The sequence below is a fragment of the Vigna unguiculata genome, chromosome 3 (genome assembly GCF_037176805.1).
Source record: "Vigna unguiculata cultivar grain cowpea cultivar isolate G323 ecotype 2 chromosome 3, ASM3717680v1, whole genome shotgun sequence".
Classification (NCBI taxonomy): Eukaryota; Viridiplantae; Streptophyta; class Magnoliopsida; order Fabales; family Fabaceae; genus Vigna; species Vigna unguiculata.
In genome coordinates, this window is record NC_140794.1 from 4,432,282 (window position 1) to 4,502,286 (window position 70,005).

General features: G+C 32.2%; 8 protein-coding genes across 18 annotated transcripts in view; 5 read left to right on the forward strand and 3 right to left on the reverse strand.

Moving 5' to 3' along the window:
• The first annotated feature begins 985 nt into the window (after positions 1–985).
• Positions 986–6,509, forward strand: LOC114178395 (uncharacterized). Of its 2 annotated transcripts, XM_085671036.1 has the most exons (12): positions 986–1,099; positions 1,247–1,378; positions 1,512–1,620; positions 1,706–1,839; positions 1,942–2,086; positions 2,270–2,448; positions 3,175–3,412; positions 3,816–3,914; positions 4,047–4,192; positions 4,378–4,482; positions 4,854–4,942; positions 5,220–6,509. In XM_085671036.1, exons 1-12 carry the CDS (start codon positions 1,031–1,033, stop codon positions 5,752–5,754), a joined length of 1,980 nt encoding a protein of 659 aa, XP_085527162.1. In that variant the 5' UTR covers positions 986–1,030; the 3' UTR covers positions 5,755–6,509. The 2 variants fall into 2 exon arrangements, with proteins under 2 accessions (XP_085527162.1, XP_085527161.1); XM_085671035.1 differs by having other exon boundaries at positions 3,816–4,192.
• A 4,093-nt stretch (positions 6,510–10,602) lies between these two features.
• On the reverse strand, positions 10,603–15,623 carry RBOHA (respiratory burst oxidase homolog A). Its single transcript, XM_028063042.2, has 12 exons — positions 14,931–15,623; positions 14,667–14,829; positions 14,526–14,574; positions 14,306–14,419; positions 13,752–14,174; positions 13,297–13,680; positions 13,091–13,186; positions 12,893–13,008; positions 12,681–12,783; positions 12,529–12,602; positions 11,217–11,725; positions 10,603–11,056 (listed from the first exon to the last, which is right to left on the reverse strand). The coding sequence occupies exons 1-12, from the start codon at positions 15,475–15,477 to the stop codon at positions 10,947–10,949; spliced, it is 2,688 nt and encodes an 895-aa protein (XP_027918843.1). The 5' UTR covers positions 15,478–15,623; the 3' UTR covers positions 10,603–10,946.
• Positions 15,624–24,005: 8,382 nt separating this feature from the next.
• On the forward strand, positions 24,006–33,318 carry LOC114178827 (forkhead-associated domain-containing protein / FHA domain-containing protein). Of its 3 annotated transcripts, XR_003603388.2 has the most exons (13): positions 24,006–25,219; positions 25,386–25,520; positions 25,656–25,800; positions 27,629–27,943; positions 28,299–28,524; positions 28,753–28,919; positions 29,005–29,115; positions 29,641–29,692; positions 29,828–29,937; positions 30,065–30,193; positions 30,614–30,703; positions 31,613–32,226; positions 32,301–33,318. XR_003603388.2 is itself a non-coding variant. In XM_028064940.2 (12 exons), the coding sequence occupies exons 1-12, from the start codon at positions 24,060–24,062 to the stop codon at positions 32,135–32,137; spliced, it is 3,165 nt and encodes a 1,054-aa protein (XP_027920741.1). In that variant the 5' UTR covers positions 24,006–24,059; the 3' UTR covers positions 32,138–33,318. The 3 variants fall into 3 exon arrangements, 2 of the variants coding, with proteins under 2 accessions (XP_027920741.1, XP_027920742.1); XM_028064940.2 differs by having other exon boundaries at positions 31,613–33,318; XM_028064941.2 differs by having other exon boundaries at positions 24,007–25,219; positions 27,629–27,931; positions 31,613–33,318.
• A 1,828-nt stretch (positions 33,319–35,146) lies between these two features.
• On the forward strand, positions 35,147–38,879 carry LOC114178463 (protein SUPPRESSOR OF GENE SILENCING 3-like). Its single transcript, XM_028064382.2, has 6 exons — positions 35,147–35,302; positions 36,342–37,343; positions 37,441–37,738; positions 37,849–38,093; positions 38,211–38,368; positions 38,519–38,879. Exons 2-6 carry the CDS (start codon positions 36,345–36,347, stop codon positions 38,742–38,744), a joined length of 1,926 nt encoding a protein of 641 aa, XP_027920183.1. The 5' UTR covers positions 35,147–35,302; positions 36,342–36,344; the 3' UTR covers positions 38,745–38,879.
• Positions 38,880–39,277: 398 nt separating this feature from the next.
• Positions 39,278–41,726, forward strand: LOC114179411 (VQ motif-containing protein). Of its 3 annotated transcripts, XM_028065748.2 has the most exons (4): positions 39,282–39,986; positions 40,066–40,151; positions 40,302–40,341; positions 41,068–41,726. In XM_028065748.2, exon 4 carries the CDS (start codon positions 41,070–41,072, stop codon positions 41,628–41,630), a length of 561 nt encoding a protein of 186 aa, XP_027921549.1. In that variant the 5' UTR covers positions 39,282–39,986; positions 40,066–40,151; positions 40,302–40,341; positions 41,068–41,069; the 3' UTR covers positions 41,631–41,726. The 3 variants fall into 3 exon arrangements, with proteins under 3 accessions (XP_027921551.1, XP_027921548.1, XP_027921549.1); XM_028065750.2 differs by lacking the exon at positions 40,302–40,341 and having other exon boundaries at positions 39,278–39,986; XM_028065747.2 differs by lacking the exons at positions 40,066–40,151; positions 40,302–40,341 and having other exon boundaries at positions 39,281–39,986.
• Positions 41,727–49,781: 8,055 nt separating this feature from the next.
• LOC114177753 (calcium-dependent protein kinase SK5) lies at positions 49,782–55,111 on the reverse strand. 4 transcript variants are annotated; one of them, XR_003603201.2, is made up of 9 exons: positions 54,178–55,110; positions 52,716–52,859; positions 52,463–52,615; positions 52,239–52,354; positions 51,369–51,461; positions 51,088–51,217; positions 50,666–50,833; positions 50,122–50,346; positions 49,782–50,039 (listed from the first exon to the last, which is right to left on the reverse strand). XR_003603201.2 is itself a non-coding variant. In XM_028063259.2 (8 exons), the coding sequence occupies exons 1-8, from the start codon at positions 54,731–54,733 to the stop codon at positions 49,884–49,886; spliced, it is 1,611 nt and encodes a 536-aa protein (XP_027919060.1). In that variant the 5' UTR covers positions 54,734–55,104; the 3' UTR covers positions 49,782–49,883. The 4 variants fall into 4 exon arrangements, 3 of the variants coding, with proteins under 3 accessions (XP_027919060.1, XP_027919061.1, XP_027919062.1); XM_028063259.2 differs by lacking the exon at positions 51,088–51,217 and having other exon boundaries at positions 54,178–55,104; XM_028063260.2 differs by lacking the exons at positions 51,088–51,217; positions 51,369–51,461 and having other exon boundaries at positions 54,178–55,102.
• A 6,548-nt stretch (positions 55,112–61,659) lies between these two features.
• LOC114179898 (protein DYAD-like) lies at positions 61,660–65,807 on the reverse strand. 3 transcript variants are annotated; one of them, XM_028066388.2, is made up of 8 exons: positions 65,668–65,807; positions 63,850–64,198; positions 63,392–63,775; positions 63,246–63,303; positions 63,085–63,168; positions 62,513–62,808; positions 62,265–62,382; positions 61,660–62,186 (listed from the first exon to the last, which is right to left on the reverse strand). In XM_028066388.2, exons 2-8 carry the CDS (start codon positions 64,131–64,133, stop codon positions 62,091–62,093), a joined length of 1,320 nt encoding a protein of 439 aa, XP_027922189.1. In that variant the 5' UTR covers positions 64,134–64,198; positions 65,668–65,807; the 3' UTR covers positions 61,660–62,090. The 3 variants fall into 3 exon arrangements, with proteins under 3 accessions (XP_027922189.1, XP_027922190.1, XP_027922193.1); XM_028066389.2 differs by having other exon boundaries at positions 65,623–65,789; XM_028066392.2 differs by lacking the exon at positions 65,668–65,807 and having other exon boundaries at positions 63,850–63,921; positions 64,010–64,144.
• Positions 65,808–67,141: 1,334 nt separating this feature from the next.
• Positions 67,142–70,005, forward strand: part of LOC114179897 (RING/U-box superfamily protein) — a 7,699-nt gene continuing 4,835 nt past the window's right edge. Inside the window, exons 1-3 of the mRNA XM_028066387.2 lie at positions 67,142–67,329; positions 68,294–68,444; positions 69,361–69,458. Of these exons, the coding sequence (XP_027922188.1) occupies positions 67,260–67,329; positions 68,294–68,444; positions 69,361–69,458 (319 nt within the window). The 5' untranslated portion in view covers positions 67,142–67,259. The remainder of the gene's footprint in view (positions 67,330–68,293; positions 68,445–69,360; positions 69,459–70,005) is intronic.

The following is a 70,005-nucleotide window of genomic DNA, read 5'->3' on the forward strand; positions in this document are numbered from 1 at the left end:
AATAGATCTGTCAATTGATGGAATACTTAGCTAATTAATTGGACTTGTATTATCTGTATAATGTCTATTTTAAAATACTTAATATTTTTAATATTTTGTTAGTGTTGGAAAATTTGAATACTTTAAATTTGATTTCTTTTAGTTTGAATTGTTTATTTTGTTAAAATATTTTAGTTTGAATAAAAAACTCTAATTATTAAATTTATTTTGTCTTATTTAGATATAGTATTTTAATTATCATAGAAAAATGTATTAATTAAAAAGTACTCTATTACTGATTGAGACTAGTTTTATGCTAAAGTTTCTTAAGAATTTTTTAGTTTTTTCTATTAAAATTAACTAATGTAATTTTTAATTGATGTTTTTGACTCACACTACTTTGGATTTTTATTTTTTTATTTGTTGGTTCGAAATATTTTTTGGTTGACTTAGGAGGGTATTGAGTAAAAGAATTTGTTATATTAACATTAGCAAAAAGAAAAATAAAAACAGTTAAGATAAACCAAAAGTTTCCTTTAAGTGATATAATAAAATAATAACCAACCTCAATTAAAATCAGCTGATAATATTCAAAGAATTGATATCATGTTAAAGATATCCTAATTTCAACAAATCTAATGAGAATATAAAATAAGAGACAAACACGAAAAACAAGAATGAATAAATTATTTTAAATTTCATTCTTTTAGATTAAATTTCAAATTTACTATAGCATTGATATTTTATTATGAATAAATAATTATTTTTCCCACTTTCAGTTCAAACAAAATATTACTGTCTTTGTTTAAAAAATATGTCTGATACTTTTAAATGATTAAATATTGGTCATAGTAAAATTGAAATAAAATTTTGTACTTAACTATCATCAAAATATTTTATTTAAATAAAACAATTAAATTTAATATATTGTAATGTAATTTTCATAAAGTTGTGAAATGAAAGCGATCTCTAGAGTTTAAATCTAAAAGTCTAGAACTGGGTTTCCGTTACTTTTGGCGCCAAACCAGAGAGAGATTGTAGAAGAGGCGAAATGGTTCAGCTGTGTTTCGTTCTGGATCTGCGGAGCTTGGCACCTCCATTGTTGAGAGACATAAAGCAGGTACAGCCATGGCTCTAGAACCTGCACAATAAACTTCGTCTTTGCTATTATCTCAACTTCTATGCTTTTAACGTTGCTTTTAAACTGTGCAATAGAACCTTACCGAACAGATCTGCGATTTCTGAATCTTCGTGTCTCAATTTTCAGTCGCTGCTTCAACTCGCTAATTTTTACGCCATTTCGAGTTCGTCCAAGTCGCACGTGCGTAAATCGGCCACGCTCGGCGATAAGATCGGCTTGTGCTACGTCTTCAAGAATCGTTTATCTTCCTCTGATGAGGTATTGCTTCTGAAATGGTCATATTTTTCTTTAATCCTGGTTTGGTTTATAATTTCGAATGCACGAGCAATGGATGTGTTATGATCCCTGCGAGTGAGTTTAAAAGAGTGAACTGAATCTGCTGGTGTTGTAGTTGACGATCGCGTACAATCCCGTAGGAAACTTCATGCTACGTGATTTCCACCATGCTGTCAACAACTTGCCCTACGATGCTTTTCAGCCTGATATTGATAACATTTCCGGTACTCTCTCTCCCTCTCCGAACGCACATTTTTTTCTCATTCTGTTGAAGAACATGCATTGACTGCTTCGATGATTAATCATCAGATTCAATGATTTCAAATGTTTTGAGTGATCGAGTGTTGTATTCCTGGCAAGGCAAAGATATAGAGAGAAAAGTAGTTGTCATAACTTCGACCTTGCCTGAAGATGTGGACTCTGTAGTGCAGAAAAATCTAATGGTTAGTCAGTGTATTCATGTCATGGATTCTGTGCTATTATGTTTGATAAACTCTCTTTTTTCGCCCAAAAGCTAACTTTTATTGTTATTTGTTTTCCGAAAGGATGCTGCTGATAAATGTGTATCGGTTGATTTTGCTGTATTTCATCAAAAGTCAAGCCATCTGACAGATACACGTGAAAACATCAATAATTTTCGTCGTTGCATTTCTCATCTTGATAATTGCTCTGTTCAGACTTATATCCCTGGTTAAGTACCCTCACACACAATGTGTTATGGCCATACTTATTCAGTATGAAAACACTTTTGGGTATAGAATTTGATCTTTGGCTTTGATGAACACGAAGAAAAGAAAAATCTTTCTTTCAATGAACGAATTAACTTAGTAAATTTGAACCTAGGAAGTTTATGGTAAGAGTCTAAAATTGCAGATTTCAGAGTATTCCACAGCCTGGTTAAAAAATGGCTGCAGATTTTGAAAGATGACATGGAAGAGCCGCTGTTAGCTCGCCTCATCTTCAAGGACAATCTTTTTGAAGCTGTGAACCATATATTCTGCAACCTGTTTTCACCAGTGAATCCGATAACCAACAACTTCAGGCAGTGTCGGGTAATAGTGCTTAAATCCACAATAACTGACCACTTAACAAATATTATCGCATGTGTAATTTTTTATTTATTTATTTATTGAAAAGTAACAAGTTTGTATTTGTTGTTTAATTTAGAATAGCCAGTAATGACGCCCTAAATAAGTGACACCAAATAGTGACGGCTACTGACTAGTGATATGTTATTCCCTAAAAGAATGACCCAATGGATTGTACATTATGTGAAGAACCAACTTCTACATTGAACATGGAACGTAAAGGTTGTATTATTACTCTAAAACAATTCATAGAGTTTTGACAATATTCTAATGAATACATTACACTAAAATCAGTTGCACATACTTGTTAAATGCTGAATCTTGGTTGTCATTCATAAATCCAGAGGCAAACTGGATCCACTATCCTTGTTTGGGAAGATTATTATTATTAATTTTCACTAGGCATTTTTATGGGACAACTTATAACTTCAATAACATCAAGTGGACCTATATCACGACACTAAGTAAACCTTATCTGAAACATAAGAAACAACAAAACAATGTAATAATGCAAAATAGTTTTTGTTTTCTAAATAATTCTGCCTTTCGAAGGCCTTGACATCACTTAGAATTGAATCTTGTGCTATCTAGTATCTACAGGAGATCTCCTTTTCTTTCACTTTAGTTTTTTGTTCCACTAATTTAAAGGAAAAGGATGAGGCATTAATTATTAGAATTGTTCATGCACAGACATGCAGATGCCACGGTATTCCTTTAGGGGATGCTGAAAAAAATTTCAGCAGACTTTCCTGTTCAGTTACTGGCTGCAATCTGGAAACATTCGATGTTATAGAAAATTCTGTTCAAGTTGGGGAAAAAACTATTCTGTTTCTTCCTTCATTCTATAATTCCCTGAAGCTCCAGCAAATCACTTCACCAATCAACATTAATGTAACTGAGAGGATAAATTTGGCATCTGTTGATGAAGGTGTGTATTTGCTTACGGTCTTTCGTATATAACTTCAGCTTAATATTATGCAACAAAGATTGAATTTTTTCGCATTTCAATTAAACTGTCAAAGGCAAACGGATGTTTTATTGCAACCCGTAAGGAACTTCTTAGTGGATTGATAGCCTACTCGAAAGGAAGGAACCGTCTTCATTATTTCACTTCATTCCTTTTTTTACTTATTTTCATTTCAAATTTTTAAATTATATTTCCCACCAATTTTATTCTTCTTTTATGGAGAATTAGAGTGACTGATTAAACAAATTCTAGTAGATCTATCGTATTTTTCTAAACTACGCTAGTGGCTTAAACAAGTTCTAGTAGACCCTGGATCATTTTCCATCATATATAAATTTGATTTATTCATTTAAATTTTATGTAGGTCTTATAATCGGGGCCTCATTTGTTGTGGTATCATCCTCTTATCATGTGATTGAAACCACTTCAGATGATACTGATCAGTCTGAAGTGAATGTTCAACGTGTGTATAAATTCCACTCCCCCTTTGAAATTCTATTTAAGTGTCACTGTTACTCTTGCATTGCTCTGATTCAATTTATATTGGTCCAATTCTTCACAAAGTTTACATTCCATTATGGCTCTAATTTAGCAGTTTTTCGAGGCCTTTCCAGCTTTCTACAATCCATGAACCAAGGTTTAATATGCTCTTCAAATTATGATTTGGAAACAATGGCAGAGGCTCCTTGTCATTGCTATTATATTCTGCAGCCATCGGATACAGGACCAATGCTTATGAGGGTGAGAAGTAGCTTCCTTTTGCTGCTCATTTATCCCTCTTGTTCTCTGCACATTTACACGCAGTAGCATAATGGTAATCATGCCAGTGCCATTCCTCGTTTCCACTGCAGTAATATGCATTTTGGGTTATTTATCCAATGGTGATCTATTACTTTCAATTGTAACAATATCCTTAAAATATACAGCGTCTAGCAGGGGCAGAAGAAGTCCTAGGAGTTCCTGACAATCGATCGGTTGAATCATCAATCAATAAGGAAATTGAGAACTCTGTTCAAGCCTGTCTGCTAAAGGTTAATTTAAACATTTTCCTAAAATGTTTTCGTTTTTTTTGTGTGTTTTCCCCTCCAATGACTTATCTGTAGATAATAACAGTACACATCCTCGTGCATGAAATTTTAATCTATATGTGTTCCTCAATCTGCTGGGAGCTCTACATATGTAAATTTATCTAAGAAAATTTTGGTTGTTCATCATCTAAAGTTTTCCTGTAGTGCGAGGAAGTAGCATGTTACTAATATCTTTTGTTCTGGAAACACTAATTCCCTAAACTTCTACTATTTATGTGTTAACAATTATTAGATGTTCAATTTGAAATTAATCATTTAAATATTTACAATAAGCACCTTCTATCTTGGAATGTGGAAACCAAATTTGCTTGCAGATTGATCTAACGGACTATGACCCATTGCTGCATGAAAGAGGCTTTCATCAAAAACTAAATGTGCTTGTCAAAGAAAGCCTTCGATTTGGGTGAGTTTCTACTTCCAGCTGACGTGTGAGAATGCATGTACTGAAGAACACCCTTTGGACATGAATAACCTCTCAAAAAAATAAGCTAATTTTATTTTTCTTTTCAAAAGAATTAAAAATAACAAGAACGGGATGACCAGTCCTATTGAGTATATGCTGCCAAATATAGCGACTGTTCTAAATGAACAATATTGGCAAACCATTTGATTAGCTGATTATCCAAAGTTGTCTATACGTTTTCATGTTCATAGTTAATTGTGATTTCATTATGCTGTAGGTCAATGTTCTCTAAATTAGAAGGTTCATATTCGGAACTAAGCTCAAGTCCGCAACCTTCGTCTGAGGTGATCGTTAAAGCAGAACCAGCCACAGGTGTCATTGTGAATGAGGAAGATTTGACATTGGATATAGCGGATCAAGAAGAGAAGACCATGGCCTGTATTACAGAAGAATGGAAGCAATTGGTTGTAAGTGAAGACCCCAAGTTGTACTCTCCATCTTGTATGTCCAAAGCCAAGTTGGGTCAATCGAGTGCGTGTGTATCACCGCGAGATGGTAACAATAGACAGCTAGACAGAGAAACTTCAAGGATTCTGGAGAGGTTGGAGGTTCCGAGGCCATTAAAAGCAAAGACCATCTCACCTGGTTCAAATGAAAGTTGCATGAAAAATACCAGTGTGCCCATAAAGAAGCCTCTTATACCATTTCAGCCAACTCAACCATTGCAGCTAACTCAAGGTACAGAACAAGTCTTTGTCAGTAGCCAGCTAATAAAACCTAATTTCCAGAGGCTAAAAAGGAAACATAGATGAAAAGAAGGCAACTCCACGTTTCACGTAAACGTATCTTCAGAAAGTCGATAAGGTTAGTCTATTTCTTTCCTCTTTTGCATTCTGTTGCAAGTGATTTTCTTTTGTAACCTGCTTAAGCTAATCATGGAACAAGTTTTAGGGGCTAGTGTGCAAACGTCCAAAAATTAATATGCTCATTTAAGCTTACTGAAAATATTAGCAGATCTTTGAATCATTATCACTAAACATATTAATAAAATCACGTCTTTAGAGACTGTTACAGTTACAACAGTCAAACATGAGTGTTCATGGGTTGGAATAACCATAAAGTCTACCGACCCTATAATTGGATTCGGAGTTGTTCGACTCTTTCAAACTTTTATTTTGTTTTGATAGCTGGTCTTAGTTTGAAAACTACGGACTTGAAACACAGTCTGTCAGAGTGATATTTTCTATTTTAGTTGTTATCTGTATTTTTTTTACATTTATTATTTTATTTTATTTTATTTTTTACAATCTTTCTAGAAAAATTAAAAGAATATGTAAGGTTTCTTTAATCCGATTGGTTTGATTTAGATTTTACTTTATAAATATCTAAAGTATGCCCAATCAATTTAAATAACAGATTTAATCAAATTCTAACCATGTTCAACCATGGTTAGAAACTAAAAGATGTATATTAAAGCTAGCTCAAATAAAAAAGATATAATGTCTTAGTCACTAAGATAATGATATATATTGTTATTTAATTACATTTTTAATCCTTAAAATTCATGATCAACCCTGTTTTAATCCTTTGAATTTAAAAAAAAAATATTTTATTCATTCAAAAATTACGATTTTGAACTAAATGATTTTACTCGTTCAGAATTAAGGTTTAGAAACCAGAAGTAATTTCAGTTTTTCAAATTTCATGTTTAGTGTTTAATATTTTTTTTTTTTTGAAACCATCTTTTTTTAATATTAAGGAGATCAAAATCATATTCATTTTCATTTTGAGCGATTTAAAACATAATTAAATTTGAAATTATATATTAAATTTTATTAAAAATAGTTGTTATAAACATGTCGTCCTTACAAGCTTAATATTTTTTTTCCTAAAAATTCATAATTTTAAGAGGTTTAACCAAAGTACTAAACTTCTATCAAATAAACTAATCAAATCATAAAACAACTGTGCAGTAGACATTTTGACAACCGACTTGAATTTATTTATACACTCAGATTGATAAAGGAAGCATGAGCGATAAAGATGAAGTGAATTATTACATTAATGATCTAAGAATGATGATACAGCTAACTAAAAGTTTTAGTTTCTTTATACCAAATTTTAAATCAAACTTGTCAAGTTTGTTCTGTGGTATTCTTCAATTAATCAGCATTGCACAAAATATTGGCATTTCAAATAGCTCTTTGCCAAAAGTGTCAAAGGATAGTTCTCTTTATTTCCTCCATTAGCATAACACAGATAACGAGGATATTTGTTGCAGAATTCTCCAGATGGAATAACATAATAGAATATTGTTTCAGTAGGGCTAACTCTAGGTAATATATTATTCTATTATTGTTACTGTCGTTCATTATGTTTAAATAATATAAAATTTACTCTAAACATTTTCTATTTGTTGAACTCATGTTTAAATTGTCCACAATATTCGAGGAGTAATAACTTCTTTCTTGTGTATTTTTGTTTACCTAATTTATATGGATAAGTTATTCCTATACATTAGAGATTCATTTTTGTATCCAGCCAAAGAAATTTAAAGAACTATTCTACGTTAAGTAAATTTAAAGCAATATGAGGTGAATTTTCTCCCAATGTAATAATAGAATGAAAAGCAAAAAGGTATAACTAAATTTCTTTTTTTCATTATTTAGATTTTTTATAATATAATAGAAATAAAAATCATTAGAGGAAAAAGAAAAAGAAAAATATTGAATCAAATAAAAAATGTAATACAATTTATCATAATTTTAAACCATTCAAATGACGGAATATAATATGATTTCCTTTGTTTTCCTTTCATTTCCCTTCATTCAATTTCTATTATTTTTACAGAAAATATCAATGATAAGAATCTCTGTAAGAAAAAAAAATCAATTTTCTTGCAGTTGGTAGGAAATTCACTCCTACCACAATCCAATTTTGGACACGTAATGTGTGCTTTTGCTTTAGCCCCGTAAAAAGAAAATAAAGTAGAAAGCAAGAAAAAAGAGGTTAACGCATTTGTCAAAAAGCAAATTTTGTTTGGAAATGTCTATCATTAGCCAGAAAACAATTAATCATCACACCCACAAAAAAGAAAAAGAGCAAAAATATGCTAACAATCTTATTACTATAATAATTTTCTTTTCTTTATAGTAAATTTTAAACATTTGTTTTCACTTGCAACAATGAAACTTAAATAAAGTAAACATAGTTTTAGTTATACTAACAAGTTTTTATTCAGAATAACAAGTTGTTATATTTCTCATTTTAATAATTAAAACATTTGAATCATATTTTAAAATCTTTTTCACATTAATTTTTTAGAACCAACATAATTATCTTATTTTGAAAAATATATTTCTCGAACGACGATATGTCTCACCCAACAAGTACATATTGATAGAAAATTTACTAAAATTTCGCTTAGCGAGAGTTGTGCTCGCTCAACACATAATATTTCTAGAGTAATTTTTACAAATTTGTTAATGAGTTCTATTTCGTCTAACGAATGAAATGTTCCTACTTAAAAATATTACTCACCCAACTAATACGTCTTCCCCTTTCTCACTAACTTTGCAAAGTATGCTCTCACTCAGAAAGTGAGACACTCGTCTAGCAAGTCTTCATAATTCATAACTTATAACATATATATGAAATTATTCAATTGATCTCAACATGTATTTTTCTTCCCTCTCACAAGTCAAAATAGGTTATACAAGTTTAAAATATACCATTTCAAACCGATTAAACCACATTTAATATCCTTGAAATAAACTTTACCATTAATCCTCAAACACACACCTCATTTTTCCTCAATAACCAATTTAACAATTTCACCGACTCACATCCACCAAACAAGAAAAAATCACATCATATACATAATTCAACCACTCTCAATAAGAAATTCACCAACAATTTAATTCAACAATCCTATCAAATTTAAATACATAATTTTCCTTACTTGATTATTGAGCAAGAATACAAAATCGTTTGTGCCTTTATACAATCTATTCACAAAAAAAATAAAAGAACAATATCTCCACAAGAAAAGTTTGGATTAATGATTTGAACGTACCCTAAAAACCTTAATTGAACAAAAATTCATCTAAAGCTCTTTTGTCAATACATGTAACCACAAACAATATACATGCAACCCAAAAACACTAAAAGATTATAAAGAAAACAATAGATGAACTTACTTTATTCAACAAACTAATCGGTAGGATTGTAAACTTTAACATCAAGAATTACCGATCCAGTCTTCAAATAAATAAAAAATGGAGTCAAAAAATATTGAGAGAAAGACAAAAAAAAAAATTGTAAAAGATAGTGAATTTTATAAGATGAATCTCGATTAATATAATTTTCTATTTATAATCTAACTTTTGGTAATAAAACAATTGTGTGTCGGATTTTAATATTATTACTAGTTTTAGCTATTTTTCATGTCCTTACATTTAGCATGCATACTGACATTATTATTGAGGTTGGTAAATATGAAAGAAGAAAACCCTACTATCTGTAAAAGAAGAAAAGACCAGAGAAAATAAAATGTGGACAGATAAGATTTGTAAATAAATAAAAAATAAAAATTTTATTACATTTATATTTTCTTAACTTTAAAACTTTAAAATATTGGAATATTTATTCTTTATCTATTGTAAACTCGAGCATCAAACTTAAAAAAATAAATTACACAAACATTATGAGTAAAATTTGGTGGTTTACTAAAACAGATTATTAAATAATATGGTTAAGCATGTTTTAGTTTCTAAATTTGATGAAAAATTAAAATTTATTTGTTTTAAATTTTATTGTAATTTGGTTTTTAAATTTTAAATATAAATAAATAAATATAATCATTACAGTCTAATTGTGTTAAATTTTATTCGACGTGACAATAAAAGTATATTTATGTTTACAAATTTTACACGTTTTAGTTTAAATAAAAATTTATTTTCATTCGATCGAAATGATTATATTTATTTACTTTTAAAATTTAAAAATAAAAATATATTATAGAATTTTAGTTTTGCATTGAAGATTACAAACATATTTAACTAAATATTATGGTAATCATTATTTTTAAAATTATAAACATGTGGCAAAGAGCAATGAGAAGTAACACAGTCCACTAATACCAGGTTAGGTTTTCAGAATGAATATCTGACACTATTAATAATGACAAAAGAATTAATGTATATCTATTCAATCTTCTTTTTCTTCAAACAGTGTTGTGAAAATGGACTGATAGGAAAATGACATAGTCTTTTTCTTTCTGGTCCTCTTTAGCTATGAAAAACACACTCAATAACTATGTCCACATCTTCTTGTTGCCTAACCAAAAGTGACTTAATTTTGTCTTGGACAACATATACCATCAACTCTTTCTTTCATCATGCATCATTCTGGATACAACTCTTTAGTGTCATATAACTAAATATTCTTCCTACATAACTCAAAAAAACTGAAAACAGAGTTGCACAGTGCATCTTACCATAACTTACCAAATTAATATATTTCCAATTCAACTCATTCAACCTCTGCCTTTTGCTTTCTTTCATAAACTGAAAATTATGAGAAAATGAAAAAGGCAAGCATCTTTTTCATCAATATTCTAGAAACAGAGTGAATTAAATTTACACAGACTATTCAGTGCATTTGAGATGAACAAATTATTCCCTTTCTGTATTATTTTCCAGTTTCTCCCAGGTCCTTCCCTTGGGATTACAAAAGAGAAAAAAATTAAAAAAAATTAAAAAAAAAAAGAACCCTTCTTGTGATGATCTTTCCTTAAAAATTTACATGGGTATACGACACTGAGACTGAGACACATCCTTTAGCAGTTGGTAGTACTTTAACCATATACGTATACAAAATTATTTATGGACCATCAACAACATCACACAACATTGATCATAGTGGAATCATGCGAAATCGACAACTTTAAACTATGTCGTTCCACATCCTTCACTTGTTATCGATAGTTCGTTCCCCTGTCTTGTCAGAAATTCTCTTTGTGGAAATCATACTTGGTGGATGTGTTGTGAGAGAAATCCAACGCAAGCTGGCGAAGCTCATGGGTCAGAGCCGATGGCCCACAGTAAAACACCCCTGCACCACACAAATAAAACAACATGTTTTTTATCCGAATCATGGTACATGAAAGAAGAAAAAAAAACAGCATTAGCAGCAATTATTGCAGTGTGTGAAATGAAACAGTGAATCTATGTCGGATTATCTAAATCTAAAAAACACGAGTTAAGTTACCTACCAACACGAGCATGTGGATGATTAAGGGCTATGCGTTTGTAAACTGTGCGCCAATTGGGTTTGGCAAAGTGAGACATGACGCGAGTTCCAGAGACAATGTCAAGGCCATTCTTCGCATGGTTGATCGATTGCAACATCGCAATGAGAGCAGAACGAGCATCACCTTCTTCGTACACGCTGGTGCAGTAGCTATGGAGTTCTATCACCTTCCTTCGATCCTCTTCCGCCACCTCGTTCATCACCCCTTTGAACCAGTCGAACGAACCCTGCTCTCTCGTCACCCAGTAGAAATATGCTCTCCTTGTCTTGAACTCATCACCACTCTTCGCCACCGCTCCCTCCTCCACTTCCTCCTCCTCTATCCCCTTCAACCTCTTCACCATGTCCTTCAGAATACTTATCATTGGGGTAGCCCCTATTCCTAACCCCACCAGCAGAACCACCTCGTACTCCTTGTAGTCCTGTGCCGGAGCCCCGTATGGTCCATCCACCAGAACCTTCGGGAAATTTCTGCAACCATACAACGTCTCTTTCTCATATATTTTAATAAAAAAACTTAATTTACGTTTTGGGTCAGAGTTACATAATTTTCAGTATCTTGTGAACCGACGAGTTAACTCGCATGCAGAAATTTTCAACACACGTCCTTATCACAACACTTTTTTTTTTAACCTTTGTTTCCTCACAACTTAACTTGACGAGTGAATTTCATTACAATGTATCAGTTTCACTACCGTCTTATTTGACAGTGAAAGAGAAGAGTGAGCAGTGTAACGATGACAGAAAATTTGATGCAACAAGACAAGAAGGATCGTGTCGTGTGTATCTGTAATATATTTTATTGTTCTTGTTTGAATGTCAAAAAATTAATGTAGTAATTGTATATTATATGTGTTACTTTTATTTTTTAGTATTTGCATCTTTTTTTTTTTTTTAAATGTTCACCTAATGCTTACCGAAATAGTGAGCATGTGCTGGTAAGGTGCACTGAAACTCTCGGTAGCTGTCATTGACCATTAAACGAAAATGGACAAACAAACATGCTCTGTATGATGATGCTCATGTTTTGTTAAATAATTTTGATCCAACTTGTTTTGTGCTCTCCAGCAGCCATCAATTATTGGATTTGTACTTTTCTCTAATAAAATTAAAATTTGATGATATTTTTTGTGTGTTAAATTAGGTTCTACCTTTAGTTAAAAGTAGTTCCAGTGAGATTTAAACTCCTATACTGAACAAATTTTACTGCATGAAAGTTTTTGAACAAATTAGTAAATATTTAAATTCAAGTTCTGAAATAGAATAGGTCTTACATTGAACTGTTATCTCCTTTCAAGCATTCTGCTCTTAGAAGTCCACTCTGTCCATTGAGGGGTTGTTGGCATGCCTGCAAGAAACCAACACAACAAAGATTTTTTAATTATCAGAAACCCACATTTAATTAGAAAAAAAAATGATAATTCACCTGCGAGAATTTGGTTTTCAGACTTCGGGTCCAATCACCAAGAATTTTGATGTGAACGCTTAGGTAATCATCATCAGGGGCTGAAGTTATGGAAAATGGATGCCTATATAAATGCATAAACAATGAACAATGAATATACATCAATTAGATTTTGTTAAATAAGAATTACATGCAAAACATTTCATTTAGAAGATGGTTCTCAAAATGCAAACCATTCAAATGGAGACACAGCAGCACAATTCACAAACATGTATTGTCCACTTTTGTAGGTAAATCCCTGAGGTTTTGACATTTGAAGTGATAACACATTTCCAGGATAAAGAGTCACCTTCAAAGTTAACAACATGAACACTTTTTAACCTTAGCCAAAAAAGTAACTAAAAATCAAATTTTTATCATTTGTTACATACCTTCAATATTTTGACAGACTTAATACTTGATCTGAGTGCTCTAATCAGTCTTTCCAATGCATAAATGGTGATGGGAACAGCTAGATACATCCATGTCTGCAAAACACATAATGTTAAGAACAGGTGAATCCATTATCTTTCAACTCAAAACAACTGTGTAAAAACAAAAAAAAAACACTTGAGGGTTAAGTGAAGGTGCTACTAACCGTTTTCTTGTACCATTTCTTGGTCAAGTAAAGTTTGATTCCATGAATAACCAACAGGGCATAGACAAAAACGAAGAGATGATGAGAATACCAAAAGGCATTGAAACCTGTGAGTTTGTTGAAGGGTTTGGGAAGTTTGGTTCTTCCTCTTCTGAATGCAGGATTGGCCAATGTAAAAGCTATTGCCATCAGCACTATCATTACAATCCCTGTTACTCCTTCCCATGATTTCACAAAATACCAATAATCTGAAGGTCTTTCTCCGAAAAAGGGTTCCATCAGCTTGTACTTCTCATCACTTGCATGAAGAAGCCGAGGAAAATCACATGTAAGATGATATATGGCATGTACACCAACACCAATTGCTATTGCCACAGCTATTACCTGAAAAAACACTATCATATAGAAATGTTTCTTTTCCTGTTCTTGAAGGAGCTAGCAGAAGTGAGAATTACCTTGTGGAAGTTGATGTTGTCGTCGAAAGGAACTACAGCACCAAGTTTGGTCTTGTTTCTTAGCCAGGTAATGGTGTTTCGGCAAACAGGTAACAAGATGAGAGCCATGTTCAATTTAAGAGTCTCTGCTGCACCTTTTGCCATGCATACACAATGGCCCATTACCTCATACACAGCTCTTCTCCGATATTGCACAAATTTATAGGCAAATAGGCCTAACATCACACCAATCCACAGGGCAAGTACCCAAGATCTTCGCCAATTGTCCAGCAAAAAGTACTTGGCATCCCTGTACCACCTCAAAATTACACTGTCCACATACGTTGGCTTAAGCTTTTGGCTTAGCATTTGACTCAGGTTCTTGCTTTCTCCTCTTGTAGTTTCCTCTGGTGCATGCAACAGAAGTGTTTCCAAGCTGTCTATCTGTTTTTCCCCCAACAAAATATGGCCATAAAAGTTAAACAATTTGGCTCGGTGGAGAGTTCTATAACATTGAATGCAGTTTTTCAAATCCATAGATTGCAGACTAGACTAGGCTAGGCTATTTCAGTTACCATGATGTATCCTGAGTCATCAGGGTCCAGTTCTTCCATGATCAAAGCTGCATATTCCTCTGCTTGCTTCTGAATGTTTGACAGTTTGTTCGCAGTGGCGCTAAGGCAGATAATCTGAACCAGAATTGATCACATATGATCAAAAAATCAGATGGGAGGGGAAATTCAGATTACTACAATTTTCTGACCAAACATGAAAAGTAATGATTTTGTAGTTTACCTCTTTAATTTCTTCCTCGGTGATTCTTCCATCTGCATCTTTATCAACCCTGCGTTGCAAATCCAAGTCAACAACATCGGTGAGGGTGATATTAACCAAACAAAATGCTTCATGTTTATATCAACCAAAACAACGAATTACATGTCAAAGAATGTTTTGAGCCTGGTATCAAAGCTCTGGTCAGAAATACTGTCCCAGAACTCCCTCAACTGGATCTTGTTAATGGAACCCCCTTGAATACCTCTCTGCCTAGCAAGAGTATCAAAAAGCTTCTCTGCATAAGCCTCGGATTCCTTGTTCAATCCTAGAATTAATCAAATCCAATGACACTGTTAAAAACCACTGTACAGTGTACATTAACTAACATTCATGTCACTTGCAGTAAAACAAGGAGGTTAGGTGTACCTAAGCATTGTGCAAAGAGAGTACGAGGAAGATAGCCATCAGAGTTAGCAGTGAGCTTCTGAAACCGGTTCTCCACCTCATCCCACCCTGCACCCCCATCGGTCATGCTGATGAACTTGAGCCCTGTGAGAGCATGAGCCACTGCAGACTTCGTTCTTTCGAAGTGTTTCGGTGCTGGTTTTGAGAAAGAAGCCAAACGCTTCAGCTGCTTCATGCGGATTGCAGCACTCTGAACCACAGAGGCACCAAACGATTTTTTCTTCTCAAGCCTCTTCCCTGTCAAACCCAGCTTTTCATCCTCCTCTTCCACCCCATCAAAATCTTTAACACTGTGTAAGGCCACAGAATCACCATGAATGTCCATGGTGACCTCAACATAGTGACCCTCACCAGCTTCTGCCTCAGATTTTCTGCCACTGTCAAGTTCAACATCAGTACCATGTTTTGACTCTGAACCTCCTGCGTTGTTGTTTGTCTCAGACCTTTCAGCATCAGTTAGTTCTATGTCTGATTCATGGTGGTGAAGATCTGCAGAAGCTCCTCCCATTTTCTTCTCTTTTTTTTTTTCTTCTTGTGATGAACACACACACACACTTTTTCAGGTTTCTTTCTTCACACTCATTTGTTTCTCTTTCCCTGCTAGCTGCCACTTCTGGCTATATGTACGTATCTTATAACCTCTTGCTATGGACAACAATGACAGCCATTTTATCATAGAAAAAGCTCTTCAATTCAAAGTGACTTTTTTTTTTTGGATGTCTTTGTTTATTTAAAGCATTTAGCTTATCTTCATTTCTTTGCACTTCTTTATAATAAACCATGAAAATTATAGACTCTGTAGGTGTTTCAATCAATGTCAATAACATCATAAAAATAACCAATTTCCAACGTAGTTTCTTTATGTTTGACTCAACTCAATCAATTTGTGAAATAAAAAATGTGTATCATTGTTTTCTTATTTAAGTTTAATGTCATGTTTTACCACTTCCTATGATTATTATTTTGTAGATTTTACCCTTCAAGTGTTTCTTTCTCCTTTTCTCATCACAGTTTAAGGTGTTATAAAATTAAAAATACTGTTATTTCTGCACTTTCTATGAACAATGGTACCTTTTTTTTTAGATATTCTAACAAAGATTCTATTAATGGTTTAATGATTGATAAAATCTTTCAAAGCATTTGGAATGTCACATGCTAGTTAAATTAGGTACTTGATCTATTCCATCCATGGAGATATTGAATTCATAAATTGGAATGAAACAAAATTCAATTTTCATTCATTTTGTTTAATGACAATGATTAAAACTTTAATGTGACATAAAGTTGACACGGGAAAACCTTTAATATAAAATTAAAGTGTAGAAAATTCACAATTATTATTCTTTAAAATGAAGATACATTTTTTCTACTTTCAAAATTCTTGCCCTTCTTTAATTTAATTTTCAATTATTTTTTGCTCATAAACTTTTTTATTATTTTCTCCAATAAAAGATTTCATATAGTTTGACCTTGAAGAAATTTGAAATTATTGATTGTGATACAAAATTTGCATAGTTAACAGTTTATTAATTAATTAATTAAATATTTTAACATAGTAGTTAGTTGGCATCACATTGAACAAAATCTTAGAAGATAAGCAAAGAGCGTAATAAAAGGCACCGATCATGTATGTGACAGTGGCATTGCCTTTTTTCACCATTTTTTCACCCAAACAAACCCAACCAAATCATTACTTATAAAATTCAATTAATTCATGTTTCATTGGACCCACACCACCACTGTAACCCTAAACACATTCTATTAAAATAAAAATAAAAATTAAATCCAATCTTAAAATCTTGCACATGCATTTTACTCACCTGTCACTGTCTCACATTTTTTTTAGTAGCTTATGTTATCATATTTTATTAACATTTGTGTTTCTTTACAAGTGGAATAGAAAATTAATGTGTATGTTTTAATGTAATCAATATTGTGCTTTTTCCTAAGTGTCTTTTACTTTCCCCCTTTTTTTTTTTTTATCTCGTTTGTTAATTTAATTTGGATACATAGATGCTGCCATAAATTTTATACTCCCAACTAGTTCAGATTTGAAAAATAGTTATTATCACAAAAAAAAATAATTATAGGCAAAGATGTAAGAGTATAACTTTATATTATTGATTATTGAAAATATCTTTTTACGATTGTTTGTCTTTTTTCTTTTGCTCATGTGGGCATGTTTTTTAGTGTTGAACGTCATGTTGGGATGATCTTTTCTGTGAACATAAAAGTTTGTAGAAAAAAAATTATATATGAACTAAAATTAGTTTATATATTAATTATAAATAAATTAAATAAATTATATGAGAAAAATTGGATAAATTAAAGGGAAATGGGTATCACTAACTCAATGGACATGATGATGAGAAGAAAGATATTGACTTGGGTTTGGTCACTCATAATTAGTTTTCTTTTTTATCAGAGTGGGAAAATCAATAAGATTTTTGAGTGGAATCTTTATAAGATTAGTCAACACAACACAACCACTCAATAATGCATTGTTTGGTACGAAATGAAATAATGGAAATATAATGTTTTTTTTTTACTACCTAAACCAAAATCTTAACCACTCATGTTCATCACGTCATATTATTAATTTTTTCTTATCTGTAGAAATAGTTGGCAGATATTATCACAAAGTAAAATCCTATTTTAAGACCCTTTTTTTTCTGAATAAGATTCTATTTTGTGGATATTATTACTAAAAAAAATCATATTTTTTATCAAATTTATTTAAATTTTTTTAATATAATATTTATAAATTTTGTCATAATATTTTATATAAAATATTTTTTACAATAAATTTTTTATAATTTTATAGAAAATAATTATCCACAAATAAATTATCTATCAGTTAAATTTTTTTAAAATAATCAGGAAAAATTATTTCATGCAAATTCTATTAATAAATTTATAAGAAAATTTACATGTAATATCAAAATTTTTAATAATAAATTTCACATTTTTAAAACAAAAACAGTTGATTTTCATTTTTTCATTTGGCGTTTTGTTTGAAAGCCAAAGAGTTTTAAATAATAAAATGAATATTTTTCACATTAATAAATTAATATATTTATATATATAAAGTTTAATTTTAGTATATTTTATGTATCTTCCTCCAAAATTTTTGTTTTTGAAAAGTGAATTAAAGTACACTCAAAAGCTGATACATAACTGTATCTAAAAGTTGATACATAACTGTACTTGGACGATAAATAATACACCTAAAAAAAACTTAGATATGAACAGAATACATAAGGGGGAAATATTAATAATTTATATAAAGAAGATAGTAACATTTTATATAGCATAAATTAAATACCTATGTCCATATTATTATATACCATAATTACATTTATAAGACATCACATATAGATCGCTAAATAATCGGTATATATACTTATTCGTGTATTTTGGTGGATCTTTGTTGAAAGTAAAGAAATATCGGTTTCCTAAATTCTTTTTTACATGTATAAATTAATATATAAATAAATATATTTTTTATTTCAGTATATTTTATTTATTTTGTATCTTCAAAATTTATGTATGTTTATTTTGACACTTTAATTTTTTCTTTAAATATCTGGTATTGTTCGTACAAATTTTAATTTAAATAATATTTTATTTCATTTAGATTTTCAAAATCTTTAATTAAGCTTGAACTACCAATTTTATTACTTTCATAAAAAGTTACATCTATACACGAAATACTCTGATCAACTATCTAAACGTACCAAGTTGCTAGTAAATTATTATTATTATTATTATTATTATTATTATATATATATATAAATAAGTAAATAAATGAATCTTTTAATTACGATAATTGTTGAGTAGTTTAGTATTTACTATGACATCAATAACATAAATGTACGATCTTAGTTTAAATAAAGCACAACTAAATTAATTAATGTTAGAGTAAGACACTGAAATAATAATCTAAGATCTGATGCAACTATTTGTCATCTTCTCAGTAATGGAGTGCATGTATGAGCATTGGAAGGATGAAATTAACACTGGTCTCAAATGTTGCACTATTTTTCTCATTATCTCAAACACCAGATTCAATTTTTTTAGACTTCACAAAATTAAAAGTTAAAATTCTTTATAAAAGAAGTTAAGTTGTTTATTGATATAATAAAAATGTAGGGTATATAAATAGATACAAATTTCTTTATAGTTATTTAAGTTAAATTTAAAATATCTTGAGTCAAATTTTGTGTAAAATTTAATCATAAACTAATTCCTTAGCCTGATGAGAAAATGTTTGAAATTTTCACACCTTTTAATTATGGATAATGATACTTTAACTCATTTTTTTACTTATTTTTAATTCACTACTCTTATCACCCTTAGATCATCGCATTACATCACTACAAAAAATTTAAATAGATAATCTAAAGATGATGAGAGTAATGAGTTAAAAGTGGATAAAAAAAATGGATTAAAATATATATTTTTTTAATTATATGGTAAAGTTGATGGCCTAGCTATATTGTCGAAAGTGTCAAATGATTCCTCAAACATTTCACGATTCTTTTGACAAATATAGTGTGAAAAAAAATAAATAAAATTGGTGTTTACTCTTTCACATCAAAGCTTTCACTTTGTTTTTTCCTCTTCTCTTCCCTATATATGTTAGCATGTCACATCGCATTTATACGCGTTATAATATTATAACATCCTAAAAAAAGTAGGTTAACTAAACAATAGTGTTTTGCGTAATATGTGTGTATTACGTAAAAAACATCGTAAGTTATTTCCTAGAGTTGTTTACCCATAAAAATATTATTTTAATATGGATTATGCGAATATAATTTTTTTTTAAAACCAAAATAACTTATTTACAATTAATTTTTTAAATTAAAATTATTTGTATTTAGGATTGTGTTAGTTTGACATTGACATTATTATAAAAAATAACGATATTTTAACAATTTTTTTAATCTATTTTTAATTTTTTTTCTATCCACTTTTAACTCATTACTTCAATCACTTTTAGATAATCACATTACATCATTAAAAAAATTAAAATAAATTATCTAAGAGTGGTAGAAGTGGTGAGTTAAAAGTGGGTTAAAGTATCATTATCCTACTCTAAAATTAATAGATAATGATATTTTAACCTACTTTGTTGACTCACCATTAGATTATTACATCATATCACTAAAAAAATCAAAATAAATGATTTGGTGATGATTTTGAATCAATAAATTAAAAGTAAATTAAAAAAGATGAATTAAAATATCATTATCTAAAATTAATATTTTATTTAAATAATAATATTTTATTAAGAAAAACCCATATCAAATGGTTGTTATATGTGAATAGTGGTGTCAAAATATATTTTTCCTTGTATTTATATACTAATTGATATTTTAATATCATATTTGTATATTTGATTCGTTTTAGTTTTTTTATTCTTTTATTCTTATTTAATTTAGTTTTTATTAAAAAAAATAACGTGGTTTCCTATTTCTAGAAAACCAACGTGCTTCTTTAGTTTAAAACTGTTTTGAACGTGTTATTACATTTTAAAATATGGTTTAACTTTTACCTTTCAACTTCTGTTAGTTTTTTTTTTCCACCTTTCTCCACTTTCCACCACCTTCTTTCACCCTTTTTCTCTACTTCTTTCCCCTTCTTTTACTTTCGTAAATGACATTTTAAGTTAATATTAAACTGAAAAAAATGTCAAATGGTATAGATCACTCAAAAATTAATTTTAAACATCATTTAATACACACAAAAATTAACATAATTAAATTAGAAGAATTATATCATTTATTTTTAAAAATTGAAAATAAAACTATATAAATTTTTTAAATAAATGTAAGTTTTAGTTTTTACGTCAAAAATTAAAATATATTTAATTCTTTATATACAAAGTGTAACCAATTTCAGGATCAAGACAATAACCCATAGTGAGTTGACGGGACAAATTTATTAGATAATTTATTTTGTCATTTTTTCCGCTTAATTTATTAACTTGTAACTAAGTGGAACAAACCATGACAAATTGAGACGTGGTAGCTTATTAGCCAACCTTTTTTAAAGAAAAAAATAATTAACTTTACAAGAGTTGTTTATAAGTATAAAACATTATTTCAATGTCAATAATACGTACATCCGTTAATTAAATCCACTTATTATCTTAACCTCAATACCTTGAACTAAGAAATTGAAGTCTTTTAACTCGACTAGTAATATCTTAAATTAGTACTTACTAAAAGATAAAAGTATATTTGATCAATTCATATTGTTCTATATTAATACTACAATTCAATCAAGCTTATTATCTGTAATTGAATAAAAAATAATAATAATTATTTTAGAGAAATAAATAGCAATCCTTGTCAAATAATAAAAAGTATATATTATTTTAATTTCTAACCCTGTTTTCTTACGTGTGAATTAAGTTTGCAAGATTTATCATCACCGAGGTATGAATATTGGACACATCATATTCTATACAAAATCATAAATATTTGTGGTTTTTTATTTATTTTTATATGTCATCCAACTTCCAGATTCATACTCAATATAAAATTTATAAGTGTTATTTAATTTTTAACATCAATGAAGTTTTGTTTTATTTTTTAAAATATAATTCACAATTCGTCTTTAACTTATATATATATATATATATATATATATATATATATATATATATATATATATATATATATATATATATGTTTTTTTTTTTAAATTAAAGACATTTTAGCTGTAGAAGAATATAAAATAGTTGAGAATTTAGCTACGAATACACAACTTATAAACGTTCAAAAGTTTTTTTTTTTCCTTTCAATATCCAGTTTAAGTGCTCATTAATAAAATTTTGTTATAAGATAACCCTTAAGTTGTTTGAAAAATGACCAAGAAAATATTGGTATCGTTGTTTAAGAATAAGTTTAAACCGTTCAATTTTAGACAACTTAATATGCAAATTTTGGAAGTTTGATTTTCTTTAATTGGATGGTTATATCCTAACTTATTTTCAATTTAATCCTTTAACAATACCTTCAAAATAAATACAAAACAACAAAATAAAGTGCAAAAAAAAAAAACGAAATTTCAGCCCAAAACACCAATTATTCAAAATTAATTAAAATAACAAAAATACAGAATGATTGTTTCTAAAATGTTGTAAAAAGTATGCGTTAAATGGAAAATATTAATTAGTAAAAAATATGTGTAAATCCTGTATTGATAATTCACTGAGAGAACTGGAAATATTAATTACAAAACCATGTGAAGCCTACATTTTAAATCCATATCATAACCTTCAATACAATATTTTAGGATATAATGTTTTTTATTTTATTAAATGATAATTTTTAGCAAATATACAGAACCATGGCATATTATTTATTTATAAATGATTGTTCATTTTAACTTCAAATTTAATTTAACAATCTAACAAACTAGTTTTATTAAAGTATAGTGACACTAATAAGATATTATTTATTTATAAACATGGAGAGAAATATACAGTTCTGAATTAAAATAATTTGAATTTGATAATGTATTATATATATGTGTTGGGAGACATATATATCTAATAGTGCGTAGACTTTAAGATAGCCAAAGTGAATGTAAGTGTGTTGTTTGGTGGAGGTTAATCACTCACCAATTCCACTTGGCAAAAAATGTTAGTTTTATATTCACAAGTGATATAATCAAGTTTTAAGAAACGAGTCTAAGAGTTACGGATAAAAAATATAAAACAATTCCACTTTTAATTAGCGATGACACGATTTTAAAGAAGATTAACATAAAAGTCAACAAATTATTATACACAATATTTCATGATTTAGATAACAATAAATAATTATACCGTAAATATATACATTAATTTACATCTAAAAAATTGTGACTGTTATAAAATGTCGGCAGACTCAGCTTATGCACAAATTTCTCCGTTTTCAAAGTTTGCTTGTGACTGCAACACTCATAATACGACAAAATTGCGAGTGGGCTACTGCAGCATAGGTTTAGGTTTCGAATACATTTATCACCACTACATTCTTATTCTTATCATAATAATATAATATACACAATGTGAAAGTAAACAAACAAATCCACGTGCATGGTTGATTTGTTTTACCTCATCAAATAACATACAATAAAATACTTTTTAAAAATTTTGTTACATAATTTCATATAGAAAAATATTAGGATAATTTTGATACCAAACATGTTGTGAAGTACTGTATTTAAACTATGAAAACTACATATTTCTTTATCATTTAGATTATAAAAGGTTTAATTAGTCGGATTAGTTGGATAATAGTCATTTTTGTTTAGATATGTCAGTTTGGTATTCATTTTTAAAAATGTGTTAATTTAGTCAAAATTTTTGAAAAAATGTCTTATTTAAGTTTCCTTCAAACAAAAATTACTAAAGCCGTTAACTTAATTAATAACTTTTACTATTAAATTTTAATATAAATATCAACACTTAATTTTGTAAGTTATTTTAAATATCAATTAAGTTAACTATGTTAATAATTTTTTGCTAAACAAAACCTAATTAAGATATCTTTTCAAAAGTTAAGACCAAATTGACATTTTTTAAAAAACGGTACTAAACTAACACATCTAAATGAAAGTTAGTATTATCCGACTAATTAAACCATTATAAAATTACGAAGAAAAACATTTTTTAAAAGTTAAAGATTAAAATTCCTAAGAATATATTTTTACATAGCTTCAAAATTCAAGTTCTAAACATATCTATCAAGTGACTTTTCAACAATTTCATAATTTAATCCTCAGTACAATAAACGATTCTAGAAAACTTACTGTTGAAAATGTTTTACGGACAATTTTTTATTTTATTTTTTATTTTTAACTAAGTTAAAATTTTATTTTAGCCTAAAAAAAATATATTCATTTAGTAAATTATTGAATTTGGATGTATAACCCTAGCCCAAACCTAATCCCGTAATTTTCTTAAATCGAGTGTTTTGGAGGGAAAATAATGGGAGCGAAAAGTCGTTTTTCTTCATTTTTACAGTTACTTAAATTCCCACACTCCCTAATTTCAAATTTTTGTTCTCATTCTCCTCTTCCATTTCTTCAATGGAATCTTCCACCATGATCAACCCCAATTCCAATCACAAGAGACCCTTCGCGCACGATTTTTCTTCATCTTCTTCATTCGACAATAACCCCAAAACTATCTCACTCTTTGTAAGAAATTTCGATGTCGCTCTCCTTTCATCCACTCAAAACGGCGCCGTTTCGCCCTGCGACTTTATGCGCCTCCGCGCGGACCACCCGTACTCGATCGGGCGCCGCCCCCGCGACTGCAGCTTCGTCTTCCGCGACCGGCGAGTGAGCAAGCGCCACTGCCAACTCCTCTTCGATTCTTCCCTCCGCAAACTCTACATCCTCAACGGCGTTCTTTTGACCGACGACTGCACCGCCGCGTGGCGCCTTGTCCACGAGTTCAGAAAAAGGGCCAGGACGTCGTCTCACGAAAACAACGATGGCTTCGTGCTTCGAGAAGCTTCCAACGGGGTTTTCGTGAACGGCGTTGAGATGGAGAAGGGAACGGCGGTGGAATTATCGGTTGGAGATAGGGTTTCGTTGGTTTGTGGGAACCAGAACGGTTCGTGTGGGGTTGGGAACGGAGTTGGGTTTGTTGTTGAGAGAATTGATTTCGAAGGGTGTGATAGTGAAATTGATGGGTTGAAAACATTCTCGGAACACTCGCAGAGTGGGAAGAGGAGTAAGAGGGTTTTTGCACTGAAGGCTAATGTTTCAAGGTATGAGGGAGTTGTTGGGAGAGGAAGGTTTCTTCTCGATAGGTGCAGAGATATATTGCTTAGTAGTGATCCTGTGTTGTGTGTTGTGCGTGATGGATCTGTGTGTGCTCCTTGCAATACTGAGGTGCAGTCAAGGTTGGGATTATTTGGTGAAAGTAAAAGGATGGGTTTGGATGCAAAAGTTGGAGTTGATGTTGCTGATAATGTTCCAAATACAAAGGTGCTGTTAGATTCTGCAGGGAAGGATAATCTTGATCATTCTTCTGTTGGTGGTGACTGTCAGGGACAGCTTGGCAGTGGTAACGACAATGTTTATCCCCAGCCTGGCAAGAATTTTTACTTGAACCGCCTTGAATTTATGAACCATGGCTCCTCGGCGTGTCATCGGTCGATATCTCTTCCTGAACTATTTCATCCTTTGGAAAACATTTCAAGGATATTTATAGCAACGTTTACAAGTGACATAAAATGGTGTGATTACCTAAAATTTTTCAATGTACTGTTTTCCTTTCATATTGCTCCCTTTTTAAACCGTTTTTGTTTTTTGCTTGTGTTTCCTATTGTTGTATCTTTACTTGTGATTGATTATGTGTTTTAGATTGGCTGGAAATGTGTCCTAACTGAAGTGTCTTGTTAGGTTCTTGACATATTGCAAGATTCCTTTTCACCTTCCAGTTACGATTGCATGTCATAATACCGAGAGATGTTGGAGTTCAAAACCCGAGGAAAGAGTATCTGTGCCTTACCAGGATTATCCTAACCTAGTTGTAGTGTAAGTTTTTTTTTTCTTTTGATTTCTTTGAATTTTTTTTTTCGAGGGTGAGGGAGATATGTAGCTTAAATTACGCCCTTGCGATTCACTACTTTATTTCTCCTATTTGTGAATGTCTTTCTTGTTGGATATTAGGTATCCCCAATTCCCCGAAACCATAGCATTTGGTAATGACCGCAAGAGACAAGGGATTGCTTGCCATCATCCAAAGTTGATTGTTTTACAAAGAAAAGGTAGCATTCGAATTGTTATCACATCTGCTAATTTGGTGGAAAAGCAGGTATTCTAATAACCTAACTTTTAGTTATTGACATTGATACATGATTTTACCTGATAAATTGAAGAGAAAATGTGTTTTCGCTGTTCATTTGTTTACATTGTTTATTTAGACATCACATACCTGATAGCTTATTGCCTTCACAAGATGAAATGTTTCTAGCTTAGGAGTAGTAAGGTGTTCTGGTATCTATATTAACAAACAGTAAGAATAATAATACTGAAATATCATAATTTATGTAGTATTTGAATTATTATTACTTATACTGATTTGGTGCAAAACTCAGTAATACTTTTATACTCAGTGACTCTTTGATCGGAACTAAGCGACACTAGAATCAGAAACCTATGGAAGGTACACTATACAGTGACACTACAAGTATGCAGTGCTTAACAAAACCCCACAGTCTGCAGCTAGCAGCTCTTCTCCAAGATAGAAGCCTTCCTAACCTTCTCTCCTCAAAATTCTTTGCTCTTTCAAATCCTTCCCTTCCTTCCCATTTCGCTCTCCTATCATGCCAGAATACTCTTCTCCAACCGAGAGGAGTGCTAGGAGCATATTCTCTATCACATATCCTTATCGGTTAAAAATTATTGAAAACTACAAAAATAGGATTGAAACTCAATAAGATGTGAGACTCTAAAAAGTTGTGATTTCTAATGAATTTCATTAAACAAGATTATATCCACAAAATTGTGATTTGCAATAAATTTCAGCCAATAGTAGAGAGTGTTCCAAACACTATATCAGAGTGTGGTGTCGACATTTATTCTCCAACCATGGTTTCTGCCTTATGTTTTGTTATTACATCCATCATGCTTTCCCTTGACCAAATCCTTCATTGTCTTATTCTGTGACATCAAAACTATATTGATTCTCAAAACTAAAGAATTAATAGAACATAACGCACACATACGGGGGGACATATCCAGTCGGATGAGAGGAGTAGGTTTTGGGCATACAACCACATATGGATGGTGAAAATTGTTTAGCTAGTTTTAGTCTTAACCATCTCTTTCGATATTATATGGTTGAAATATACTCCTCTTGCTCACACCTCTCACCTGATGCCATATCAACCGGAGAGTATTTTCTCCCGAGGAAAATATATATTAGTTGTTGGGTCTTACCATGAATAGTCAAAGATTAAAAGACAAGTTCTGTGAATATTTTAAAAAGTCACATAGCTTTTAAGAAATTTTTAATTTTGACCATTCATGTATGATTGTACATTCCAACTTATCTATTCGTATTCTCAAATAAAAATGATTTTCTCACTAGATACATTCTCGCTATCTCTCTGGATACATACATATATGCATGTATGTATATGTATATAGTAACCCAATGACTATACTTCATCTTGTATTTACTGTCCTTTATATTTCATTATTCATTGACATATAAATATGTTCTTTTTTGGATCATTTTATACACTATAAAAACAGTGCAAAATTTGTTTGGAGCAATAATGTGAAATAATGAAATAATCAAAACATAAGAAGGCAGAAAAAAACTTTTATTGTCCACCACAATCAAATAAGTTAATTTACATGATACTTGTATACAAACATTGGAGGACTCAGAATTATTCTTGTAAAATGTTTAGATGTAAGACATCAACTACTGCATTTACCATAGTTTCCCTAGTTTAAACTTTGAAGCCTGTAATAGCAACATTTGTATCATGTAAAATTATGTGTATTAGCATTTTAATAGGTATCCTTAGTCATGCTGATTGTAGGTTTACAACTATTCCTTGTTTGTATGTCATTATTCACTAACATGGCAAAACTATTGATTAATTTTTCAATTTTTCATGGTTGTGTAGTGGAACAGTGTGACTAACACTATATGGTGGCAAGATTTCCCTCATGCTACTTCTGTTGATTTTTCATCGCTTTTCCAAAAAATTGGCAATGCTGACATTCATCAATCAAAATGTGATTTTGCTGCTCAATTGGCTGGGTTTATGGCATCTCTTGTTATTAATGTACCCAGTCAGGCTCACTGGATTACACAGCTGACAAAATATGACTTTGGAGGCGCTACAGGACATCTTGTTGCTTCAGTACCTGGAATTCACTTTTATAGAACTTCTGTTTTGTCAGAATCTTTTCAGGCCTCTCCTGTTGTAAGTACTCAAGTATGTCATTCAATGATATTGCTTCTTTCAGCACTGGTTGACTGCCCTTGCCACTGCCTCTGTATTTATTTTTTGATATAAAGTATCATTTTTGTTCTTTTAAATTTAATATTTGCGAACTATATCCACCTAGCTTGGGTTGGAATGTTATACCCTTAAACGCCGACTTATGGTTAAGGTGATGCTAGTAGGATATCTTGGTTTAATATTGAATTCCAGCACTAATATTGTTAGCCATGTGATCATTTGGTGACTTTGGTGAAGCTACTTCTTCTATGGATTCTTTGACTACAATTTATACTCTGAAAGATGCTAATTTCTGTTCATATTTTTTTTTTTCTTTTCTGTTTTGAAGTTTCTTGGTTCAGTTGTGGCATCTGTGGTTGGTGTGAGCCATCTTTTCCGCACTGTAGTGGACTCAAACAGTGCTAGACTAAAATCACTGGCTTCATTCCTTGGAAAGTCCTGTAAGAATGCTTATGGGAAGTTGGAGATTGTTTTAAGAAGAAAGCCCATTGCGTCTGTTGATGAAAATGCTGTTATTGTTCTTGTTCCCAATCCTGATCAAGCTTTTGAGGGAGGTAAAAGCTACGTGACATGTGAATTCCTTTTGCATTATATTTACATTCGATTCTCCATTCATCTCAGGATTTTCAAATTAATTTTTTATTCTGTTTTTCTTAAATGTGTTTTGAACTTTCGTTATATTGTTATTGTTGTTTTGGACATGCCTGTATAGCGGGTGGATAGGGTTTTCATATTTTCAGGCTACCCATAATAATATCGATTGTTTTTGTTCCTTTCGGTAGACTGTGTTCAACTTGGTTTTCTGCCTAGAGATGTTGCAAAATGGGTTTCTCCTCTTTGGGATGCCGGATTCTTCACGTTTTCTGGATATGTTTGTGCAAAAGAGGCACTTGCTGCTGCCATGGGAGAAAACTCTAAGAAAGTTCAACTAATACTAAATGTCTCAGAGGTGTGTTGGATGTGTCTTCGAGAGGATTACTTGTTGGTTGCCTTCATTTATGTTACATGATTTTTGAGGCATTGTAACTTTGCAGGGGCACTATTTTAAAGATATGTCAAAGATGATGCAATCCGAACATATGGTGGCCTTTTGCTCACTCATTGCTTCCACTGAAAGATGTTATGGACTTTGGAGACTACAAGAGGTAAGTGGTGCCGGACCAGGAAGATCTTTTTGCATTGATTGTATTAAGATGTTCCACATTCAATATGAAATTGGCCAAAATGCCCCATATAAGACTTGTACAATCTTCTCTATTGAGCTACTTTCTTAATGAAGTTAGGCTTAACTCATTTCTGAGATGGTATGGGAGCCTATCTAATCTCTATGGTAGGCAACATGTAAGTTTAACTATTCAAATGTCTAGTTTTGGTTGTGAAGGATAGGTTTTAAGATGTCTCATTGGCTAGGCATATGGCGGAAATATTTCTTATAAGGCTTGTTATTTCTAATTTCTAATAGATCGAGATAGTCACACTTAGTTTACCGTTGAAATTAAGGTTAAGTTTGATTTCTTTTTCTACTTTTGTTATCTTGAAGTATAGTTACGAGTTTCTCTTTCTTTGTCACTCAAACATTCTTGATTTTGCATGTAAATGACGATGTTTATGCTATAAATAATTTTGAAAGATCCAGTTATGAATAATTATTATTACTTTTTTTCTACCAGATTCTAAATCGATACAAATGGCCCGAAGCATTAAAGTCTGAAATTATTTGCAGTAAGTGTTTTTTTTTTAATATTATTGAGTACAATGCCAACCCTACTAATTACAGGTCAAAATCGATAAGATGACCTCGTCGTTCTGTTTTCAATCTTCTGGACAATATTGTTTGACTCCTTTTCTGTCCATTAGGTGCATCTTCTATTGGTTCATCCATCAATTCAAAATTTCTTGCTGCTTTCTCGTCTGCTGTCGGGAAGAAATCATTGCAACATTTTGACTCTGAAGAGTCTGATCCTGAAGTAATCCGAAGGCCTTTGCTCTTTCATTAGATTCCCTTGAATTTTTTTTTTACATCTTTTCTACAAGAGGCATGATTTGTTTAGATTGTTCTTTTTTTAATTCAATAGTTTAATGATGGTTTGACAGTGGGGCTGCTGGAGTGCTAGTGAAGAACTAAAGAATCCTTCTGTTAGGATTCTATTTCCCACTATTGAAAGAGTGAAGAATGCTTACAATGGGATTTTGCCTTCAAGATATATCCTTTGCTTCACAGAGGTGATATGATTTTCTTTATGCTAGATTCCTTGGGTAACCTTGTGACAAGATCACGGGGAGAGACAGCCACACACTCATTCATACAAAGATTGCATGGGACAATTTGTAGGTCCCTATTTAGGATAAGTTAATCTCGCTTAACATGTGTAAAACACATTTTCAAAGGGTTATTTTAAAGGAATATATTGAGTCAGCGAATACGCTCCCCTTCCCTAACCATTTTCAAATGGTTAGTATTGAAACTTTTTCATCACAAATGTGAATACCATTTAGTTCGTGACCGTTTTATTGGTATTATCTCTTTTTTAAGAAATTGTTTTCAAAGTTATCTTCGGAAGGGGTAAAGTTTTGACTTGGTTTGTATAAATAAATTGTAATTATGTGTGAACAATGCATAATCGATTCTCTACTTTTGAACAGAAAACATGGCAAAGGTTGAAGACTTTAGATATACTTCGTGATGCTATTCCTCATCCGCCTGAAAGAATAGGGCATCCAATGCATATTAAGGTAAATTACTTCATATGGATTTATATTGATGTATCATGTATGTATTCTTGTTATGGAAAATATTCTCAAGTTAAATAGTTGCTGTACGCATTTATTCTTCCTGTGTTAAGGAAAAGTTGAGTTTGAGGGATTCGGGTACCTCTTTCCTCTTTGTGTCCTGTCATTCCCCATCTCTAGTTTTGATAGGGAAATTGGCAACTAATAATTCTTCAATCGGAATTAGAATGGGTTCAAATTGATGAACACGCTTAGGTTATTTGAATGGGTTTCACATTTTATGAGTACAACAATTAAAGGATTTCTAGTTTAGGCACTTCCCGGGTGCAGTTTGTCGATCTCATTTTAATCTTTAAAGTGTTAGTTTACATGCAATAACGGTGGTATCAATGAGCTTGCTATGAAGCTATAATTTATCCAATCCGTGAATCATTTATTTATTTTTGTTTGATTTCATCTGAGTGCAGTATTTATTATGCTAGATTTTTGGCTTCTTTTGTTGTGATGATCAGTGTTCTGGAGCTTTCCTGCCATTTATTTTCCTATTGTAAGTGCACCAGTTCTTCGTATTTGAACATGGCACTCATGTTTCTATGGAAAATGACAGCATTATCTGTCTGTAGGATGAGCTTTTGTCATGTCTTTTGTATTCTATTGCACAATATCAATGGCTTGCTTTCGATGCATTTTTACTCTATTTGTGTGAACAAGATTTCAGAGACCCCTTGTATGAATTGTACTCATTCATATGGTTGTCACCGAGTTCCTACATTAATCTATTTTTCAGATACTAAATACATATAGGATTTGACTTGAGTGATTAGCTTCTCAATTACTAAACCAATCTCTGCTTTTCCTCCCCACATAACAAATGTATGTTTGAAGTGATTTCATTGAAATTGGTTTGCGCAGGTGGTGCGTAGATGCTTCTGGTCTGGGAGGGATGCACCTTCCGTTGGTTGGGTATACTGTGGGTCTCATAATTTTAGTGCTGCTGCCTGGGGGCGACAGATTTCAAACCCATTTAGGATAAAAGCTGAAGGACCTAAAAAGGAGGACCCTTCTGTGAATTGTGGGCTTCACATTTGCAATTATGAACTTGGGATTATATTTACTTTTCCTCCTACAGAAAATAATGGTCGTCCTAAAGTTAAAAGCACAGAATTAAAGGATATAATTCTGCCGTTTGTTGTGCCTGCTCCTAAATATGGATCTAGTGATCGGCCAGCTACAAAGCAGGCTATGAGGGAGGTTATGGTTGAACTTGCTGAGCGAGAGAACGAGAAACGTACAGAAGAAGAAATGATGGAAGAGCTTGATGATGAAGAGGAATTTGTCGAGCTTCCAGAAGAACTGGAAGCAACCAATTATGTTGAACAGGAGAAGGAAGAGGAGAAGGAATATGCTGATATACTCTGGAGTCAGGTCGATTCATAGCAGTTGAGCTTCTGCAAGGAGCTACATTGGGAGCAAGAAAAAGTGATTATGGAGCTGTCAATAAGAGCATTTTATACAAAATCTTTAAGGTAAAAAATTGATTATAAAGAAACATGTGAACTATTTTTGACTTGTAATTCTTGCTTCGGGTCGTAAAATGTAGGCGACACTTGGATATAAATAGTAGCAGATATTCAACTTGCAAAGAGCGAAGCCGTTGAACTTTCAAAAGAAAGTGATTAGGAACACTCATCCTGGGTTGATTAAGTTTGGAGTAGAAAGTGGTATTTCGGATCTCTCGTGGTTCAGCCCATTTTAGACTTGATGGATTACTTAACCACTTTATAGCCCCAGGTCCCTTTCTTAGGTGGTGGATCCAACTCAATGTGGGTTTCTTAAGTAAAGATGGAAGATGGATTGATGGAGCAACTGTATCATTTCTTATAGTTCCAAGGATTCAAGTAAAGGATTTGAAAGTGGTGGCTAATCGTCAGGCAATAACCTTACGAATGAAATAATCCCAAGAAAATTGAAGCCATGGCCACCAGTCATGATTAGATGAAAATTATGTAAATTGTAAGTTTTGTGGGTGTGTTTCAGCGTATAATGGATTCCAGGCTGGCTTCAAGTTTCTCAACATGAATAGTTCAATAACAGGAATACCATTCTGTTGTTCAACTTGGGTTGGGGAAACGGTACTTGCAAAATCTTTGGCAGCATCAACATTCTACGTTGGATCAGTAAGGCATTATGTTGTACAATGTTTTAGCATTAATATCGAGTTCCGATACATTCTCTTTGACAAGAAACTTAAGAAAACGATGCGATCATCTCTTTGATTACAAGATCAATTGGTGTGTATTCCTATTTATGATGCAGCGGAGTGAAATGAGAGCTGTACCAGTAGACTCCGTTGTTCTGCTACCTCTGCAGCAGAGAAATTCAGGTGCAAATTCACTGTAACCATTCTTTTCCCCGTTTGATACTCTATGGAACCATTCTTTGGGAGTATTTATTCCCTATTTTTTATTTGTTAACTAGATAGGAATATATGCTCCAATCACGAGGGAATAAACATGTATATATGATCACTACTGGTATTTGGTAGGTGTAAGTGTAATTCATTTCTTATTCTTTTCACAATTTTCTAATTATATTTAAGACACTGATTTTACAATTCAGTTCTGGAGTTCAGATTCTTTATTAAATTTTTTGTATTTTTCTTTTGCTGAATATTAAAATTATATTATATTAATATTTTAAATATTTTTTTAATATATTTTAAAACGTCAATATTAAGACATAATAATGGAACAGAAAAAAAAAACTAGCAGAAAATCTAAATTTTTAGTTTTGCTGCCCATGTAAAATGCTTTTACATTAATTTATTTTATATTAAATTAAATTATAGTAAAAATCTGTGTATATAGATGTATGATGTGATGATTAGATGACGTGTTATATCGTCATAACTTTCTTGTATTCGGTTGTCAGATTTGAGATTATGTATGGAACATGTTTCGTGACAAAAAAATGGTCACAACTTCTCTTTTCATTAATTACACTTATTTTTTATTATTTTTACATAACGTTCATGGTTTTGACGCATACATTGGAAAGTCAATTAATAATTTCAATTTTATAAAACTATTATGTAATAACTTTCTCATATATATATATATTAATTATTTATTTATTTCTAACGTATTATATGGAGTATTAACTAAAGGTTGTTCTGAAAAAAAAGTTAATGTAACATTACCTTTTGTAAAATGATAGCTAATTTAAAATATTATTGCTATATTATAAAATTGATATTTGAAATGTATTATACTCAGTCGATAAATAAATAGTTGGATGGTTAGTTATAACATTAGTTTAATATAATTAGAGATTTATTTCTATATATATAATTATAAGAAAATAGGAAAATGGCTAACTCTATTTTAAGGCATTTTTAGGATGTAAAACGGCATTATTAAAAAACAAAAAATAGTTCAAACTCTTTAGAGATTAATGTACAAATAAACATGTTTTAAGATATTTAACAAAGTCTCAACATTAGGATGTATTGTTTAAATGTGGGATTAGACGATCTACATTTATATCTAGACTAGTCTATACAGTATAGACTATTCAAACTTTAATTAAAGTTAAATGTTTATGGTTACGTATTGTTTGTAATTTTCTATGTTGTTTTTAAGCATTTACAATGAAATAATATATTGTCAAAAATAAAATAAGATAATTGGATCCATAATTAGAAGACACACTTTGAACTTCATTATCCTTATTTTAATTAAGAAACTCTAACTTAAATTTTATACTTGTTTATCTTTGACTTTGCAGGTTTTAATATCTTTTCACTAATCCTGTGATTGTATATATGTGTAAAGAGATTAAAAAAAAAACATACTTAGAGAAATAAGTAAAAATAATGTTTGAATATTTGACTAGAAATCCTATAAAGATTACTTATTGTATAAATTGATCTCTATAAAATAGAGGTTTCCAAAAACTATACCTAGATATCAGCTGATATTTTGTTTTTCTCTTTTTTATTTTTTCCAAATGAAGAAATTTTCTATCTATCAAAATATATATCTTTTAAAGAAAGAAGTGTATTAATGTTAAAAGTTTTTTAAAAAGCACACTTCACCTAATTTCTTGTGTCTTTATGGCTAACAAGTACACTATTTTATGACTTTATAACAAGTTCTTATATAATTTTAAAATTTTAATTCCTTAATGAATACCTTAAAACAGCAGTTAACACAATTGTAAAAATATAAACGGTTAATTAATTAAAATTATCATGAACAAGGTTTTTAAAACAACAATATTAAATTAATAATATTGTCGCACTCTATTACTAGAGTACAAAGCATGGAAAACTTAAGTGTAATAACTAAATAAACAGGTAATAGCAGCATAAAATGCAATCTGATATAACAGGTAATAGATAGATTCCGTAGATGATTGGGTGGATCTGACAGCGTTGAAATTTATGACGCACGTGAAAACTTCCGAAAAATAAAATTTGATAAAAATTTAAAGTCCGAAAACACAACAACATATGAGAGAAGATTGCGAGTCAACTTTAAGTTCACTTAGCTCTTCTGTTCTTCTTCCAACAACCTGCGATCCTTCTGATCTGAGTCTGAGGTACCATCTTCTTTCTTCTTCTCCAACCTTCTCTTTCTCTCTTAATCCGTTTTCCTTTTCACTTTTCCTTTTCTTCTTCTTCTACATGAGTTACCTGATACTGATATATCTGTATAGTAACCAATTTAAGCAGAAAAGAATCATCTTTCATTCATGGATCAGAAACGTCAGTTCCATACTGAGAACAGAAAGATACAACTAACTTTCCCATACCCGACAAACTGAATGTAACTGAAAATAGGCCATTTATGCACTTAATTAGACAAACTTCAAATTTACCTGCTCATTTACTGCTATTCTTAAGAAAAACCTCTCCTGTTGTTTCTATAATAAAAAAACTCTCGATTTAGTTTTGTATATGTCATTTTTAATCCTTTTATTTATCACAAGTGGAGGAAGAGATTAAAACAGTACGAGTAAAGAGTAAAATATGATGTTTTAAGTATAAGTACTGCAAAGATTTCTTTTTTATAGTATAGGATCAACTGTACTTAAATCATCAGAGAAAATTAGTTTTCTGAATGTTATAATAATCATCTTAAAATTATAGCAGTAGTTATTTTCTATTTGTTGTAAATATGCATTACTTTATTGTTAATGGATATGTTTCATAAAGTATTTTAAACTGACAACAAACAACTAATGTACACTCAGGAGATTCTATTTTTTCTCGATGAAACATTATTTTAAAATATGGTTGGAATTGAGGCCAATGGTTAACCCCTTTAATGGGGGGATTATTATTGCTTATAGTGTATATCAGTATTGCTTTATCTGTTAAGATAACTTCGCTTGAAAGTAACCAACATGGTGCATGGTGTGTCACTCTAACTAATCATTCTGATTCGGTGAATTAAACTGCTATAACTAATCTGTGTTCGTATGTGGTATTATTTATTATAATACTAGAAAACTTAATCAAGCTGAAAACAAATGAAAATCTTTGTTGGGAATCGTGTGTTTTATACTATCATTATTTGTTTAATATGAATTCTATGTTTTTGTGGACGATTGACGAGGTACAACAATTGTGTTCCAGAAAATGAGTTCAAAAAGAGGTGGGAGATCTTCCACTGTGGCAACCAATGGTGATTCTTCTTCCAAAGGGAAAAATGCATCAGAGTCTCTTCCAAAAGTTGAGCAATTGAGTCATGATGTTAACCTTCAGTCAGGAGAAGATGATGGTGAGTGGGTGGTGTATTCAAGGAAATCCAAGAATAGAGCCAAAAGCAGTGCTGCAAAACCATGGAGTCCTCCGGTTTCTGGGTATGATGGAGGAGTTGGAAGGGCTTCTGGTTCTGCAACTGGAACTGGAACTGGAAATGGAAATCCTTGGCATTCCAAAAATGCTAACTTTAGAAGAACTGCAGAAGGAAATGCAAGGACCCAGTTAAATGCAAGTAAATCTGACAGCAGCAATGTGATTTCTAGCACATTAATTCGACCTCCCTTGGAGCATGGGTGGAATTGGCAATCCAGAAGTGGTTCCATGCAGCAACGGGGTGATGATAGCATGGTAAAGGATGAGATTAGAGAAGAATCCCCTGTGAAGAATGATGGTGTTGATGAAGAGGGGGAGGAGGGATTTGATGCAATGGAAGATACTGATGAGGATCTAATGAGTGATGACTATGATTCTGATGCTAGTCAAAAGAGCCATGAGACTCGTAAGAAGAACAAATGGTTTAAGGTTTTCTTCGAGAATTTTGATAGCCTAACAATTGATAAGATTAACGAACCAGAAAGACAGTGGCACTGTCCGGCTTGTCGAGGTGGTCCTGGTGCCATTGATTGGTACAGAGGGCTTCAGCCTCTGATTACTCATGCCAAAACAAAAGGGTCAAAAAGGGTGAAGATCCACAGGGAGTTTGCAGAGCTTTTGGATGAGGAATTGCTCAGAAGAGGCACTGCAGTAATTCCACCAGGGGAAGTGTTTGGTATGTGGAAAGGCTTGAAAGATGAGGACAAAGATCATGAAATCGTTTGGCCTCCAATGGTTGTCGTTCAGAACACAAGACTAGAACAGGATGAAAATGACAAGGTATTGTTTTTATGTTAACCTCTTGTGATCATCAGTTACTTTTCCTGAAGTGGTTCTGGGTTTTGTGTTACATGTTTATTTTTTTCTTGATATGCAGTGGCTAGGTATGGGAAACCAAGAGCTTCTTAATTATTTCAGCACTTACGATGCTGTGAAAGCTCGACACTCTTATGGCCCCCATGGTCATCGAGGGTTGAGTGTTTTGATATTTGAAGCCTCAGCTATAGGTTATCTCGAGGCTGAGCGTCTTCACAAACACTTTGCAGAACAAGGAACTGACAGAGATGCCTGGTTTAGCCACCACCGGAGATTATTTCTCCCTGGTGGCCGGAGACAGCTCTATGGCTACATGGCAGTAAAAGAAGACCTGGACATTTTCAACAGACACTGCCAAGGTTTCTTTTTTAGTTCTTTTCCTTAATCTTTTTCTGGTTTTTGATGTCTTCTATGGAGACAGCATGTTGACTTTTATCTGGGGTGTCTTTTTATGTAAAATTGTGTTCAGGTAAATCTAGACTGAAATATGACATGAGATCATACCAGGATATGGTCGTAAACCAACTTCGGCAAATGAGTGAGGACAACCAGCTACTTGTTTATTTGAAGGACAGGGATGTCAGAAAACAAAAACAAACAAAAGCTCTCGAAGAATCCTTGGATATAGTGACCGAGAAGCTGCGAAGGACAATGGAGGAAAATCGCATTGTGAGGTTGAGAACTAAAATGCAACACGAAGAGAACAAGGAAGAGGTAACTGTTGGCAGTCAGTGACAAACTGTTTGATGGTTTATACTGTTTTCTTTTCTAGCTTATGAAACATTTCTTCTTTTTTTCTTGGTATCTTCTGATACTTTGTGTGAATGAAAGATGTACATGCAAGAACAATTTTTCAAGGAGCAGATCAGAATCATTCACGATTCAAGGGCTGCAAAGGAAGAAGAGTTTGAGAGGATGCAGCAGGAGAAACGTGAGAAGGTGAAGCCATTATGTTCCAGCCCCTTAAATGAAGAGGAAGGGAGAGTCAAGTAAGGACTAATTCTTGTGCATTATTTCAACCAAACCAAATTTCATTAAGAGATGTAAATACATATATAAGACAATGTTGGTGAGTTGTTAAGGTTGTGCAGTTGTAGTATTTAAATTTGTCTTTTGATTTTGGTTTGTTTGGATGATAGGGTTGATGAATATCTAAAATTTGTTGAGTTTCAAGATAAAGAAATGGAAAACTTTGTTGCTGAAGAGGAGAAACTTCGAGAAGCTCATAAAGAGAATGTTGCTGCAATGATGCGGAGGCACTGGGAGGAAAAGGTGGAGTTGGAGGAAAGTTTTAACAAGGGACTATCTAAGCTCATGGAAAAGTATTCACTTTCTCACCCAGAAACCAAGTTCAATGGTATCTGATGATAGGGTGTGTTGCACATAGCAGAAAAAGAGAGGATAAATACAGAAAAATAAACAAAAGATAAATGATTAGAGTGATTGTTCTGAGTCGAAGAAGGAAGAGCCATAAATCAGAAATTTAGTTCTTGAAGACAAGGACATTGCATATTCTCTCTTCTTTTATTACTGATTTTATATGTCTTGTTTAAATTTTCTCTAACACAGAACACACTTAGGTCAAAATGGTATATATTTACTATATATAATCTTTAATATTTTTTCTTTACAAATTAATTTGAAAATTAAAACAGAATTAGAGAAAACAATCAGATTAAAAAAATGAGAGGGATTGAAAAATGAAAGATGATGCTCTAACTTCATATTTAAGTTCCAACGATTAATCAATTCAATTATTTAATTTAATTGAATAAACATTGTATAATCAGAAAAAATATGAATCAAACCAAAATATGTTAATTTAATTTTTAAAATCAGAAATAAAAATTACGAAGAGTTAAGTTAAAAATGTATAATTTATTGTAACTAGAATAAGAAAATAATATATAAAAAAGGTTAAGAAAAAAAAAATACACAAATGTCAAATTAAAAAAAATAAAAAAATTAAACAATTATGTATATTGATCTCAATCTATTATAATTTAAAAAAATGAAAATAGAATATCTTTAAAATGTTTTAAATGTACAATAAAATATGAATGTATCTATATATATGTGATTGTGCAATATCAACTTCTTCATGTGACTGATTTTATGTATAACACCAAATTTAGATGAAGTGGAATACACCACTTAGGTTATCAATGGCTTTTGTGATGGAAATCAAAAGTCTTACATTATATATAAAGGAAAGTTAAGTAGTATATATAAATAAGAAAAACCCAAAAAATTTAAGATTTTCATGCTCTCATATTGTTGATTCAGTACCTATTAATGAAGATCTTCTAAAGGTTGTATTGTATTCAACAATGTAATAAATATTGTATTTTTTTTCTTTCACCAGTTAATATTTATGTTTGTTGTTGTGTTTTTCCCTAGAGAAGCAAGTTCCTCGTGTAAGAAATATAATGTGATGGCATTTTCAAATTACAGCAAGAAATTGTATTTATTGTTTCATAGTTTCATTTTAACGTAGTTGTGATTTGGTAGGTTGTAACCAATTTAAGAAGAATTTGGCAGATAAGAAAGATGAGAAAAGAAATGGTTGTGGACAGATGATGGTATACGACAGGTATCTTAAAAAAGGTAAAAATACTCAAGTTGTCTCTCTTAAGAATCATTGTTTTTTCTTCGAATTTGAGTTAAGATAATCCATTTTTGGCAGTAACTAGAAGGAAAGTGATAGGGTAGATTGCCCTTTACAACAGGTAGTTGATGTGGCAAAGCTAATACTATGACTACTTTTCTGAGGTCAGAGATTCTCTGTCTCAACTCTTTTCCAACCTTTGTACCAGAAATCTTTAACTACACTCACTTCCATTTCCCCTCTCTTCCACACTTTTTATTCTTCCTCTTCCTTTTCCTTTCTCTCTCAACTCATTCTCTTCTCTGCACATTCAGACACAACAACAACGCAACACCATCGTTTTTCTTACCTTAGGTAGGCCACAACATCTTCTTATGATTTCAAGTTTGACATGTCTTGTTTTATTCATGAAACCTCTGTTAATTGTTATAACTCTTAAGAGTTTCAATCGGTGTCATTCTTTCATTTTTGTATAGATAGTTTCTTGAAGTTTTATGGAATGCCTTTTTTCAAGCTGGATCCATATAGAAAACCTCAAAAGAACATTATTTGTGAGTTACCTGTTTGAAGGTAAAAAATGTCACGTTAGAGTAAAAGAAAAAAAACAGGCAAGTCCAATTCTAAGACCTTAATAGTGTTATGAGGTGCAAAATCTGATCCACATCCTATTATAAGAAAAACACAGTTCAGCATGGTTTTGAGGGTTGATTCGATAAATGCCAACCCTCCACCTAGAACATTATTGAGGGACATTTGTATGTTGTGGAGTTTCACATACATGTCCCGTGTTTATGGACACAGCTCCTAGGAAACCTTCTTTAACTCGTTAACCTTATCCCATTCCCAGAATTATTTGATATGACATGCTTTGGACAGAACACAAAACATTTGGTTTTCTCATTCTCCAAGGAGATGTGGGTCATCACGAATCATCAATTATTTAACTCTGCATATTTTCACACTGTCTATCCCTGGATCTCAAATCATATATACATATACCACACGTAACAACGCAGTGAAAAGTGCATATACATGATAATATGCTAAGTGATTGTAATTGTTCTCATTGTGAAAGTGTAGTGATGAGAATGGAGAAGGCAACGATCCATGGTGCAGCATCAGATTGCAGGCCACTGACCACCTTTGTTCAGACAAACTCAGATGCATTCAGGGAAGTGGTACAACGTTTGACAGGTCCATCGGAACCAAAAGTAGGAGAGTCTGCAAAGGTTTCGACCATGAAAAGGACAACCTCAAAACTCCATGAGAGAAGGAAATCCATGAAGCCAAAGCTTGAGATTGTGAAACCCATTTTGCATTTCAAAACAGGTGCATGTTCTTCACCCTCTAAGTCATCAAAAAGTTGTAGCTTTCCTCCGAGTCCTGGATCAGGAAGTTCAAGCCTTCTTCATAGCCCCACCACCCCTTCGACCTTGTTCTCCCATTTGAGCATTATGGAGAATGAAAAGAAACAAGAGTCGGTGATGCATGAATTGAACACAGAAGAAGAAGAGAAAGCTATCAGAGAAAGGAGATTTTATTTGCATCCATCACCACGTGCAAAACCAGGTTACAGTGACCCAGAATTACTTATTTTGTTTCCTCTGGCCTCTGCTAAACCATGTGAGAAACTAGAATTTTGACCATTCTCACATTCTACTCTGTTATCTTCACCATCATTACCAGATACCAATATTTAATTCATATAATTTTTAATCAAAATTATGCTTTTTAATTCATATGATTTATATTTAATTGATTCCATCCAGTTCATTTAAATCAAGCATATTAAGTTGGGGCTGTTAAACTTCCTATACTTCATAATTTTTTGGATGGAATCTCATTTATTTTGAAATAGACTTTCTAAGATTTAAAAAAGTTATTTCAAAATAGATTGAAGGTAATAAAAAAAAAGATGTAAAAAGAAACGTATTAAAACTAGATAACATGAAAGTTTGTTCAACTATGTATTCGATTCAATCCATTTAGCCCGTGGATTATAAGATTAGATTAAAAAAATTACATGACCATCATAGATTATTTATTTTTTCAAATATATAATTTTATATTCGTTACCTTTTTTTTGGTTTTTATAATTTTCGCGACCTATGGTAGTTTTTTTTTTCTTATGATACATAATGATGAAAATTAAATATTTATATCAATTTACTATTTAAAGTTAATTAGTAAAACTATAAAAATGTATCCATAGAAAACAGTTATAAAAATAAATAAATTTTACTATTTTTTATATTTTTATGGTGGGTAATTTATTGTCTAGATAGTCGGTCAAATTAGTAAAGTAAGATTAATTGATTTTAAAAGAGAAAAACAATAAAAAAATACATAAAAAAATAGTTACTAAAAAGTAACTATTAGTATTACTGAAATTAATAACTAAAGATATGGATTCTAGACCGGTAAAGAGAGGTTAACCCAATTTTAAAATTATTAAAAATTCATTTAAATTTTTAAAATCACCAATTTTACTCAACTTAATCTTTATGTATATTATTTATATAAATATTTCGTGATTTATACTCCATCCACTACTAAAAAAACTCATATTTCATATCAGTTTTACTTTGAATTTTCTTTTTAGAAAATAGGCTTAAATACTTTTTGGTCCTCATTTTCGTAGTGTTTGTTGCGGATGGTCCTCATTTTCACAGAATGTTTAAAATGGTCTTCATTTTTACAGAATGTTTAAAATGATCCTCATTTTCGCAATTCGTGTTTTATTTGGTCATTGTCTGTAACACCGTTTAAATCATTAACGGAACATTGTACATGTGGCACGATTTGTATTAGGGTGTGTTACGTGTACTGTACAGGTGGCTTAATTAGATATTTGAGGATAAATAACTGAGCTAGGGTTTTGGTAGGGAATGTTTGGGCAGTTGGTGAGTTTTGGCAATCTTGTTCCTCAATTCCCAATTGGTGTTGCTGCAATCTTCTTCTTCCTGCAATCTCATTATATAGGTATGTTACGGTCCCAATCTTCTTCCTTTACCTCTGGCTGTAATTGTTGGAGACAATTGTGTTGTATCACTTCGTGCACTATTGGTGGTTCAACGAGAAACGAATTAACTCTGATTTGTAATTGCGGAGAGATGGCAACTTTGAGGATGACAAGAACTCCAAAGAATATTGGTAGAAAATTTTGGGTACAATCTGTTTTTATTTTTGTGTTAATAATAAATATGTTTTAACTTTTGGTTTATTGATTTACAGAGTGGTGGTTCCAATAATGTGGGTTGCAACTTTTTCAAATGGTGGTGTTGATGAAAAGGATGTCATCATCATGACACAAATGAGGCAGATTAATGATTTGGAGAAGTCATTGAAGGTTGCTGAAAAGATGCTGCAATTAGTAATAGGGTTCACTTGTGTTGTTATTGTATTATTCGTACTGTTATTGTGTGTAATCTTTTAAAATCTATTTTGTACTATTCTTAAATGAAGAAATGAATTAGTTTGATTATGTTGATATTAGTCCCAACATGTTCAAAATGACATCTTAATCTGAACATTGAAGTAAGTGATATTGATCTAAGTTTGAGAAAAATTAAATTGATATAAGTCTGGAAGAAGTTAAATTCATAACGTTAATTCATCCTCATCAAAATGCACTACATCAATGTTTGGCAAGAGTGAAACTGAACGAAGTTTAAGGAAAGTCAAAATGCAGTACATCAATAATGAATTCTACATCAGAAATTCTAAAAAATAACTAAGACGTTTGTAGCTGCTATCATGGTCTCCTCCTAATCTGTAATTTCATCCTAAACTGCTGAGATGGCTCTTCTAGTGTTGGTAGTTGTGTTGCTTGACTCTCTACTTCATTCCTTGGTGGTTGAGTTGTTTGAGTTTCAGTAGTTGGTGTATTCTCGGCAGTTGGTGCATTCTCAGCAGTTTGGGCATCTGGTGCAGTCTCAGCAGGTGTTGCTGTCTGCTCATCCACAAGCTTATCTGGGAATTTGTTCCTGTTATGTCCAATCTGACGGCATATGCTACATTTTTTTCTATGACCTCCTTTGTTGATTTGTGTGTTATCCTTTCTCAACTCCCACTCTTCCAACCTTCTTTTTTTCTTGGGTCTTACTGGTAAGATCCTCTTATGTGATGGATGGACGTCAGGGTAGGGAGTTCTTTCCCATAAGACTTCACCATTGATTGGAAAGATGATGGATTGATATATTTCTTCATAGGTGGATCTCCTGAAACAGATTGGTATGAAGTCCTTAGCATTGACATTGATGAAATTCATTGCTGCAATAGCATGGCAGCAAGGGATAGCAGTCAGAAGCCATTTCCTACAGCTGCAATGTTGAGCATCCACATTCACTGTGTACTTATCTCCAACCATGGATAAGTGCCTCACTTCAAATAGCTTTTCTCCTGACCAACTGCAAATATCATTACACATATCAATACACGAATAAGTTGACTGTGTTAAAAAAAGACAAAAACCTAACTTTGGGATCCAATATTTGGTTAACTCCTTTTCCTTATGTAGTCTGTCAAGGACCTTGGGACAAATGTTTCCTTCAAAAGTTGTAACCTTTTTTCTCTTGGTGACCCACCTTTCCATTAAATAAACTCTGATTTCCTTGAGCATGGTGATTATGGGTTTGCCTCTTGCATCCACTATGACACTATTAAAAGCTCCACTCATATTGTTGACAATTGTGTCGCATATGGCTCGACCACTAAATCTAGACTTGGACCAGAACCTGCATAAATAATAGCGTTAGTATTGATATCATGTATTTGTACAGAAATCAGGTATTTGTACAAAAATCAGGTATTTGTACAAAAATAAGGTATTTGTACAGAAATCAGGTATTTGTACAGTAAAGATACTTTGGAGGTATAACAATAAGGTATCTGTAAGCATCAATATTTAACTCTTTAATTGTTAATATCACTCTTTCCCAAACTGTTGGGTGTGTGCTCCTAGCAGCCTTCCACATGAGTAACTTTAATTTTTGGTCAAAGAATCTTTTTCTGAAATTTGCATACAGATGCCTCATGCAAAACTTGTGCTCAACAGTGGGTAATAGGTCCTGAATGGCAGGTACTAATCCCTGTGCAATGATAAGATTATTAGTACTTACAACATTAAACAAAAATTAATAAATTGAACATATATTAAACATACCTTTTGTTGGTCAGACATAGAGGTCATTGTCCCACACACGTCAATACCTCCAAGATCACCAATAAGCAATTCCAATAACCATGTCCAAGTTTCTTTATTTTCAACTTCCACAACAGCATACGCTAAGGACAGTAACTAATCATTAGCATCTCTACCCACAAAAATCAACAACTCACCTCCGTATTTTCCTTTTAAAAAACATCATCAAAACCTATGATGGGTCTACAGAAGACAAAGGAATCTTTACATGCTTTTAAACAGGAGTAAAACCTCTGAAAAATTGCTTCATCATTATCATTTTTCACTTTAATTTTTATAGTTGATCCAGGATTACATTTTAGTAATTCATGTGCATAGTCATAGATTCTTTTATATTGCTCGCTCTTTAAATGACTCATCTACTATATTTGCAGTCATTGCCTTTGCTTTACGAGTTGTTGATATTGACACATGTGTATTCCATTTTCTTAAAGCCCTTTGTCTTACGTCATTTATCTTTAGCTTTGGATTCTCTATTAGAGTTTGGTCCAAGGTGAATGAACATCAAGTAGTTTCCTTAATTGCCAAATCTTACGGCTACGAACATAGGAACAATATGCGGACCATTGACATTTATTTTGTGCACCCAAACAACCAACCCTAACTCGCTTACTATCATTTTTCAAGAATTTCAAATTTCTCCTTGCATGAATAGCATAAGCCCTAATGGCATCCTTGAAGTGGTTGTTGTTTAGAAAAACAGTTCCTACTTCCCATTTGTAATCTGCCATACTTTTTGGCATTACAAATGTCTGGAATGGACCACATCCTGTCCTTTCATCATTTTTTTCTTCATTCCCAGTTGTTTCACTCTCGCTATCTGGCCCACTAAGTAATTCTTCTGAATGCCATTCATCATCAGATAACTCGATTAAATGACGTGTTTTATTTTCAAATTTACCTCTGCTAGAATCATCACTTTCAGGCATAGTTTCCACTTCAATTTCACCTTCCACTTCAACATCACTATTCAGACCACTAGCATCCCCAATCTCTACTTCAACAGCCTCTTCATGGGCCTCTACTTCACCACCGTGGTAGACAATAACATCGAACCTATCATCACTCATTGCCCTAAAGTAAATTAAATAGATAAAAAAGATGTATTATTAAGCCTACTTTAATGCAATGAGGGACCACTGCTACAATCAATTAAAAATAAAATATTGGGGACCATTACACCAACATCGACAACCGACAAACAAACCAACTAAAATAATACCCAGTGAAGTCCACCTACAGACACAAACTACACAAAATCATGGAAGTAATTTAAAAACCATGCAGAACATCACAACAATCGAAAGACAAACAAACCCAAAAATAGAATTACGAAAACTCTAACCCACGAGCAAACATAACCCAGAAAACCCTAAACCCACTTACCTCGTTGATGATGATTAACTGAAAAATTGAAATGAAGAGTGCAACTGCAATCCAATGATGAAATGACAAGTATTAGCTGTTTCCTCTACAAATCTGAGCTCAAGAAAGACGAAGATGAAGAAATTTCCCTAATTGTAGAATTTCTCCTAAATTTAAAAATTAACGTTAACTAGCCACCTGTACAGTACACGTAACACACTCTAATACAAACTGTGCCACCTATACAATGCTTCGTTAATGATTTAAATGACGTTACCAAAAAGGACAAAATAAAACACGAATTGCGAAAATGAGGATCATTCTAAACATTCGGTCAAAATGATGACCATTTTAAACATTATGTCAAAATGAGGACCATCCGCAACAAACACTACGAAAATGAGGACCAAAAAGGTATTTAAGCCTAGAAAATATTTATAAATTTTGTTATGAAAAAAAATTTGTAAAAAATTGCTGTCAAATTTTTTTGCAAAATATTTTGTATAAATCATTTTTCATAGCAAATTTTGTAGAAAATACTTATGAATTTTATAATTTTGTAGGAAATAATTATCCAAAAAAAATTATCTGTCAATTAAAATTTTTAAACAAAATAGAAAGAAAAAGCTTTTTTTACAAATTTTTTAAACAAATTTATAAAAAGAAAAAATTTATATAATATAAGAATTTTTAGTAATGATGATAAGTTGTTCTTCCCATATTTCCCATATTTACATAGTGAAAATTTTCTTTATCATTACTTATTCTCTTTCCAGACACTTATAAGCTCTATCGGAATCTGCATGGAGGATATATTTTCTTTGCATATTCTAAACATTCATCACCCGACTTGGAGTATCAGCTAGCACTTGGAACCTCATAAATCTTTGTTTTTCCTTTTATGGTTATTGATTTATCAACTCCTAGCACACCACTTTGAAAACAAATCACTTTTGGAATATGCTTTATGTTTCTCTCCTTTTATTGATTCAGCTATAGCCAAATTCTTGTCCATCACAAGAATAAATACCAGTGAGGGTGAAGTGACCTACAAGGTTGGTTCTGCTGAGTTTACTTTTTATGATTAACTTCATCTTCAATCAACATGTTATCATCTTTTTGATGTACTTTTTTTCTTGTGTTCAAATTCTTTATTCATTTTCATATCGGAAAACTCCATTTGCCATATTATATTTTGATCGTAAAATATTTCATATCGACCGACCGAATGAATATAAGGTAGATAATATTACATTAGATTTACGGTATATAAGTAAGGGAGTGTATCCTTTATCTTATAATATAATTTTTATAGAATTTAGTTAGGTTTAAAATCTATTTCTTAAAATAATATCAAAATTTTTTTAACATTGTTTGTTGACTTTTGTGTGTCACTTGAGACTACTATTTAATCATCTATTAATATTTAATTTTATGTACGATGTGTTAAAAATCTTGTATCATCTATTAGTAATAAAGTAAAATTCACTTTGTTATAGCCTGAACAGTGTGCATGTCCTTGTAATATATCTTGAGTATTCCTCTGGAGATTTGTCCACTAGTAATAATTGTTGAACCACAATGACCTCACTGCTACATAGAACCGACAATTTATACTTGATCGATTGTTATTATTAGAATCTTTTTCTTTGAATGGGGTGATAACTGGCACTTCTTAATAGTAGTAATAATTGTGGAATACATATGCTATAGTGTATGTGTTCTAGTTAGGGTTTTGAAGCAGTGAAGTATCAGTGATAGTAAACAAGGAAGTTGTATTATACAGGGACCAGTAGATATTGATGAAATTTCATTATCTAGATACATTTGTACACTAAATGATATAATTTAGTGGTGGTTGTGTAGTTTAAAATGATCATAAAATATTTTGTCATTTCAAGTATAAAGAAAAATAAATAAATTACAAGAAATATATGTAATCAAATGTTACAAAAGTTTAACAAATTACATTTAATTTCAAGTGAAAGAAGGATTTGTCGATAAGAACAATTCAATACAATAACTACAAAAAGATAATGAAGATCCTATGTTTCTAGACCACTAGTGAGCATCATTACATTCAATTAGTGGATATTCTTTGTGTAAAAAAATAATTTCTAATTCTTTTTACCATTTTTCTATAGACCTAATTTGCTTTAATTTATTTTATTGTATCAAAAAATTACTTGTCCTTGTGGTGTGGGTATTTCTTTTTCCTTTTCAACATCCTCTTGAACTTCTTGAAATTCAATATTATATATCATATTCCTAATATTTTGAGTCTTTTTAGTTTCAAAACTAATATCATATTCCGTAGTTAAAAAATAACAATTTATTTACATATAAAAGATAAAATTAGTTTTGTAGTATTTCCTATCTTAACATATCAATCAATAGAATAATAACATCCTTTAACATATTCAACTAGAGTTATTATAAAATTCAAAGGTATATTTCTTTCGTCTTTACAATGTCAAAATATCTTATTTTTTCAGTTGTTGCTTTCATGAGAACAAGTATGGAGATTTAAATTTCTTTAATTTATGTTTATGTTTGGGAGGAAAATAGGAAAAATGGGTGCCCCACGTGCCACGACATTTGTGCGTCATTTTCTTCTTTCATGTGACACATAATTCATGATAACTGCTACTGTTATGAAAAAGATGATAAATGATTCTACCAATCCCTTTCCTTAAGCTCAAAAAGAGTAAATAGTGGAAAATGACGGATTCTTATTTTTCTCCACATGAGCATTTTTTTTTCAGTAATAATCTTAAAACAATTTTAGTTTTAATACACTTTTAATGTAGCATTTAATATCAATATATGTTATATCAATATATGTTAGACAATGACAAGAAAAAAATCTTCTGTTAAATTTTATATGGAACATTTTCTATTAAATAACCTTTTAAAAGTAATAAATCTAAAATATATTTTTTTCAATAAATTGTTCCAAACAAGAAGGTTTTTAATGTATCTGGAAAACCCATACATTATAACTATCTACAAGATAAGAAAATAGCATGAAAATGCCCTTTCGAGGTCCTAAGATAAGGTAATGGGCCAATGACATGATATCTTGTAGAAAAAAAAGGCACCATAATTTTTCAACGTTTTAATAATCTCAGTAATGAATGCATAACAACTACCACAGAATCAACCATAATTGAGGTTGCTGATTAACAGTGAAAAAATTAAAAAAAAATGGTGAAGATGAAAAAAATTTCAAGAAAAGATGGGTCTTTTAATAGATAAGCAAAATTTGGTCAAGAAGCTACAAACAAGGTAAAAACTTATTTTTTTTGTGAATTTTGTCTCCAAGAAGTTACTTAAAGTAGCCCTCAATAACTTGATTGGACCCATTGTCTACTAACCCAAAAGCATCTCTTAAATTCAGTGTTTTTCTCATAGTTCTTCTTCCAATTCCTCCATTGCCCTTTCTCATCATGGCAGTGAATTCCCCATAATCTATTTGCCCATCCTGCACCACAGATCCGCCATTAATACCCCAACAAACAACTTGGTACCGACAGACACAATACAAGAAATGGAACAGTACTTACATTGTCTTGGTCAATTTCCTTGATCATGTCATCAATGTGAACATCATCTAAACCAAAGTCCTTACAAGCTTGTTGTATCTCATCAAGGGTTATGTAACCACTACCATCCTTGTCAAAATAGGAGAAGGCTGACACCAGGTTTTCCTCTCTCTCCAGCTTGTTTAAATGAACAGTGGCGGCAATGAATTCACCATAATCAATTGTTCCACTTTTATCAATATCTGCCTGTTCCATGCCATGTTACAAGATCTAGTGTCAGAATTAAAGGCAAAGCAGCATGAAAAATGGACTAGAAATTGATAGTAACAGACACATTTCAAACTAGCACCCTTTATGTTTGATTAAATTCCTGTGACCCTTAGTGAGGTCACATCCTATTTAGGTCAACACACAATCATTTCACTTCATCACAGTATGAGTCTATTTGGATACAAAACTAAAAGTGTTTTTTAGAGCTTTGTATCCAAACCACTTTTAACTTGTATCCAAACATGCCATATGTTGAGAAATGTTTCTGTTATTAGCATTCATCAAAAAATCTTACAGCATCCATAAGATCCTTGATTTCAGACTCCATGAGTTCAGATCCTACTCGCTTCAAGCCGTCTTTTAACTCATCAAACGTTATGGATCCACTGTTGTCGGTGTCAATCATCTTGAATAACTCTTTCAGGCCACCAATTTCTTCTTCAGACAGCCTCTCGGCAATAACCTAGGATTAAGCAAGCAAAAAACCATAAATGTTGTGGTATTAAGATGGCATGCAGAACGAATAAAAAAAAGTGGATCACTTTTGACTTCATGTTTTACTAACAACAGATAATATAATGGCATAGTGTTTCCTTTTTGCCGATTTGTCTTAATTTAATGGAAAACTAAGAATACCAATTATGGAAAAATATCACATTTTTTAAGATGGAATGCAAATAACCTTCTTTCAATATCTACTTATGTTAGCTTTCCAACCTTGGTATTTCCTACTTGAAGCAAAGCCAAAACTTCCAGCAAAGAATGGTTCAAGTTCCTTCAGAACTGAACCTTGTCTTCCAATTTTAAGGCTCATAGATATGAAAATCATGTAAGAATAAGGATGAGGCTGCCTCAAGATCCACATTCAATAAAACAATATATAACTCATAAGTCCAAACAGAGAACTGAAATTAAGAAACAGAATCCAAAAGAGCGTGTATAACCAGAATCAAAATACAAGTAAAAAGAAGCCACCATATCTATGAAGTGTATCTAACCAATGATAGCTGTTGAGAAATCCATTGGGACATAATCCAATTGTTTGATTTGATTCCAACCATGTAGCTTTTTCCGGCTCCAATACCCTTGGCCTTGCTTTGAGGGTAAGGGTGATCAAGAGTGAGAGTTCATCTTTATTTATTTACTTTTTTTAAGACAAAGTAAGAGTCATTAATGATACAGTTTTTTTTCTTCTTAATTTCCCAATAAAAATATATTAAAAATACCTTTTTTGACACTGTCAGTTTAAATATTTACATTATCAACTAATTTCACCACCATGCTTTGTAATAAACTTTACTACCGAGCAGCTTTTCTGGGTCTTGTTAAGAAGAATGCACAAGAAATTGAGTAACTACGAAAAAAAATGGCTTTCCAATGGATGTTGAAACAATTACAATCTGGTTAGCTGAAATTTATATTATATATGCATATGGTAACTTTTCATTGTAACAGGAAGACAGAGAAGTGAGTACTCTCGAAAGCAAACTTGTTCATCCATGCTCAGCATATATTAGAATATGTGGAAATAACCAAAAAGATCTCATCATATGTTGGATTATCTTCTAAATGTAGTTGTCTTATGTCATAATTATATCTTAGATCAGTTACCATGTTTCCTTATCTGGTTATGATTTGTTGTTGTAATTAATAAGGTTATGATTAGTATAAATAAGGGTTAGTAAGTACACTAGGTTTTATAAACACATTATTAAATAACATCAATACATTGTAACATCTTACATAAAAATCAAATCATTGCTTCATTATCTTTTATCCCTCTTCCCCTCAATACAAAAAATGTAAAATATCGTAATTTGGACAAACACAAATTCTCTAGCCAGCAAAAAGTTCTAAAGAAGCCTTACCCGCAATGCCATCTTTTTCAGTTTATTCATTGCAGAGAACTGTTTCAGGCGTGATAAAACTGCAGAATCTAGAGGTTTATCCGGTGCAATGCTGTCATCAACAATCCATGGGTGACCTGACACAGAAAGACATCTTACAGCTCTTAGGACATTCTCAGAATTTATGTAGTAACGTTGTAAACTTAATAATGTTATTTGCTCAACAAGAAGTTTTAGCAACTTACGGAGTACTTCATGTGCTGTAAGCCTGGTTTTTGGATTTTGATCAAGCATTTTCCGAATTAGATCCTTGGCACTGTCTGAAATGCTAGGCCAAGGCTCAGATTGAAAATCAAGTTTTCCCAATAAAATCTGTTTGAAGATCCCGGGTTCAGTTTCTGAAAGTAACAACTTGCAGATCAGTATCATCAATGAAGAAAACACAAATATGATAAGATCCCCAATTATTAGTTTAACATATAAATTGCTAGTAGTTACCAGCCCAAAATGGTGGCACCCCACTTAACAAAATGTACAGAATAACCCCTGCACTCCACACATCTGATTCAGGCCCATAGAGCTTGCGCAAGACCTCTGGTGCAACATAGTATGGGCTCCCGACAACGTCACAAAATGATTCACCTGAAAAAGGATCTCAGTTTATAAGCATTTGCAGTTTATATCTAACAACGAAGAAAGGAACAAAACATGAATTTTAACTGTAAGATGAGACTGCAAAACTTCTACTTAGTATAGTTTTACTGACAAATACTTTTCTCCATCCATAATATGCACAAAGATGAAACAGGTTGTTGCAAGGAAAAAACTGAGTCAATTATTCAGTTCATTCTTCAGTGCCCACAGGGATTTCTCACACAATAAGGTTCCTTATTCAATTTAATTGACGTCTTGAAAAAGGAGGACCATAATGTAGGAATGTCTACATTAAACACGACATCAGTGGACTATATTCTTCAAGGTTCCACCATGGAAAACCACTTGTGAACCCCCTCGTTGAAAAGGGAAAGGCAACATTCTCATCTCTAATTGATCACATTTCAAAAACAAACACAGACCACAAGCAACCACAACTATTCCCCACACCCCGTAGCTTCTTTAATTTCATCCTATCAGCAACCACCAGATCATAATCAATTCCACAATCACGCATCCAAATGACACAATCATACCTACAATATAACCAAACCCCTTTTTCACCATTTTCTATAAATAATCACCCAATTTCATTAAAGAAATAAAAACAGTGAAATTTTTATTGGAGTGAATCCAGATATTAATTTATCAATAAAACTCATTTAAAAGACCAACCTTTCATAACAAATACTCTACCAAGAATCAAATCCTGAACACTAACAACCCAAGAGATAAATAAATAAGCTTGGAATAAGGAATTCATCAATCCACCTCCAATCACAGCAACAATCTCCCCACCCCACTTCTAGAAACCAAAACACTAAGCAATGACAAGAAACCATTCACACTCTCACACATTAGAGAAAGCAAATTCAAGATTGTAAACACTAGTTTGAAGTATAACCAACGAATCCAGAATATAATCAGACCCCTTTCTCACCAAATTAAAAAACAGAACACCATTCCACCAAAAAAAAAGTTGACAGCTTTTTTGAGGTGAACTCTGGTTATCTCTGAGCTAGAGTTAGAAACTAATTTCTCAGGACATTCTCTAACATATGTTCTTCCATAAACACAGAACACTGAAAACCCAACCCAAGAGACAACTTGGAGTAAGGAATCCATCAATCATCCAGCTTCAATCAGATCATCAATCTCCCCGACTGACGCACTTCCCAAATTTAGCAACCAAAAAACTTAAAAAGGAAAGAAAGCGCCAACACTCTCACATCGCATCACATCAACAAAGTAACCAAATTGAAGATTGTAAGAACAAGCGCACACTCCGATTGAATCCAAAACCCACCAGGCTTGTAAAAAACGGACAACCCGAAGTCGGTAGCTTTTAGCTTGGCATCCTCGTCAACAGTATCAAAGAGAAAGTTCTCGGGCTTGAGGTCCCTGTGCATGACTCCAAGCGAGTGACAAGCCTCGACAACCTCAACAATGGTCTTTATCAACCTCGCCGCCTGTCTCTCACTGTAGTGGCCCTTCTGGACGATCCGGTCGAAGAGCTCGCCACCCTCGCAGAGCTCCATCACGAGGTGCACGGCGGAAGAGTCCTCGTACGCACCCTCGATGCGAACCACGTTGGCGTGCTCCGACAAGTGGTGCATTATCTGAATCTCCCGCCACACGTCCTCGTAATCCTCCTTGCACAGAAGCTTCCGCTTCGGAATCGACTTGCACGCGAACTTTCCCCCAGTCGTCCGGTGCGTGCACAGGAACGTCGTCCCGAACTGCCCCTGCCCCAGTTTCCTACCCACCTCGTACACCTCCCGGATGTTCTGCGTCCGGTGCGGCAGAACCCACGCTGCTTTCACCGTCACGTTTGTCGAACTCGAACTCGATTTCGCCGCCATTGTTCTCTGTCGGGTCACCCAAAAAACAAACCTTTAAAGTAGTCAACGGCAGTGCAGTGCGTTAAGTTTGGAACAGAAAGGAAAGTTTTTGTTTTTCAGGTGCTGTGGTGGTGGCTACGAGTTACAAGTGAGAGCGTGCTCTTGGGCATGCTGTATTGTGTTCTCTCTCCTTGGAAGATGCCATGGTGATTTGATTTGGGAGCGGAAATGGAAAAAATTTAGGGGAAGAAGAAAGAAGGTGTGTGAAAATTTGTGCTTTTTGTAAGAACTATGGGAGTTTTGCTTTGAAGTTTGAATTGAATGAGTTGAATGAATGAATTGCGGAACATTGAATTGCGGACACAAGTTGTGTTGTTTTGTGTTGTGCTGTGAGATTATTAAATATCTGATGATGCTTTTCCCCAATTATATCCGCAGACATCTGCACCACTTGTCAAATAAATAAACCATATACCTTTATTTTATTTTAATCTTTATAAAAGTTGTGCTCACTGAATAATAGCAAATGTGTTTTAAGAAAATATGTTGCTATTTTTTTTTTCAGGTACTCTTTATCTGCTTTATAAATTGTGAAATATTTCACACTATGTATTGGATTTTCTCTTTACGTGCCTCATTTTCTTAAAATGCTTTCAAATAAATAAGAATATAGTCATATTTTAGTCACTATCACTTGTTTTAGAAGTGACAAAACTTACTTAAAAAAAAAAAAAACATGATAAAAAATTGATCTGGAAGAGACACTAACACTGGCTGCGGAAATGAGTTCTGAAGAAGTCTAAAAAGTACAAAGAGTTGACTGATAAGAGAAAAAAAAAATGAAAGCTATAAGAGATATTTAAACCTTATCCTTTGATCAAAGATAACCACTTAAGTACTATTATTATTAAGTTGTTCGAAGTTGTTCATAACACAATATTTCTTCTGATTTTATATAACTTAATTAATCAATGACGTGTACAAACCAAATCTTATCGGAGAACTTTAAACTTGCCGAAATAACCATGTAAACTCATTGAATGGGTATTCTTTTTACTTATGGGATGTCGTTGTTATTCTTATTTCATGTTTTTTATTTTCCTTTTTGTTTCCATTTAAATTAACATTTTTAGTGGCTCCCTTGTCACTAACTTCACTACAATTAATTGATGATATTTATGGTTAGTGTTCTCATTTCACACAATTCTTATATTTTCTATCAAGTCATAATCGTATTGTCCAGTTTTAATATGGGCACCCCACAAATGTGGTCTAAATTAGAAGTTTGTAAAACCTAAGTAACCAAAAATATTTATTTCTAAGTAACCAAAAATATTTATTCCTTGTGAGAGAATTTCTCATCTATATTAAAGACTTGTCTTACCGATTAATCATTTCACAATCCATTTAATATTGGTATAACTCCATTTTTAAATAAATTTGATTAATTAGTGACTTTGACACATAAGCTTTAGTTTTTTATCTTCGACATGTTGTGACTAATGCCATGAGCTAGAATCAACCAAATTATGATCCAAATCTTTGTAGTACTCTAACAATTTGTTAGATTTATTTTCGTTAAATTTGTTTTTAAAACATATACTTAATTAGTCGGATGGTACCCACTTTTATTTAGATGTGTCAGTTTCATACCCGCTATTAAAAATGTGTCAATTGAGTCCCAATTTTTTAAAAGATGTCTCAATTAAGTTTTTTTCAACAAAAGAATATTAAGAACATTACCGATATTGACATTTAAAATGTCTTACAAAATTAAATATTTATATTTATATCAAAGTTTAGTGGTAAAAGTCATGAATTAAGTTAACGACTTTAGTAATTTTTGTCTGAAAAAGGTCTAATTAAGACAATGATTAAAACACTTTTTAAAAAATTAGGACTAAATTGACGCATTTTTCAAAACAGATATCAAACTGATATATTTAAATAAAAATGAGTATCATCCTACTTATTAAAATATGTGTTTGGCAACCTCACTTTAATATATCTATTGGCACAATCACAAAATAGTATATTAAATGAATAAAATAGTTATAATAAATCTTAAAAAGATACATTGTTAGAACCCACTAACTACCCCTCTCCCCACACTCTCTTCTACCACAGAAAACACTCCACTCCCTGTATTCCTTCTCTCTAAACCCTCTCACAACCTCCCTCTGAAGCAAACCATTCTCTCTTCTGATCACTTCCACTCTGTTGCAGCTGCTGGAACCCGGAACCAGGAGAGGAACTTCTCCTCAAGCTGAGCCATCTCCCCTTCCGGTAAGACAAATTCAGTTCCTCCCAATTCTCTTCAATTCTGGGATTTTTGGATTTTATGCTTACCAAACCGAATTAAGGTCTTAAACTCACCCTGAGTTATGAATTTCAGCCCCTTAGGTTGAGGACTTGAGGTGCCCTTGTGTTAGAGCCTTGCTTGTGGTGTTTTTTTTAAGGTAAAGGGAAAGCTAACCGATATTTTGTCCATTTGAGCTATAAATTATGTTTTGTATGAGATTGGTGTGTTGAATTGATTTCTGGAAATGTTTGTGCGCGTGTATGATCATGTTTGTCTTGAAAATTCGTTCTTGCATGTAAAAATAGTGGGATGATCTGTTATTTTCGCCTAGGCGGGCTGTTCTCACCTGAGCGAGAATATCAGGAAGACCCCCTCTGCTACTAAGCGAAATCTCGCCTAGGCGAGCTGGAGTCGCTTAAGCGAGACACACTCTCGTTTAAGCGAGCCAGTTTAGCCTGAGCGAGAGTTCGCTCAGTTTTAATGTTTGCCACTGTTTGATGTCTCGCCTAGGCGAGGTAGCCTCGCCTAAGCGAGATGGATATCTCGCCTGGGCTAGATTGCCTAGCTTAAGCGAGATTCACTGCAGTAGAGTACCTCAACTTCTGTTTTAAGGGAAAAATGACATGTTTTGCCATGATTCTATGCGAGGAAGCTTTCACATGTTTAATAAGTCATTACTTATTGTATTGTGTGATGAGATTTGAAGAGTATGAGTACTTAATGTGATGGTTGTAATGGAATTTCAAGGGAAGTTCATGTGAGTCGTTAGAGTGTAAGGACGTGTGGAATCCATATTTGGTTGGTATTCTGAAACTCCAATAATCATTCACGCTCAGATAGAGTAGAATGGATTATGTCGTGAGGAGTAGCAGGAGGTCCTAGTCTTTGGATTGATCTAGTCCTAGACGCGAAGGGGACTTACCCTGGGAACGGTCGGGTGATAACCCCTTGTGTCCAGACTCTGCAGAGTCTGGGAACCGTTGCAGGTGCAAGCCACCAAGAGCTCCAATGTCGCTTACACAATCCGGATATCGAGTCTAGAATTTTAATTACTAATCTATGTGTTGTGAGTGATGTACATGATGTTCTGCATTATCTTTCTTTTCTTTCAGTTAGCTTACCCTTTCTTTTGTTCATGTGGTTTTGCGCTCGCGGTTTCTCCTTTGCTATGATCGCCTATTGTTGGTGTGAGCAGAGCCTAGCCCAGATGATGATGCCCCCCTTCAGAGCAGGAACTGACCTCTCTTACTTATAGCTGTAGTAGTTTTGAACCAGGTTTTTGAGGAGTCTTAGTTTGGCAAGTTGTTAGGCCCTTCTTATAGTTTTAGATGACTGTACCAAACACTTATACTATATATATATATATATATATATATAACTGCTAACTCCACTATCTGCTACCGTAATTACATAGATAACTGCTCCTCCCTTTCTCCGGCTTTAAGGCGAACCGTATGGCGGCCGGAAAGAAAAGAAAGACGACCTCCTCACCTTCTCGTAGATGGTGTCAGTGAGAGCAACTTTAGTATCCCCCGTTGACCTTCTTTTGTAGATAGAATCTTCAATGAGTGGAAACAACTTACTAATAAAGGTGCGCTTGTTGAGTAAGGCCGTTTTCTTGCAGGAGTGCTAACGCGCGCCCTTATTCTTCGCTTGCTCCGCAGTACGAGCCTCATATAGAGCTGCGCGATTGATCACGAGCTAATGTTTTGTTTGATAGTGTGAAAGACTATTAAATGGGATGTTACATACATCACACTTTTTATTGATATTATGTTTTCGGCAGTTATTTAATTTTCATTTCTAGTATATTAAAAAATATTCTTTATTAATATACTAACTTTTAACCCTTACCACTTATCTTATAGAACATTGCTTGATCCTTCAGTGGAATGACCTGAGAGATAAGAAACATAGAACCTCACAAAAACAAACAACAATTCCTGAGTGCTCAGATTTCAGCATCGAAAATCGAGACTTTGGTTAAAATAATTTATTTTATTTAGAACGAGTTTCTGTTGGTATTGTTAATTTATTTTATTGTATGAGTTTCGGTATTAAAGTTTATTAAATTTAGTATTAATTATTCAACTTTAGTATTAATTCAGCATCGAAAATCGAGACGTTGGCTAAAATAATTTATTTTATTTATAACGTCTGTTAGTATTATTATTTTATTTTATTGTATGAGTTTTAGTATTAAATTTTATTAAATTTAGTAGTAATTATTCAAGTTTGGTATTAATTATGATATTAAATAAATTTTGACCAGATAATTTTAATAAAATTTTACTTCATTCAAAAGATAAAATTATTTTAATATTTTATTTGATGTATATCAATAAAAAATTAATAAATAATAAAATAATTATATTATGTAATGTACCCAACTGGATCTGAGAAATGTCTTCTCAGAAGTGAGAAGATGGTGAAGTTGGTTTAGAATATTTCTTGGATTGTTTGACTTGGATAACACTTGAAGATTTCATATATTATTTTAGTTGAGTAGGTGAACAGTGAAATAAACATCAATTTTAAGAAAAAAAATTCTGCAAAATTAAAATGAGATGAAGTTGAAAGGGAAATTGCAATCGATCACATGTGTGACTGAATCAACGAATCAAAGTTAGGACAAAAGTCTTGTAACGTATACAATTGAGAGTTTTCTCAAAGAAAATGTTTTGTTGAATTGTTAACTCACTTCCATTATCTCCACGTTATTCTTATGCTCAAAATTTCAAACAAAATCATCACATAAACAACTTCTTTTACTTATGTTCCCCAACTAGCCTATTTACAAATTAAATATTCAAAATACCATGGGAATTTTTGTTTCTATTTTTTTTTTCTATGCACGTGAGTGCACCTGCCTCCATAGGGTGGTGTCCTCATAACAGGATAATAATAATATAAATTAATAACAAACAATGACAATTTGTGAATGATCCATCCTTGAAAAACGAGACTTAAGGATAATTAAGTTATTAAAAAAAAGGATTTGGTGCTTTCAAAAACATGAAATAGGTTTGAAGAATTATTTGGGAACATAAAAAATAAACTCTGTACCACGACAGAGAAACACAAAGTCTGAGGAATGATAATGTTATAATTGAGTAGTAAAATATATAAAGATGAAATAGGAGAAGAGAACAACGAAATAAAATATAAAGATGTCACATGAAACTTATGCTTTTAAGGAGGTATACATGCACACCATCATTGTTTCACTTTTTATTCATGTTATTGTGAATCTCATCATTATATAACACTTTTTTGTTAAAATTAGTTTAAAGTTTTCTTTTAATCTAATGATTTCTAAAATTTTATTGAGATTTTGTTGATAAAAAGGAAAAAGATAAAGTGGATAATAGTTATAATAGAATAGAAAACATGTGAAAAATAAAAGTAAAAATTAAAGATGCTTGATTGGAATCAAAGATAGACCTAAAGATATATTAATGATAAGAGGTGATAGACAAAGAGGTAAAAAATGTATTAATAAATCTAATTACTTTTAAAAATATTTTTATATTATTTCTACTGTACTAAATAATATTAATTCCTTCCATTCTCTCTTAATTTCTCATCATCCAAACAAGCTAGATCCTTGAATAACTTTCAATTTTTACATTTATTTATTATTTTATACAAAAACTCGATCTATAACGCTAAAATAATTAGTAGTAATACTAAAATCATATCAAGTGGGAGTTTAATAAGAATCGATTGTCAGATTTAGTTCAATAGAAAAATGTGAAAGAAAAATAGCAAATTAAAAAGTATTAAGCAAATGTCTCAGGAAAATAAGGTATGAACACTTAGGATATTTTTGGATTACAATTAAAAAAATTAAGTTTAATTAAATAAAATTAAAAATCTTATTCAATGAAAAAATTTAATGGTTTTGCTTTTTGAGCAGAATAAGTTTTGAACTCAATAAAACATAACAAAAATTTGTCAAAAATTTATTTATAACTTTCAATGCAAAATAAACCTCAATTTTTGAATTCCTAGACTGAAAACCAAACACACACTTAATTTTTAAATCGGAGAAAAAAAAAACCATGTTACATAATAGAATATTTATAATGAAATTTTTGGAATAGAACTTTTAAAACATGATTTTGGAATTTTTTTTTGTTTGAAACAAAGGAAATATATAAAGAATTTTTTCTTTAACACAATAATAGTGATGCAGGAAGAAAATAAGCCAAATTAAAATCTGAACCAACCAATCTCTATGTTCTAATGGTTAAACAGGTTCTTGAAGAAGAATCAACAACAACATTCTTACTCAAATCAACAACAAAAAATTGACAGGGAGGGACCAACAGGGTCCAAAAAGATAAATTTTCATAATGAAACAAAGTTTAACAGACCTACACTAGAATAAGCATATAAATTTATTGTGGGAAGGAAATATTAGAAATAAATGTTAATTTGTTATTGAACAACACTATCTAAAAACTTACACTGGTGGTTCATATATTATTTGTTTGATTTTAACAAAATGATTGTAAGCCATTAATTACCACCAGCTACAATGTGTCCAACTAAGTTACTAACAAACAGCAGAATTGTTACGGAAAAAACAAAAGGGAGAATTGGTTATATAATTATATAATCCAGCATATCAGATGAACTATACTGCAGAAATCCTACATATAGCAATTTATCCTCAAATAAGGTTTAGTACATGTTTTCATGGGTACTCGAGTCAAAAAAAGTTAAATTAAAGCCTACCAGAAGAGCTACCGAGAGGAGCTTAATTTACTTAACAAAACTAAAAAAACTGTCATTTGAAATAACAGTCCTACCGATAAAGACCTAGTAGTGAACTTTGAAGCGTGAATAAACTGATTGACTGTACTGTGAAAGGCCAGGGGAAAGTATCAACAATTTGCAGCTTACTGTAGGTGTGAAGCTTCTATTTGTGGTGGGAAAAAGGATTATACTTCACCATTAGACTGTTAAAGCTGTACAGTATCTAAACCCTACACTCTGAGAGTAACAAAAGAAAATGGTTAAAAATTAGAATCCTCAAATTAGGCTCCATACTTTGATTTCATGTACCGTCTATTCGGTTGTCAGCATGCCATATACAGTATTTGATATTTCCAATAACTGCTGGTCCATTTTATCCCTCCATGTAAATAATTCCAAGAACATTTCCTGCGAGATAAATATTATAAAATAAATATTAAACTGAAATTATAAAAATTGAGAAAATAGTAACACTATCAACATCACCTTATACAATATCAACGAATTGTCAAGGTCTGACTTAGAATTAACAGCCACAGAAGAATCAGGGATCACATTAGGTTGATCTTCACCGAGCTTCTTTGGCACCAAATCATGCAAATTGCTGTAATCAAAAGTTGGTAAAATAAGGGAACCACTGAAAGAAGAAAACCAACATTTTCCCCCCTTTGTCATTTGTTTCCGTGGAAGGATGCATGGAATGGCTTTAAAGAATATAATTTTAATTATAATACCTCTTCATGTTAGTCTGTTCTTCACTTTGCAGCTGAATTGGTAGGGTAGAGTTCGGCTCTTGAAGTACAATCTCTTGTGGAACATCAAGCAGCTCAGGATTCCCAAACCATGGTGAAAATTCGTTTCCATGAACAATGTCTAGGTTGGTGCTTTCTAGCCAATCCTCCCAGCTTACCGGAAGATAATTTGAAGTGGTGAGTTCTCTCAATGGTCGCACATCACTCAATTTATTGTCTATTTCCATTAGCTGTTGCTCAACTTTAGTTTTCCAAATCAACATGTCTTCATTAATACCCTGTCAGTATGTAAAGCTACAGTAAATCATATAAAAAGCGCTTATACATGAATATGTCTTCATTCAACATAAACTGAATCCCATTAAGGCCTAGTTTGTTTTAAGACATAAAAAGCGCTTACCTATATAGCTCACTTTCAGAAGCTACTATCTTTAGAAATCTCTTAAATGTATATTTTATTTAAGGAAGTGAACCTTTTCTTCAAAAAAAGACACTGCCAAACAAGACCTATAATCTAAAATAGTGGGAAGTGTGGAAATAAGCTGCTTAGATACCTGCACACCCTTCAAAAAAGTAAAAATCTCAGTTACACGCTTCTCAGTCATGGCTTTCCAATTCACAAAACTTTTCTGTGTCTCCTGTCAAGAGATAACGAAATAAAAGTTCATAAAGTTCTATTTGAGAGAACAGACCACTGAATTATGAACTTATTTACCTCCATCAAACACCTTTCCCTTTTTTCTTTCTTTTTTGCAATGAGCTCCTGCATGTCCCTGCTATGCAAACTAACATCTTAAAATCGAACATTTAACAGTAATCATACAGAATTATTTATGAAATTTGAGTTTCCAAGTTCAATACCTCTTCATCTGGGCCATTTCTATTTTGAGCATTTTCAGTTCATCAACAGAATCCATATTCTGCATAGGAACACTTCCTGCCCTTAATTTAGACGGTTGTATCCGATAAGGGTCTTGCATTCCAGTCTCCTGGCGAATTTCATCCAAATTAGCACTCTCGGACCAATACTCCATGATTCCTTTGGTGTTGAAACGCCGTCGGAACCGCTCAGTGCCTCCAGGTGCCAATCTACCATCAATGTGCTTCAGTAAGTGGTCTAATAGTCCAGTATCACCGATGTGTTTACGGACGGCCATTCTTAATGCAGGTCGGGTAATTGGACTTTCAAACGTTGCACCTTCACCTTTTAAGACCTCCCACATGCTTTGCTCAGCCAACGTATACCTACATTACATTACGGTCTAGTCTTAATATATTTTTAAAGAGTGTAAACAGAAAGGATATCATAAATTATTTACCTCTTAGTTGACCACCTATCTCTGTTTTCACTCTTCTTTGTTTCAGGCATGACGCTGCTACTTTCCCTTGTACTGGCACACATATCCGCTTTAATCTCTCTTAGACGATTTAGGCTAAGGCGTTTTCTTTTTTTAAATTTTGGCATGAAGATAGGTTCACCTTTCGTGATATTTTCTTTATCATTTGATTCCTCCACCGTAGGAATACTGGAAGAAAGTTTGCTTCCATTTTCCTCATGATGAGCAATGAACATGACTCGGTGAGAAACACCCAAATGACCCATCGTGCAGCTCTCTGTTAAACTCTATCGGTCCCTCACAGCTTCCGTAAACTCAATCAGCTGCATTCCTGCATTACAAAACATTAAAAGCAATTCTTTCACATAAATAATCCCAGAAATTAAGAATCCAATATTTGTACTAGCATTACCATTTAAAAGTTCAGAGAAAGAATCAAGTGGAACCAAAATGCTTGGCGCTTACCTAGATGTGTCATTTTATAACCAACAGTGTACATACAGGAAGCCAAAATATTACAATTATAGAATACGAATTTTGGTACTATTTAGTATGAAGCAGAAAAGGAAATGCAGGATGGCAATACAATTAAATTCAGGGATAAACTTTGATGAAGTCGAAAAAAGATGTCCATCCCTGTTAAAATTCAGAGTCCTAAGGTTCAACAACAAAGCAAACTCAGCTTGGTAACTATGGAAGTACATAGATATCAGAATATGTATTACAGAATTATCATTGTTTATACCCCAGTCAACTTATCCAAAATAACTGCTTGGTGTCTGAATAGCTATCCTGTGCAAGTTATTCAATGTCTCGATTCTAATGCAAACACATGGGTTCAAGGTTGTTGGAACAGAATAATACTGCAAGTAGTCATCAGCATACTTTTATGGATTATTTTGCCTTGCAAATAGATTAGCCTAGTAAATCAATGGCATGAGCTCAATTTCTCCAACTAAAACAACTTTGTCTGAATTAACTCTTCCCTTTTATAAGATGGCCACTAAAATTAACAGAAATGTAAACCGTGTCCATAATTACATGAGTTCAGTTTATCAAACTACACCAACTTTGTCTGAATTATGTATCCATCTTTATATAAATAGCCAGTAAAATTAAGAGAAATGCCCCAGTCAATTTATCCAAAATAACTGCTTGGTGTCTGAACAGCTATCCTGTGTAAGTTGCTATAACAAACTCCCTCCATGGTTACAGTGCATGATAGTAAACAACACTATTTCATCAATCCTATTATCCCTTCATTAATCATTTTCTATCCATCATCACAGATACTACGCTCTTGAACACGAGCAACTTCATCTCAATTACGTCTTACTTTGTATCCAGTGTACCCCATTCCCCTAGAGATGATCTTGATCAAAAAGAATGACAAAATTAGTAAAAATTTGAACCATACCTAAATGCCTTTAACTTCTATGATAAGCCATGAACAGTCTAGCACAATGATGTGGAAACAAAAATGAAGAATATATAATATTGCATTGCATACTCAAAAAGAACATGGTAATCAAACATTGAATATTTTCAGCAATAAAATCAAACAGTAAAATACAGAACAAAAAACAACCACAGTCCACAACAATTAATTTGTAGGTAAAAAAGAAGTTTGGTTGATTGAATAAAAGCAAATAGCTGTGGATAGAAACCACTGGAAGCAAAGGTCAAGCTAAGCACAATGTAATAATCAAATAGAATGAGGACGAATCACCGATTAAGAGTGCAAAACAACGAAACCTTAATGAACGAAGATGGGACGAGAGGAAGGGCAAAGAGTTTTACAATGGCAAGAGTGTGAGAGGCGGACAGAGTACCAAGAAACCAAGCCAGCGAGCTGTGAAGCTAACTAACGAACGACATGGCCTCAAACCTTTCTTTTCTCACTTTTTTAAACCCTAACCGCCAAAACCCACAAAACTCTCTACTTATTAACATGTGTCATCATAATCTTAATAATAATCATAATAATATTATTTAAATAAATAATAAATAACTACCACATGCAAGCCATGCTTCTCTCAACACCTCTCTCATCTCTCATTCCGATTTTATTTATTTATAGAAAATATAAACATTTACATGAAATATATGTATTTAAAAATTTGAAATATATATATATATATATATATCAAAAAAAAATTGGTACAATATTATAAACAAATATATATGAATAACGAGTGTAAATATATTTTATACTCGCATGTTAATCTATATATAATAAAATTTATATTTCGAAATTTTACTAATTATTGAAATTTATTAAGTGATTGTTTATTTTTTAAGTGACATTTCAATAGTTATAGATTACAATATGTATTTCTTTTAGTTTTTTCCCATCAATTTTTCATACCTTTTTGTGTTAAACATTTTTTCCATTTTGATCTTCGACAAAACTTATATTTTTAAGTTAATTTTTTTATTTATTAACATCTTTAAATAAATTGTGTATCATATAAGATTAGACATAACTAAATTAGGCTGGATTCGAGTCTAACAAGACCAATTCAGCCCAACCCAAATTTTAATATTTGAAATTTATACCGGACTATTTTCGTTTCCAAATTAAACAAATTCAAGTTGATTTATATAGTTTATGTTATTTGTTGTACCCATAGGATTAGAGGTTTTGAAAGATTGTTGCATTGGTTTTCAAAAGTCCCAAGTGTATAAGGTTGAGGAGATAGGTCGTAGCAAATTAGGTTAGGAAAAAGTTATAGTTAGTGGTTCTGAGTTAGATATCCACAAAAATATTTAAAACAAATTTTAAAAAATTTAAAAAAAAAACAAAAACTAATAACACGCAATTAACGACATTCATAATTTGCTTGAATCTAATTAAGACAATTTTTTAATAGTTAGAACGCAATTTACACTATTTAAAAAATAGAAATCAAACTTAATATTATAAAAGTATCACTAATTAAGTCTTTTTATGTTAAATAAGGAAAGATATAAAGAAAAAAAAAAAGTTAGGTAATACAATTCTTTTGACCGAGGTGAATGACATTGACATTTTTTCTATCGCATAAGTTACTTTTATTTTTTTTCCTTAATGAAATAATTTTTAAAACATACAAATATCATTTGTTTAATGATATGATTATTTAATGAATAATTCACGACTTAAAAAATGTCGATATACCACAAAAAAATAAAATTAAAAATCATTTTATTAAAGACTAAAAATAAAATATAAAAAATTATTGATATAAAAAACAAAAACAAAAAAAAAATTAATACCAAGCATGTTGATATGTTCATGCAAGCTTTTGAACCTATCAATACCAACAAAACCTTTAAAGTTTGAACTTGAACCTTTGTACTCTCCACTTCACCGACCAAAGAGGCTATTCTTGAGGCCTTTCTTGTGATCAATGGAGGAAAGGGGAGAATGCTCGTCTTCAACTTCAGCCAATAACTTAGATGAAATTTGGGCCAAACTTGGTAATAATAATTTCTTATCTTCAATTTCATTCCTGTTATTCACAGTCGCACTCACATTTTATAGATACCAACCAAAGTTTCAAACTTGGTGCTTTCCATTTCTCCCCCTCCCCACCTAATTGGGATATCACTGTATGTATTCGAATTTAAGTGGATTCTGAAGTCTGAGCATGAAAAGGCTAAATTTTTTTGATTGGTTTGATGACCAAGTTCACATTTTTGTGAAATGTCGAAGCCCCCATTTCATGGTAGGTTACTGCATAGTTCCTCTTACTGATTAATCGTACCCAGGCTGTAACAATTGGTAGTTGTGGATGTCTTGGGGCTTTGAAGAATTTAAAGGAAGTTGTTAAACGTGCATCCCGTTATTGGGGTGCATGGCAGAAAGAAGAGAGAGATACGCAAGAAAAGAAAGAAAGGAGAAGATAAAAAATGCTGGATGATGTGATCGGAAATAATGAGAAAAGTAGGAAGAAAATGAGGCGAAAATGAGAGATATAGAGAGTGGATGTATGGTAATTTTAATCTAATTTGAAAGGTGGTGCTGTTTTCGCAATGACAAGAACTTGTAGGGTTGGATAGAAAAAAGAGTTGGATTTGTGTGCCTATTGTTTTGAAGTGGGTGGCAATGAATGGAGATGCTAGTGGTAGCTCGCTGTTCTATTGGGTTTATACATTTCAAGGGGTTGCTGAGAATGTCATTTGAATGCTTTTTACAAGGATAGTTATTTTAACTGTTAGTATCATTTTTTGTTCCCCTAAAAGTAAACCACCTAAAACGCATGTATCTGTATGAACTTTATTTGGAAATTTGAATGAAAAACACATCTGATTTTTTTCATCCCACATTTTAAGGGGATGCCAAATTGACTCCTAGATATAAACAATTGAAGAGGCAAATAAAGTGTGAAGTTTTAAACCTCCTTACGTTTCTTATTTTAATCAAACTATTTCCTTTTTATAGTTTCATCAGATGAGAGATATTCAGATGTGGAGATAAGGTCAGATGAAAAAGTAATAACTTCAGAGACATCAGCTACTTCTAGTGACACACATAGCTGGTGCAAAATAGTAAGGAATCCTGACCTATGTTCGGCCACATTGGAGAACAAGAGGTAAAATCTTGACTAGTTAACAACTTGTATGTATTTGAGTAAATCATGTTCCCTATTATCCATTATAAATATCAGTCCTTTGTTAGTTTGAGAAGAATGTTGGTAATCCAAGGGGGAGAAACACTAGGAAGATCTTTATCAATAGATCATGAACCAACATACCGGAAAACATGACACCACTTTCATGAACCAACATATTTAACCTGTCCTTTACTGCACAATGTATGAGTCTCACTTACACTTGAACTCTAGCAAACCCTCCTTCTAGTGAGTTCCTTCCATACTGTAAACTCTCCCTCAAGTTACTTGTCCATTACTTACACTTCTGTTCACCGCAATGGCACACTTTTTGGATTCAAAAGGGATCATCTGCAAATGTGGGTCCAACACCAAATCCATTGTATTTGTCTGAATTGGTCACTAGGACTAACCATCAACTATGATACTACTGCTAAGAAATCCAAGGGGAGAAACACCTGGGAGATATTCACTAATGTGGATCAAGAACCAGCTACATAAGTGAACAAGACACTACAGTCAACCCAAAATTTTAGGATAATAGGTCTGGAGGTCTTTCTTATTTATATATTTCTTAGCTTGCCCATTTCTAAACAATATAGGATTTCAACTCACATTTGAATTCCATTAAAATCAGAGGAACAACTGTATTATTAGAATCAGTTCTCTGCTTTGCTAGGTTTGAAATCCCATAACATTTTTCTGCTTCATGATCATGAATCAATACCAATTTACTTGTAATTAATCATAATGATGTTCTTACAACCTCCAACCTCATTTGAACTATTAAATGTTTATTTATCTCTTCAAGAAGGGTGTTATCTCCTTTCCTTTGAGTATTTTACTCCTTTTATTTTAATTAATTTGGTTTTGGGTGTATCATGTATTCCTGCTGTAGTCAAGATGCAATTCTTGTTGATGGGGCTGTGATACACAGTGATGACACCATTGTCATTAAGGATGGAAGCCAAATTATCCCAGGTCCTGATAGGGAAGGTCAGATTCTTTTAATATTTATGCCAGCGTAACAATTTCTATTACTAACAACATTTATGTTTTACAAATTGTAAAATTGTGTTGTCTATCTGTTGTAGTTCCATAAAGTAGCGTTGCCATTGTGCTACTGTCAATCCATTCATTTGTTTCAAGCAAAGTTGTTATCCAAGTTTTCTTTGTAGTGAGCGGCAGGTTATAGTGTTCTCTTTAATGTGATTCAAACTTGGTTTGACAAAAGTGGTAATATTTATTATTCAGCATGCTAAATTACTAAGATAATGGATGGCCTAAGGGTGGAAAATGGGTGATTGATTGTGCATCAATTAACTTGGACAGTGATGTGGCCAAAAACTCTAGCACAGTAATTTGTATCAGTTTTACCCACATTATGAGCCGTGAGTGGGAATTACCTGTCTCAATAGTATTATGCTACCATATAATTAATTATAATTTAAGATGATTTTTGGGTCTTTTGAATAATTAGTAAAGATTTTTAATTTAGAGTGTTGGACAGAACAAAATCTGTCTGCTAATTATTAAGTTTTTG

Coding starts and splice junctions, on each gene's coding strand:
- LOC114178395 (XM_085671035.1), top strand. CDS start 1,031: ATGGTTCAGCTGTGTTTCGTTCTGGATCTGCGGAGCTTGGCACCTCCA. Junction 3,413..3,815: donor TTTGGCATCTGTTGATGAAG/GTGTGTATTTGC, acceptor AATTTTATGTAG/GTCTTATAATCGGGGCCTCA. Junction 4,483..4,853: donor TTCAAGCCTGTCTGCTAAAG/GTTAATTTAAAC, acceptor ATTTGCTTGCAG/ATTGATCTAACGGACTATGA.
- RBOHA (XM_028063042.2), bottom strand. CDS start 15,477: ATGGGAGGAGCTTCTGCAGATCTTCACCACCATGAATCAGACATAGAA. Junction 11,726..12,528: donor AAAGGAGATAACAGTTCAAT/GTAAGACCTATT, acceptor GTATGGTTGCAG/AAATTTCCCGAAGGTTCTGG. Junction 11,057..11,216: donor TCATCCACATGCTCGTGTTG/GTAGGTAACTTA, acceptor TGTGTGGTGCAG/GGGTGTTTTACTGTGGGCCA.
- LOC114178827 (XM_028064940.2), top strand. CDS start 24,060: ATGGAATCTTCCACCATGATCAACCCCAATTCCAATCACAAGAGACCC. Junction 25,220..25,385: donor TTTACAAGTGACATAAAATG/GTGTGATTACCT, acceptor GTGTCTTGTTAG/GTTCTTGACATATTGCAAGA. Junction 27,944..28,298: donor CTCCTGTTGTAAGTACTCAA/GTATGTCATTCA, acceptor TCTGTTTTGAAG/TTTCTTGGTTCAGTTGTGGC.
- LOC114178463 (XM_028064382.2), top strand. CDS start 36,345: ATGAGTTCAAAAAGAGGTGGGAGATCTTCCACTGTGGCAACCAATGGT. Junction 37,344..37,440: donor AACAGGATGAAAATGACAAG/GTATTGTTTTTA, acceptor CTTGATATGCAG/TGGCTAGGTATGGGAAACCA. Junction 37,739..37,848: donor TTTCAACAGACACTGCCAAG/GTTTCTTTTTTA, acceptor AATTGTGTTCAG/GTAAATCTAGACTGAAATAT.
- LOC114179411 (XM_028065747.2), top strand. CDS start 39,956: ATGATGGTATACGACAGGTATCTTAAAAAAG. Junction 39,987..41,067: donor CGACAGGTATCTTAAAAAAG/GTAAAAATACTC, acceptor GTGAAAGTGTAG/TGATGAGAATGGAGAAGGCA.
- LOC114177753 (XM_028063259.2), bottom strand. CDS start 54,733: ATGGCGGCGAAATCGAGTTCGAGTTCGACAAACGTGACGGTGAAAGCA. Junction 52,860..54,177: donor GTCCGTTTTTTACAAGCCTG/GTGGGTTTTGGA, acceptor ATCCTTTTTCAG/GTGAATCATTTTGTGACGTT. Junction 50,040..50,121: donor AGGAAATTGACCAAGACAAT/GTAAGTACTGTT, acceptor TCTGTGGTGCAG/GATGGGCAAATAGATTATGG.
- LOC114179898 (XM_028066388.2), bottom strand. CDS start 64,133: ATGGGTCATTTGGGTGTTTCTCACCGAGTCATGTTCATTGCTCATCAT. Junction 63,776..63,849: donor GATAGGTGGTCAACTAAGAG/GTAAATAATTTA, acceptor AATGTAATGTAG/GTATACGTTGGCTGAGCAAA. Junction 62,187..62,264: donor ATTCGTTGATATTGTATAAG/GTGATGTTGATA, acceptor TTTATCTCGCAG/GAAATGTTCTTGGAATTATT.